This window comes from Strigops habroptila, chromosome 11 (genome assembly GCF_004027225.2).
Source record: "Strigops habroptila isolate Jane chromosome 11, bStrHab1.2.pri, whole genome shotgun sequence".
Taxonomy (NCBI): Eukaryota; Metazoa; Chordata; class Aves; order Psittaciformes; family Psittacidae; genus Strigops; species Strigops habroptila.
In genome coordinates, this window is record NC_046360.1 from 18,417,169 (window position 1) to 18,488,628 (window position 71,460).

General features: G+C 44.6%; 2 protein-coding genes across 10 annotated transcripts; both read right to left on the reverse strand.

The window, feature by feature from the left end:
- Window positions 1-222: 222 nt before the first annotated feature.
- Window positions 223-11,745, reverse strand: ISY1 (ISY1 splicing factor homolog). 2 transcript variants are annotated; one of them, XM_030501822.1, is made up of 11 exons: window positions 11,660-11,745; window positions 11,493-11,515; window positions 10,348-10,399; window positions 8,793-8,858; window positions 8,052-8,094; window positions 7,772-7,884; window positions 7,431-7,548; window positions 6,783-6,905; window positions 4,393-4,496; window positions 2,604-2,690; window positions 223-1,008 (listed from the first exon to the last, which is right to left on the reverse strand). In XM_030501822.1, exons 1-11 carry the CDS (start codon window positions 11,660-11,662, stop codon window positions 901-903), a joined length of 840 nt encoding a protein of 279 aa, XP_030357682.1. In that variant the 5' UTR covers window positions 11,663-11,745; the 3' UTR covers window positions 223-900. The 2 variants fall into 2 exon arrangements, with proteins under 2 accessions (XP_030357682.1, XP_030357683.1); XM_030501823.1 differs by lacking the exons at window positions 8,052-8,094; window positions 8,793-8,858; window positions 10,348-10,399; window positions 11,493-11,515; window positions 11,660-11,745 and adding an exon at window positions 10,756-11,092.
- A 1,211-nt stretch (window positions 11,746-12,956) lies between these two features.
- On the reverse strand, window positions 12,957-22,186 carry CNBP (CCHC-type zinc finger nucleic acid binding protein). Of its 8 annotated transcripts, none has more exons than XM_030500895.2 (5): window positions 21,994-22,186; window positions 15,419-15,534; window positions 15,046-15,141; window positions 14,659-14,857; window positions 12,957-14,019 (listed from the first exon to the last, which is right to left on the reverse strand). In XM_030500895.2, exons 2-5 carry the CDS (start codon window positions 15,519-15,521, stop codon window positions 13,902-13,904), a joined length of 516 nt encoding a protein of 171 aa, XP_030356755.1. In that variant the 5' UTR covers window positions 15,522-15,534; window positions 21,994-22,186; the 3' UTR covers window positions 12,957-13,901. The 8 variants fall into 8 exon arrangements, with proteins under 8 accessions (XP_030356755.1, XP_030356754.1, XP_030356757.1 ...); XM_030500894.1 differs by having other exon boundaries at window positions 15,419-15,531; window positions 21,991-22,126; XM_030500897.2 differs by having other exon boundaries at window positions 13,022-14,019; window positions 15,046-15,138.
- Between the last annotated feature and the right edge of the window lie 49,274 nt (window positions 22,187-71,460).

Sequence of the window (71,460 nt, forward strand, 5' to 3'; positions counted from 1 at the left end):
TCAGGATTTCATTCATTCTGTATAACCTGCACAACGATGTCAGTCACCCATGAGACTCTGCACAGCTCTGCTGTCATCTGCCTCTTGCCACAGGATACCCAAGCCAAGAGCAGCAGGGGATACAGAGCTCCAAATCCCCACACTGATGGCCAGTTATGATCCCATTCTTTGGCTACAATGAGGGAAACACCACAATCCTCTGAGCTGGAATGAAACAAGACATCAGGTTGTAAATAAGTTTTACTAAAAATATTTGAACCAGGCACTGCAAAGCTGGATGTATGTACAATAGCTGCTGAAATATCCAGCATTGAGCAATCCACCCAGGCACGGTTACAAACCACAAAGAGGGGAACAGCGTTTACACATTCTGCATGTGTTACACAAAGAACCAAATCCACCTCATAGTCACTCCTAAGATCTGCCATCAGAACAGGCCACCCCGGTAAATCAACTGAGCATAAGAGAGGAAGTTACTTCTGGTCTCAGCTCAGCAAAAACCAACATGAGAAAGACGTGCACACTTACGGTCAGGATACAGTGGACAGAGCGGCAGTAACGGCACTCAGCTTTCCGTCGGGATTTAAGGAGTCACTGGGGTTGTGGTCCTGTCTGTAAGAGGCACCACTGCACAGACTGCTTCAGAGTGAAAGGGTTGAAGGCAGCTGCTGATGATGCAGAGACAAGCGAACCTAGGCTTGATCTTTCTCAGCGCTGAAGTGCAAGTCATGCTAGTGGATAAACCAAAATGATGGTTCTCCTGCAGAGCACCCTGTAACTTCATCAGTTTACTCTTAACATCCGAAGGGACTTTGGGAGATAATAGTGATTGCGACCAGAATATGTGAACCTCCTGCTTTTAGCTGGACTATACAAAACCCAGGACATACTGGTGCAGTGTTACAATCCTAAAAGTGTCTTTGCCTCCTGACTCTGTGCCATGAGGGTTTCACTGGCATACTTCTGAAGAAGTTCCATCTTCTTTCTCCGTACAAGAGCTTCCTCAATCTGCAAATATAAGAACAGGACAACATTCTGCTTAACTGTGGTGCCGAAACCTAGCACGCTTAGCTATTAAGACAGGAGGAAGAAAACCAAAGGAAACAGACCATGAAAGTTAGAGTGTAATTCTAGTGTAAAAGCAGTTGAATTAAGATGAGTCAGGAGTATCTTTTCTAATACTCAACTAAAGCTCATGGAAGTTGAAAGACATACTAAAATCAAAACCTCCATCTCAGCTCTATGCTCCTACCCTTTTTAACTAGGAGGTTAGCTCCATTTCATTTTACTCAGTACAGTCACTTGAGCTTGGTTTCAAAGAACTGTCCCAGATACAGCTTTAACGAGTGCAGAACACATGGAGTCACACCACACTAATCTGTGCCCCTGAAATAACAGTTCAGTGAGTGCCTTTCACAGCAGCAACAGCTACAAACTTCTGACCTAAAGTTTGTCTGGAAGTGCCACAGGTCATTAACAAGCATGTACTTTAAAGATCCAATAACAGCAACCTGCAAGAGTTGGTTTTATCTCAGCAATGGTTTTATATTTCTAGAATCTTTGGCTGGTTTGGGCTGGAAGGGACATTAAAGCTCATCCAGTTCCAACCCCCTGCCACGGGCAGGGACACCTTCCACTAGAGCAGGTTGCTCCAAGCCCCTGTGTCCAACCTGGCCTTGAACACTGCCAGGGATGGGGCAGCCACAGCTTCTCTGGGAAAAGTCTGTGCCAGTGCTGCACACAGCATCTCTCAAGTGTTCTGAACCTTAGCTTTTTGTAATTGAGAATCGAGAAGGCATCCCATAGGCATAAGGTATGGAAGGATTTGCCACTAAAAGAAGATAAAAGGTTACATTAAGTACTGCCTGATTAGAAAAGATTGCTGTGTAAAGCAGGTTATGAATCAGCCAGTTCTGACGGTCAGTTATGCTCTCTTCATTAAGAGAAAACCATGAGCCAGAGAGCAATGGTTTTAATATCACTTCCCTCCTGCAGTTTTGACAAGCCATTGAACGTGTATTTTGCTGACTGCGCAGGATCATGACTTCAAAGGAGAATACAGGATGGTTATCTGACAGGACAGAAGCAGGGGACAAGCCCCACATGCCATCTGTGTGATGTACAGGCATACCTACCAACAGACACCTTCTTGCCTGAGTTGTATTTCAAACATCCTGCCCCTGTGAAGGTGATATACACCCTAGAGCAGTTTCAAAATATTCAAGGTCATGCCAGCAAAGTAACTTTAGAAAACTTCCGAGAGCAAACCCTGCAATTCAGACACCATCCCATGAAGTTAATGGGAAAAGTCAGACCATCAGCAGAAAAGGACAGTAAAGACAGAATGGGCAGTCAGGTTTTCTTGATCATAACACCACACCACTTCCCAATCTATGTCATACTTATGAAGGTTTTAGAAATGCTCAGGTGCAAAGGGTTATAGCAATGGTACCAAAATTCTGGCTAGTTCCACAGCATTTGCAAGAGGATTAAAGAGTAGTAACAAGTCAAGGACACTTTTACTGATGATCTGCTGTAAGTCAAGATCTCTGTCTTGCAGGAGCCAGAGTGCATCTCTGCAAGTTACTTGCGTAACATCTTACCTCCTGTTGAGATGGCACTGGAACATGCGCAATGAATTTCTGTTGGCCTTCTTCACCTTCTCCTCCCTTGCCACCTTCCTCATCAGACTGACAAAATCAAATGAAAAAATTAAGCCACACTAAGTTTACTTTCCAAAGAGGTCATCAAAAACGCCTTTTTTACTTGCTTTGCCAGGAGGAACCAGATAGACCATGATCAACACCATGAACACAACAAGCAGGTGAACAGGACCGAACAACAAAGGAAAACTGACAAGCATCATGGTCAGATCCTGCTCCTTCACATTTTCAGAGTTATTGCTTTCGTTCTTGTCGTGGTTTGAGCCCAGCCGGTAACTCAGAACCACACAGCCGCTCGCTCACTCCCCCCCTTCTTCCTCCCCCCGCTCCCAGAGGGATGGGGAGGAGAATGGGAAGAATGTAACTCCCACGGGTTGAGATAAGAGCAGTCCCGTAACTAAGGTATAACACAAAACCACTACTGCTACCACCAATGATAATAATGATTAGTGAAATAACAAGGGGAGAGGATACAATTGCTCACCACCCGCCGACCGATACCCAGCCCGACCCGAGCAGTGATCTGGGCTTTCCGGGTAACTCCCCCCGGTTTATATACTGGGCATGATGTGCTGTGGTATGGAATACCCCTTTGGCTAGTTTGGGTCAGGTGTCCTGTCTCTGCTTCCTCCCGGCTTCCCCTCCTCCCTGGCAAAGCATGAGACTGAGAAAGTCCTTGGTTGGAATAAACATTACTTAGCAACAACTGAAAACATCGGTGTTATCAGCGTTGTTCCCAGGCTGAAAGTTAAAAAACACAGCACTGCACCAGCTACTAAGAAGGAGAAAAATGACTGCTATAGCTGAACCCAGGACAGTTCTTCATATATGGTTTTTGCTCTGCTGTGGGATGGCCATGAATGTACAGCTATATCCCCTCCTCTTCCATCCCTCTCTGGCTGCCATAGCAAAGCTATCAACAAAAGAGCAGCCAGCTAACTAAGAAGAAAGCAAATGCTTTAAAGAAAGCTATGTACCACTTCCCTGTATAGCTCTGTACTGCTTTGTTCTCACACTCAAGTGCTGGACTTATCAATCATGAGATACTACAAATAAAGCAGGACACTGAAGGAACCACCAGTTTCACCTGGTGGACTATCTCCTTTTTATTCTTGTGATAAACCCACTTCGATATGGACTGTAAAATAAGAACTAGTTTCCAGCAGCCCTTTTGTGGATCTGGGAGGGCAGCATCACCATCCCTCACTTCTCTTACTGGTGTTGGGAGCAGGGAGAATAAAGAACCAAGAGCCGTGTCACAGCAGTGACTGCAGCACCAGCAAAGCCTTGCTGTATCATGATTCAACTAGAAACAAGACCCTGGCAACCCCTGGCTTTGCTACACATCAACAGTGTGAAATGCTAGTGGACACAAAACTACTCATGCTGCTACTGATGTACACTGTACTCAGAAGTAAGACTGATCACTGTTACCTACACACTACCTTACAAATACCACATTCCAGACAATGACAGTTAAATTTCACGAGCTCTCAACTGCCAGTTGAGACTCGAACAAAAAAGTCTTCCCTAGCTGCCAGCTCTCTAAACACGGACCAGTGTGCTCATCTACTACTGATTTCCACTAAACAGAGACAATTGTAGAGTAACTTAGGCAGAGAGAAGGGCAGAACACAGCAACAGACAGGTTCTCAGCAAAACAACTCTATGTCCAAGAAGGCAGCGTAGAAGAGAGTTGAAAAGTCACATCACCTTAGCCATCACATACCTCATCATTGGTGACAGCATAGATATTTTCTTCCTCCTCCTCCTCACCTCTTGCAAGTCGTGCTTCTCTCTCCATTTTCCATTTTTCCACTGCTTCTGCTATAACTGGTTAGCAAAGGAAAATGGCAAGTGTATCTGAGAGCAAGTTAAAGCAGCATGGTCCTAATTCCAAAGCTTTTACAACAGACTTAACTTCTTGCTTAAATCCTCTACACTGGCAACACACACTTACTACAGAACCTTGATGCAGTATCTAATAAAACACATCAATGCAGTCTGAGCAAACCCCAGTGCTGGCATTGTGGAAGTGTGGTACTTGCTAATGCCTTCATTTGGGTACATTTTAGACCTCTAAATGTCACAGATGAATATCAATCTACTTTCTGAACTGAGCAACAGGGGTCACACATGAGCCTAAGTGGCTCTTCACGTGTCAACAGCTATAGGAAAGCTGATCACTGTGTAATTAAACATAATTATGCTCCTTACAGTGACCACCCACAGAAGACTCTTCTTTCCACCTCATAGTGTATTTCTCTTATTCTGTAGCACAATCCCAGTTCTGTAACCTGCTGCTAGCTCAGAGCTATTAGGCTGTTGTATCTCTACTACACAGCACAGGAGCACTAAAACAAGTTTTAAGCAGCTTAATCAGTGACCACACCAGTGTATAAATATCCTGGGGAGGTGCAATATCAATGTAACTGGGCAGTATGAAATGCCTGCAACAGTAACACCCAGCAGTCATTCCCCTAGCTCTCAAAGATTAAACACTAAAATGCTCTTCCTGAGAAGCAAGATGTGACTAACTAGTGGCACACGCTGCGTTTTGTGTGGGTTTGTAACAGAAAAGGTACCTCAGCACTTTGTTTCACAAAACCGTAACTCTTCTGATAACAAGGTACAAACGACAAGAGCCCAGAAAACAAGTGACCCTAAGAGCATCTCTGCTATTGTGCATTAATAGTACATGACTTGTACATTACTAGTACACCCCTGGTTCTGTTAGCATCTCTAGCCTGGTTATTCCAAGTGGCACAATCACCAAAGACGTTAGTTTTCTTAAATAACCACATGAATCCAGAGGAGTTACTTCTCCTGTCTCCAGTCAGCAAGATGTGCAAGAGCCCCGAGCGAGGCTTGTTCTGGGGGTGCTGCACCACACAACTTCCCTTCTTACCCACCAACCGTCTGCCAGCCACCTACTGTTCACTTGCTCTAAGGCTCCAGGCTACGCTGCAGGACACAGACAAGTGTCCTGCAATATTTCCTTTATTCCCCCTATTCCTACCTGTCTCATAATCTAACTGACAAGGCATGATCTCTAACACACAATGCTATGAAGATATCGCACATGGAGAAGCCATAAATGTAAGAAGTGGATGACAGTACTAAGTATTGATAACAGTTACAACCTCAACAACTTGTAATCATTTAAACAAGTACTTCCTGCAGTGATGTTTCAGGTTTTTCTACTTCCCAACAGATAACTGTCCACAAAAAGAAGCACCATTCAAACAAAACCTGATTGTTTTATCTGCCACATTCTGTGAAGAGCCTGCCAGGGCTTCCTACACCAGCACATTTCCAGCAGGGCACTGAGGATCAGCTTCAGAAGAAGCAATCATAAAACAAATACACATGCAGACAGCAACCAATTGCCAGGATCAGATGATGCTCTTAAAGATGGTGCACAGCCTCTTGCTTAAAGCTACACAAATAGCAGGTAGATGTCACACAGTGCTGAATTTTAAAGAGGGTTTCAGGGATTAGACTCATAATCCTGTTGTCTTTACTGGGCAAGTCAGTAAAAACAAAGCTAGAGTGAGCAGACATGGATAAATACTATCTGCTGAGGAAGTATGGGTTTCAGAGGAAAAAATATTCACAAATGCATCCATGTGGCTAAATTAACACAGGCCACCCGGGCTTCAGGGTTTCCAGAAGGTCCCCTCTAATCTCCAATAGAACTAGACAGCTATGTTTATGGATAAATAATGACGTGAGACAGGAAGCAGATGGTATGGCCAGTTTTCACAAAGCAGGGAGGAGATAATCCTCAAGTTCCATCAATCTCCCTGCTGCAACCTACTCTTTTATGTTATTAAGCATGAAAAAGGTGGGGAAAAAAGATTTTGCTTCAGTAACAAGTCACTTGCTGACAGTATTAAATCATTAACAGTAGTAAAGATGACTCTAAAGCCAACTCTACAGCACACTGCCTCAGCCCTGAAACGCCTTACACAACAGTGACTTGGATACCTGTGTGAAGCTGAACCCTGACAGCTAAGCACAAGACAACACCCGCAGGGAAAGAAAAGGTATCCTAACTTCTGAGCCCACCATGACCCCTTCTTGGGCCGATTTACGCAGGTGTTGAATTTCACACACCTTTCTTTTCATGCTCTTGTTCCAGCGGCTCCAGAATACCATCATCTTCATCCCTGTAGCCATAGTATTCTGCATCAATGGACTTCATGAGCTCAGCTCGGGTTTTCCGGGGTGGAGGCACAGCTGAAAGAACAGTTGTCATTCGTGCAGGCCCATCCTGACAGCTTGTGCATTCCCAGCCCCTATCAGCCCCACAGCAACCCCAGCTACCCTGCCCAAGCTAACAACCAGTGTGTGATCCCAGCTGCTGCCAGTGCCGGGGGTACTGGCGTGTTACTGCACAGTTCCCAGCCTGTGGCAGTTCTGTGTTGCTGTTTCCCCTTGAACTGGGGTCCCAGCACTGAGCAAGACTATGTGAAAGGAACTAAAAGCCTGTCCCAAGCTCCCCCAGATCACAGAGTACTTCCCACAGTTTTTCTCTGCAGATGGCAAGCAAGGAAGAGCTGATTCAGCAGCCCTGCCTCTCTCCAGCTGCACAGAATTCCCACTCCTTCTATGACAAATCTACATACAAAGTTTTATCCACTTACATCTATTTATGGGCCAGAATACACTGCTACTAGCACTCCCCACATAACTACACAGACATTTTACTCAAGATATACTATTACGTAGATTCACGTCTGGGGAGAGTTGCTATTTACTTACGCTCCTTTTCAAAAAGTTCTCTAACTCCTGGTAAATCCTTTGCAGCTCCAAAGTATTTGTAACCTCTGTTTCCTGGAACTTCTTTCCCTTCATGATCCAACATTTTCGGCCCAATCCGCTGGAAAACAGAGAGAGTTCATGGTTTAAAATCTCATTGCTCTTGCATCTTGTATTTCCTGTTTTCCCAAGCATCTTGATAGATTAAAGGATTGAGAAAGGATATAATGTTGTATCAGTTCAAACTACCCCACATGTAAAACACCCTCATGGCTCATTTTTGTACAGGTTCTCTACTTTTACTACAAATCCCACATTTACAATAGAAACCAATGCACACTTACAGCATAGTCAGGGCCTCCCAACTCCTTTATTCGGAATTCCCAGTGCCCCTTCTCCCTCAGAAGTTTGTTTATTTCATCATTCAGGTCCCGGATTCTGAATTCCCCCAAGCCAGCTGTTACAGCGGGAAAAGACAATGAACTAGGCAGCTTACCAGAAGCACCAGAGTCATTCCAGAACTCATGCAATGGGAACTGCGTAGTTCACATGAAATGGGATTTTTACTGTAACTGGTTAGGATTGGGGATTCTAAAAAATAAAATGCTCTTAGGGAAGCCTTACCATTTTGAATCTGTGCCACTTTCTTGGAAATTTCCCCGATGATCTGGGCAGACAAGAACACAGAAGTGAACTTCTCAAACTAACAAGCTAGAAAAAGCTGAAAAACCCGCTAGAAAAATCCGACTTCTAAGTTGTCTCTGATCTAGGAAATGGACCTGAGCTTATCAATTCCAAACACCAACAAAGATTTCATTCAGACACAAATGTAGTACATCAGAAGCTTTTTACGTTTTTACAGCTGTACACGTGAGGGCAGGAGCATGTGATGTACAGAGAAAGGCTGAGAACCGGCTGTGATCTGCCTTGAGAGAAGGCAAAAAGGGAACAACTTGCTGCTGTCTTCAACAACCTACAGAGGGTACAGCAAAGACTGAACCAGGCTGTCTGAGAGGTGCACAACAACAGGACAAGTAGCAACAAATACAAGTTGGAACTGGGGAAACTGATTAAATTCAAGGGGAAAAAAGATCATTAAGAAGGTAACCAAACACTGGAACAGGGCCCCAGAAAGCTGTGGGATCCAAATCCTGAAGCTACTCAAAACTCAGCTGGACACAGCTGTGGGCAGGCTGGTGTGGCACAACCTGCTCTGAACACTGTGGTGAACTGTGTGATCTTCCAATCTAAGTGACTGTGATTTAACTGCCAGCACACTGAAGACGCCTGAACAAACCTGTCAACATGGGAAGTGCTAAAGTTCTACCTGTTAGAGAATTAGAAAAACCGACAGCTTGACATTACCTGTCGCCTCCATTTCTCAGCTTTAGGCAGTTCATTACACTCTGAAGCAAGGAAAGGTCTTCGTTCCTGTTTGACAGAAATCCACACACCAGGAAGTTTTAACCCAGCATCAACACGTTTACAGCATTTCATGCAAAATTTATTGCTTGATTAATCCCAAACTGTGCTCCCGAGCGCCAGTGCTGCTGCTCCCACCCCTTCTTAGTAAGTGGAAAACGATGATGATCCACAGCCCTGACAAAAGAAACTGCCACAGAATACACAGATTACTTAAATCCACTTATCCAAAATGAAATCTGTTAACTTGCTTTTTCAGACCACCACACAATCCTCTCCAAGCCAAATAATGTTCCATTTAGGACACAAAAACTAATATTTCATGCTACCCCTAGGATTGTGAGCAGTTCTTTTGTTGCTTTCCCACTGCACTTCCACAGCTCTACCCCTCACACATTACAAAGCCTTCCCTCACACAATGTACCAGAAACTCTGGCCCATCTTTCTCTCTGGCTGTTGTTGATGGAATCTTCTGCACTACAGTTTCCTGTCTCATATTGCTCTCACTCGTGTGTGAGGACACCTCAGTTAGATCCCAGAGTTCCACTGTTAGTTACCCAAAACTAAAAATTAGAAACCTGCCCAAAAAAGAGTTACTGAGAACACTATGATCCCCACAGCAATATTCTTGCATATGATTCAGTGAAAAACGCAAAGGAATACCCAGAGATGGTTGAGAATCCACCTCTGAGGGTCTGTGTGGGTTTAGGGGTGCTATTTTTTCACTGTATTGGTGGTGTTTTTAAATGCCAAAGTTGCAAAGTCCATTTTTTTGGCAGCCTTACACCAAGCAAGAAAGCCATGTGGACATGGCATGACGGGTGAAGCCAGCTCCAGCAGACACACAGCCATCACGTGCTGGGGTAACACATGCCAATGTTATGTCTCATGCACGCCCCCAGCTCGCAGCGACCCCGAAGGCCCTTCGCTTTGTGGCTGCTGTTGTCAGAATGTTACCAATGAACAAGATCATGAGAGGGATCCCTCTGCCTCTCCTGGATGGAATCCAAGCAAACCCCGGGGTTACTGCCAGTAAAACTAAGTGCGTGTGCATCAACTTGCACAAGTAGCTGCAAAAGGAGGTAACTTGAGGCTCAAAAGTCATTTTCACCTCCTGGCCAGCACTCTGCCCGTGTCAACAGCACTACTGGAGCTTGGGGTTTCCTTCAAACCATTGCAGAGTCTATCTACATTACATCAAGAAAATGAAACTCAAGTGCTGTTCAGTTTGCACTTTCCTTTCACATGTAGAAACTCTTAACCACGTTATTTAGTTCAGGAAATTCTGTTTACCATTTCTTGTTTGTGTCACTGTGAAATATGGTCCCTGCTCCAGGTGCCTCCCAGAGCCTCATGTCAGACTCCTGCAGGACACCCCTTCCTGCAGGACACCCCTTCCTGCCTGGGGTCTGACCCCACCACAGCCGCACAGCTCGGTATGTGGGTCACACTCCCCTCTTGACCAGAGCTCACAAAGCTTTAGGGTTTTACACCATACCTTAACTTTTCCTTCCTCAAGCTGAGCTTGGCGAAACCTTGCCAAGGCCGTCCTAAAGGAAGAAAGGAAAGAGATTTACTTCTACAGATCCACATCCCAAGAGGAACAAGTTTTGCTCTGGATGGTTACGATGGACTTAATTACAGTCCGTAGAAAACAAAGGCTTGAACACACTCATTGACTGGCTCTTCTGGCCAGTGACCTCTTCTACACTGGAACCCTCAGTGGTTCATTTCTTAGACAAACACAGATCTCGGTAAGCAGCTGATCTTTTTTTCTGGTTAGCATATGGCAGCGTGTTAGATTATTAGCAGCAAAAGGGCATCAACAAGTTACAAGCACAAGCACTAACTCTGCGTGTCTCAGCAGGGGATACATCAAAAAGCAAACATAACTCCCGACCCTAACCATTCTGATTCTGTGATTCCAACGTGTCAGACAGCTGTGCTGTGGCCTCTTCAGCCTCTCCCTGAGTTACTATTACAAGCTCAGGAAGCATTTTAGGGAAAAAGAACAAACATGAGACAAATTCATTAAAGAGTCTCTAATGCAGTAGTTCTAAACACGCGCTCTGCAAACCTTTTGGAGCAGCACTCAGCAAAGTCCATAGAAAAAGAAATAGGTTAAAACCCATAAGTTTAGTCCGAGCAGCTGCCAAGCAAGATTTATACTTATAATCCCAGACTGGTTTGGGTTGGAAGGGCCCTTAAAGCTCATACAGTTCCAACCCCCTGCCACGGGCAGGGACACCTTCCACTAGAGCAGGTTGCTCCAAGCCCCTGTGTCCGACCTGGCCTTGAACACTGCTGGGGCCATCGGAGCGTGTTTCCCCGCACCCACCACCCAGCCCCTGCTGCAGCTCCTCCCAGCACCGGTGTGTCACAGCGCCCGGCCCGGCCTGCGGGCTCCGCGGCGCCAGGTTCGCTGCGCGCAGATGCCTTGTACCACCCCCCCCCCGCCCCGGGCAGTGCAACAAGCGCCGAAGCGCGCCATCGGACTCCCGGCGCCTCAGAGCAGCCGCACGGCGAGTCCCGCAGGCGGCACAGAGCGCTGCGGTGCCCGGCACCGCGCCCAACCAGGCCCGGCAGCTGAGGGTCTCCACGCTGAGGCGGAGCTGCGCCCGCACGGAGCCCTGCAGCACTCACATCGCCTTTTCCGCGTTTCGAGCCTGCAAGAGAGAACACACGCGCTGTTACCGAGGGGGCCCGGCAGCGACGCGCCCCCCGCCCCGCGGCGGGACCGGGACCGGGACCGGGACCGGGGCCCCGCCGGCTCCTCCCTCCCGCCCGCCCGGGCCCGGCGCCGCGCTCACCATGGTGCTGCCGCCCGCCTCGGCCCCGCCAGAACACGGCACTCACTGACACCGGAAGTGACCCAGCCCGGCCCGCGCGCGTGCGCGGCCCGCTGCTGCGGGGCGCCACCCAGCGGACGGGCGGTCCTGCTGCCCGCGGGAACCGGAGCCTGGAATCCGGCGTCTGGGACCCGCTGCACAGAGAAGCTGTGGCTGCCCCATCCCTGGCAGTGTTCAAGGCCAGGTTGGACACAGGGGCTTGGAGCAACCTGCTCTAGTGGAAGGTGTCCCTGCCCGTGGCAGGGGGTTGGAACTGGATGAGCTTTAAGGGCCCTTCCAACCCAAACCAGGCTGGGATTCTGTGATTCTGTGAAAACTTGTGTCTCCAGTTACAAACTTTTCTCTCACTCTCTAAGCCCTGTTTGTGGGAAATAATCCATTACTTATCTCTCTGCATTCCTGATCCATGGAATGCACCAGATCATGAGGTCTCGCCGCTCTGCTGTAAGCCTGGCTGCTTCCAGAAGCCAGAGGCTGTTCTGGGGTGATCACAACCTCCATGGGCACGAGTGCCCCACATCGCACAGCCCGGCTTCCAGGACTGGGGGTGTTGATGCGGCACGCAGCTGGTTAGCTTGAACACCCACCTAGAGAACATGCAACAGCACCAGCCCGGCTGTACCCAGGCACAGGGGCGGCTCATCAGCCTGGTGCACATCACCGCTAAAGGGAGACCACAGGCCACTTTCACCCCTGCAGCACACACAGCCGGTGGAATTGTAACACTTCTGGGGTTTGAAAGTACAGAAAGCTGTGTGACAATGCAAAAGGAGATCAGAGCATGCAGCCCTTATGGTGACCAGAGCGAGCCCCAACAACAACCTGCTGCAGCTCCTGGAGCCACCTAGGCAGGGCTCCAGAGCTGCCAACTGCCTTCGACAGCCCCTCTGCCCCAGCCAGCCCAGAACATCTCCCCCTTGTCCTTGCGAGCCAAGGCTGTATTCGCACCACATCAGGGAGCGGACACAGCCTTTCTGTACCTGCTGACTAACCCTTAGTCAAGCAACACAGCAGGATGAGGCAGGGGAAGGGGCAGTGCCCAGAATGCTGGGTGTCTGATGCATCGGTTCTCAGTGTAATGACGGCTGTGGAGGCTGCAGCACTGCCAACAGCCCATTAACCTCCTCCACACTGGGGACTCACACAAGCCCTGGGCACAGACTGCGGCAGCAGCCTGCACACACAACACAGCCGCAGCGGGACGCCACCCGATGGGGACTGAACACAATACAAAAGAAAAGTCCAAACTAAGCTTTTTACACCTCCACATACCCCTTTTTAATATTTTTGCACTGTGTACATGAAACCAAAAATAAACAAAAGGAACTTTAGCCAAACTCCCCTTCCTCCTCCAGCTTTATTGATAGTTTAAAATTACATTTTCTATGTTCTAGGACTTCAATTGCTTTTACCATCTTACTTTAAAAACTGATTACAAGCAAATGAAACTCAGTTGTCTAAGTGATATAGTATACAAAAATAACATCTTGATTTCTGTGAAAATGCATTTATTTGCAACTCCTGAATAGCTCCAAATTGTATATGCTATGAGCACTGATGTCTGGGTTCCAGATTGACTTTGAAGTATTTATTCAAAAGCTCCCCATAACGTTCTGTAACTCCAACGTGAACATTCATTGACTGAATTACTGTTACTTTTAAGTTTATTCCTGATTTCTCTCTCTCTCTCTCTCATGGCCATTAACAGGCATGTGCATCTTGTTTGTTTACTCCCACTCAGCTATATGCTCTAGGTAGGGCCCGATACAGGTATTACTTGGTGTTAACAGCTACTGAGGTCAGACAATCCAAGGCCATTGTAATAAAATTAAAGTTATGAGGAAGTTTAGACACTTCCAGAATTTCTTTCCTCCTGCATAGGATCACTTCCATGTAACCCAGAGAGGGTTTTTGCTGGTCTGACTCAACTCTTCCCACTCATCAATCCCTATCACCAGTGGCACGGAAAGGGGGTTCTTTAACAAAGCATTATACATAACACCTCTACCAAACTAAACATAAACATTTTTGTAGTTAAATGCAGAAAGTTGATTTTTCCACCCCTTTCCTCCTTTTACACGGCAAGTAAAGCTCACTGGCCTGGGAGTAGCCTCTATCTGCCAACCTTTGGCCAGTGAAGAGGATTCAGAGAAAAATAATACAACCATCAATCAGAAAAAGGAGGGGCGACAAAGGAAAATAATTAGGCTGTAGCTTCAATTGTGCATTCCCGTGCAAGGTGCCCTGACTCGCCGCAGCGGTAGCAGTTGACTTCGCTGGTCTTGCTGCAGTTGATGGCTACATGGCCAGTTTCACCACACCTGGGAAAAGCAAAGGATCTTATCAGAACCATCCACAGCAGGTACTCACAAAAGCAATCCTATCCCCACAAGTACATTATCTGCTTAAATCTGGTGCAATGCTAGTTCCGCATTCAAGACTTCAGTTTCAGTGTTCCAGAAGTCTTTGACATGAGGAAAGTTTGTGTCTTCACCACAGCCAGGAACTGTTCCAACTGATCAGCTCTCATTTATCACTGTGTATTGCCAAAACCACTGTACATCAAATACAGAAGGTTGTGGGTTTGGGGGGGGTGTGTGTGCGTGTGCTGGGGTTTGCCCACTCCAATGCTTCTGTCTGCAATTTACCCCTGTTTTGAGAGCAATCAGTTTTAACTCAAATGCACCACGTTCTCCCTCCTTCCTCGCCAGGAGGGAACCTTGGTAAGAATACTGCACTCAGGAACGTGCTGTTGCTGGCACAAGCCTGCATGGTTCTGGCCATCTAGAGATGTGCATCAAGTCCACTACTTGACTTTGCTAACAGGCATTTAAGTCTTAAACAACTGCATTAAGACACAAGCCCTGGTCCAAGTTTAAGCTTCATTTCCTAATCAAAACTAGATAGAGAACACATCTGTCCCTCCAGGTAGATTCTGCAGTTGCCCCTTCCGTCCTTACCTATAGCATTTCACTTTGGTGCAGTCTTTTTGAATGTGTCCAAACTCTCCACAGGAATAGCACTTCTGCTCATCTGCGTGGTCACAGTCACGAGCCAGGTGGCCAGGTTTGCCACAGTTGTAGCAGCACTGCTCTCTCTCCCTCTTGGGCTCCTTGCAGTCCTTCGCAATGTGGCCACCTCTACCGCAGTTATAGCAGGCTTCCACAATAAGAAAAACACACCAAACAAGACTATAAAACCTTGGTAGAGTGAGCTGTAGCATGCTTCCAAGGAAGGACACATACAGCTTGTTCCCAGTAAATTACCATCAGTGTACTGAACCCTTCTCTTCAACCACAGGTCTCTGCCCATGTGATTGAGGAGATAGAATATTTAGTGATACTTACCATCCTCCTGAAGATCACAGTCCTTGGCAAGGTGGCCAGACTCACCACAGCGGTAGCAGATGTCCGGCAGAGATGAGGACATGAACTGGAAGCCTGCTTGAAATGGGCAACAGGAGAAAAAAAGGCTTAACCCCTAAGTTCAGAACATTCTTTGGAGTTAATCAAGGACACTGCCAGCTGAACTGACAAGTTAGCTCCGCTCTCTGACGCCTCTAGCAAAATTCTTACGCAGAGGTAAGAACGAGCAAAATTTATTACCCATTTGCGTCCTAACTGCTTCACTGCAGACAGAGAGCCGGATTTACACACTATACACAACAGTCAGCTGCAGATCTTACTACAAACACACTGAAAGCCACAGCAATCTAATCACCTCTGCCACGGCTCCTCATCCCACGACCACGGCCAATTCCAGTGGGGCACTCCCGAGCCCAGTGGCCGGTGCGTCCGCACTTGAAGCACTCATTGCTGCTCATGGCTGCAGGTCAGCTGCGGAGGAAGACACACGTTGTTAGAACAAACTCTCCTCCCCCAGCCCAGGGCTACATTACAGCAAGAGATCTAGAGGTTTCCCACCCTACTGGCAAAGGGAAGGAAAACCACGGTGGAGGATGAAAGTTTGTCTCTGCTTTGCTTGGATTAAGGCAGGTTTGAACAGCCAAACAAACAGCACACTAGAGAATTGTTGCTGCTTTTTTGTAACTACTTTAAAACCTTATAAAATGCTTAGGGGTGGGGGAAAAGGAGACCCCTTTAGCTCTTGTCTTACCAGCCTTCCTGTTGCTCTCTTTCAGTAACACACCTTCTGCCTTATTCCTCAGAGTTAAACTCAAAACCCAGCTTCTTATCTCAAATTATTTCTTCCTGGGACTTGTTAAGCTTTCTCTTGAAGTGTGTGGCTGTCAGCTACAACACGTACTGACTAATCAAGCTTTACTCTAGAACGGGCAGTGTTAAGCCTAAAGCCTTAAAGAGTACACTAGATTAGTACTTGGGAGACCGAAGCTCTTTTACAGCCTAAATAGCAGTTAAACTCTGACAAACAAGAACCACAACTTCAGTGTTAACCTATAGCTCAGGATGTGTGCTTTACTCCCAGGTTTATATGCAAGAAAATGTCTTAAGAGATTTGGCTTCCCTAAAAGACACCAGACACTTGCCAGATATCTAGAAGGCTAACTTGGAAAACATCCTCAGAATGCTAGGGAAGCACCAGAGGCGTGCCTGCGTAAAGCACCACTTCTGCCCTTATTGGGGAATGGAGGTATGCACCGCAGTGAGCAGGACCCCCACCTGCCACAGGCACGGCTGTGGTGGTCAGGATGGGGCAGGTTGCAGACTGCAGTCACAGCACCCTAACTCCCCTAAGCTGTAAAGCAGTTACACAAGACTTCTAGGACTAGAAAGCAAAGAACAAGGAAGTTAAACATTTAAATTGGAGGCTTTTTTTAAAGCGTTCTTGAAGACAAGTTTAAAGTACACTGGTCTAAAAATATGCACGTCAAGCTTTGTTTTGAACAAGTCTCCTTAAGTTTAAATACTTCAGATGCTCTCTCCTACTTCATTATTCTTAACCCAAGAGAAGTAGAGTCATTATCTGGTATGTTTGGTGGTTTACCTGATCCTCCATCAAGATAATCCTCCTGCAGCCCTCCAACTTCCATCATGTAACAGAATGCTTCCCTCCCCCCAAGCCATCCAGCATTCCAGATTACCAGGAACACTCATGAATGTGCCTTAAAGGAAGCCACTCCAGAAGCAGTAAGAACAGCACATGACCTCAAGAAGGAACCAGAATTAGTATCCTAACATTTAGCTCTTAAATGGAGAGTGTGTATCTGAACAGGAATTTTTATTTAGTTATTTTTAAAGTACTCCAATGCTGAACAAATTTAGTGTGGCTTTTTCAGCCACTCCTCCCTCAAAACAGTTCCTCTCTCTCCAATCATCTTCAGCACAGCAGCCACCATCCATGCTTCCAACCTGAGCAGAAGCCTGAGAACTGAAAGTACAAGAGACACAAACTTCAGTATGCGACTTCCATAATCCCACATCTACCTTCCAGCTGCACCACATTTTTTTTGCTCTTAAAGTTCTGCAATGAAAGGGTGCAAGGAGATCTTAAACAGATCCCAGCAAGAATAAAAACACCCAACAACCGACTATCTGAGCACTTAAAAGAAATATAACCTGGATTTTACACAACCCATTCTTCTCTGCTTCATCTCGGTGTTCAGGATTTCCAAGCACCTCACTAGGCACCCAAGGGTGAAGAGCTGTGCTGTGGTGGCAGCAGCTGGCGCTCAGTGTGCTATTGTTTATGCCTGTTTTCATAGCAACCCTGTTGACACTGCAGAACAGGAAAAACACAGGCAAAGCCAAGCGCAGGAGCTGGGCTCCGGCACAAGAGCTGATGCTGCTTTTCATTTCGAGAAGGACAAGATGGGGGTCTCTGAATTTATACAAGAAATACTCTTCATTCATCTCGCAGCTCTTCTCAAAAGTCTTCACACATTAAAACGTTACAGAACAGCAATATAAGATCTGTTAAAGAGAACAGAATGCCCACAGCTGTAACAGAATGGCAGTATATCATTGCCATTATGGTAACAGATAATAACAACTACCAGACTCTCATTCCAAACCACCAACTTGAGACTACAGCATGTTGTGACAGGACTGAATATTGCCAGCAGTTACCCTATGAAGAACCCAACAGAAGCAGTTAGCTTAAGATATGGTAGAAGACAAAGGTTTCACAGGTGAGTTAGACCTGCTGCAGATACAGAGTGCAAAGTTTTTATGCTCAGATGACTCTGCCAGCCTGTACCTAAGCCTGTCAATCTGCCAGTCAGGATCTGCGTGATGGATGAAAGCTGACTACTCACTGCCTCAAAGGAATGCGAAGAAGAGAAGTTTTATGTCTGATTCAAAGTTCCTTCCTTTTTAACTGCTCCTTCAAGAGGAAAACGTGAAGTTCCTTTTCCTCTGGTACATGGCAAGTTGGCAAAGTAAGATTAAACTGAGCAAGAAGTCTGAAGTCAAACATCAGTCTCTGCACAGTCAAGACTATTTATTAATGTAAACCCCTTGACCTTCAGAGGCCCCTTTTTCCCCTGAATTCAGGGATATTTGGACACTACAGCTGCCACAGCAGCTACGACAAAGCATGATTACAAATCATGCTGCTCCATCTTCTAATACCTTAAGTACATGAAAGTATCAAACAGTTTGCCTGGAATTTCTCCTCACCAGTGTCTCAGTGTTTAACTTCTGCATTCTTCCTGTGAAATATCTGAAACTGAATAGCAGCTCACCGGCTGGAGGAGGATGCAGCTGACACCAGTTTTACTCTAAGAAGCCCTACACAGAACAAGATTCCCCACCCGTGTAAGCTGTTTTAAAAACCAATATAAAGATTCAGCTTTCAGATAAAGGCAACAGCCACCTTTAAGGAGCAAAATCCAGCCCAGGCTGGTTCAGAAGACAAGTCCTTAAATGGACAGCCTCTAAGCAGCTTGGACACCATCGCAGTGCTCAGTTACTTGCAGGAAAAACACAATTAGGACAGTAAAATCCACCCAAGTTCAAGTTCTTCTCTATTAGTCGATACTCCTCCATTTTGCCATCACAGGCAAGTTTCCAGCAGTTCCTTTTATCTATCAAGGCCACCTGAAATACTTGTTTAAGTCTTCTTGGAGAGTTCTCACTCAGTCACATCTATCAGTGTTTTCTGCAGCTCAAATGTGTTATCCAAAGCAGCTCCCTCCCCCTCCTCACATCCAGTTCGCAGCTCCCTCCCCCTCCTCACATCCCAGAACTGGAATTTTACCTCTCCAGAACAGGAAAAATAATAATGGAAAACAAATTCCAACTACAGCCTCAGCTGGCATTTCTGAGCCCAGTAAAATCCTGCAGGATACACCCAGCCACTGCCCCACAGAACAGATTCTAAAGCTTGTGAAGAAACTCAAGGCTAGTTGCCTCTAGTTACCTTTCTACTACAGAAAGTAGTCATTTACCTCTACTCCTTCTACAGAGCTCCGTAACTGTAATCTGAAACTGAAATAAACAACCTTGCAGCCATTCAGCAAATATTAAGATTGAATTTTAGACTTTGTTCTGTACAATTTGCTACTGCTAAAGATCAGGTGCTGAGAACAGCTCAAAGATCCGTGTGAGAGGTGCCACCACAGTGGTTCCTAGGTCAGATTTGAAGCTTTGGAGTGCAACTTTAGCACCAAACTTCTATGTGACAAAGTTTCTTTGTGATTCTTACAGTGATACCGAAACTTCAAGTTTCTTCTATCAAACTTCAAGTGGAAGATGATGCTTTTCTGTGGCTTTACAGTTTATACACATTCAACACTCTTAAAATAGGAGGTGTGCTATTAATCTCCAGTCTTCACACACAAGATTTAATATCCATATCCCTTAGCAGCCCATCTAGATGGCATGAACTGCCACTGAGCTCCACTGAAATGCTTATTTTATGGCTTTTAGCCTAGATACCTCTGAGGAAGAGGTAGTACAAGTAAAGTAAACAAAAGTAAAAGTAACTCGAAAGGAAGCTGAACTTCACCTCCAATATTACTCCCAGTTCTTCTGGGTACTACCAATTCCTCAGAATTCAAGAGCCCACTGTAACAGGAGCAGCTCTCTTCACTGTACTTACCAGCTGCTTCTTCTGATCTACAAGTATCACTTCCATTCAACATTAACAGGACTTCACACCTTCAGTCAAAGGACAGGCTAGATAAAACCCCACTGCTACAGCCGCCATACTTAAGAGCTCTTTGGCAAGTCAGCTGATTCAAAGAGGCAAATGTTGAGAAATCAGCAGTTTCTTTCCATTGGTGGCCAACTTACACCACACCTTAAAGTGAGGAGCCAGCCTGAACATGGCAAAACCCCTATGGAATAGGAAGCACAGCTTTGCTTTCCTACAAGATAAAGAAACGGAAACGCAGGAAGGACTTCTAACAGAAGTTCCAGCATTTTAAAAGAGAAGTCAAAGTATTATTCATTTAAAGAGAAATGCTACTCCACTGTTTTTACTTCCCCAAGAAGCATGTTTTGAGAATTCTTCAGCACAGGACACAAGACTCACACCAAAGCTACTGAGTATTCAGCAGGTTGAACTGCCTCATCTGTAACCCGAAAACATGCTACAGCAAGTTAGTCATGCTCCTGTCGTGAGCTTTTGTCCTTACTGGAAAAGACACAAAATTAGGTATTCTGACCACCAGGTCATAATACCTCAATTCTGAAAGGAAGTAGTTTGAAACATCAAGGAAAACCTGAAGAAGTGGAAAGCCAAGCTCTATGCTCCATCTGGGTCCCTTCAATACATTCCACAGCCAAGCTGTGAATATTATAATGTGAATATTAACTATAACTCCAAGAACTTGGATCCCTATTGAGGTGCCAGAAACCATGTCAAAAAGACATCATGACTTTGATTAGCCTAGTAAAGCTTGGACAGCTTTGCAGGCATAAATCAGGCCAGTAAAAGTTCCAAGTGATTCTGCAGCACTTTCTGCCTATCGATACTAGTTAATATAGAGTGGGACAAGTTATAGATTATCTACCCAATATCTACATTCTGCCACCTTCCCCTTTTATTTTTCTTGCTATCTGTATACAGAGTTTTAAACTTTTAAAGAGAAGTAAACATCAGCAACATGTGAACTTCTTAACATAAAATTCAGTCCCGATATTAACAAAGCCAGTTTTAAAACACGGCAGGTTAAGCCTGTAAAACTCATAAGGTTGTTCTGCAGCCCTGGTGAACTTATTTAACCTCTTCACTTTGAAGACACATGCAGGAGTGCTTCTGTAGGCAACTTTGAGGGAAAAAACCATGGACTAGGCAACCCTACCGCTGCCCTGCAAGGGGACCTTATTAAGTGCTGAAATGAAAAATAAAACCCACTATGAAGTTTAATAATTGCTTATGACAATTCTGGACACTAAATGAGTAAGAGCAGTTACTTGAGAACTGCGTCTGACAGGAACTCAAATAAGAGGCTGCTGCACTAGTCTGCACTGTGTAGATGTCACAGGCTGTTTTTCCTATCCATTTATAGGTCACACTTGGATGCGGAGCAGGCCACCGGCCATGCCTGTGGCCGGAGACAAACGCTTGCAACACCTCGACCCCCTTGTCTCCGGCGGAGCCTCACACGTGGGGAGCGGGCCACGTGGTGCGGCGCGGCCGCCACCGCTCCGCCGGGCTCCCCGCTCGGCACCGCGGGGCCGAGTCCAGCGGCGGGTCAAGAGTACCAGAACCCATCGCAACACAGAAAAACGAGGAAAGAGAAGAACAAACAGTTTAATTCCCGGCCCCTGCCCTCCGCCCCGGGCTCTCGCCGCCTCCTCCTCCCGGGCTCGCCGCAGCGCTCACCCGCAGCGAAGTTGCTCGCACGCCCCAGGCCGCGGCCGGCCCGGGCGCTTTCCCCTCCCCACGCCGCCGGCCCGGCCGCGCTGCCCCCGCCCGCCACCCCCGCGCCGCCGGCCTACCCAGCGCCGCGGCCGGACCCCGGCCACCAGGCCGAGCGCCGCCGCGGGCCCGCGGGAGGCTGCTCGCGGGGAGCGCCCGGCCTGGCCGAGCGGGCCGGGGCTGCCCGCCCCCACCTCGGCCTTCCCTCCCCCGCCGCCGAGCAGCGCAGGCTCCCCGCCGCCTCCCGGAACCCGCTGGAGCCTGACTCACCCGCCGCCACCGCCCGCCCTCGCCCGGCCTGCAGCGCCCCGCTCCCTCCGCGGCGCTCCCCGTCCACCCCACACCAGCCCCCGCCGCCTCCCCACGCGCTCCGGAGCAGGGAATCGCGCCCGGGCCCGGTCGGCGCCACTTTCCCGCGCACTAGGCCTGAGTGCGCCAGCGCCATCATCCCCCCGCGCTCTGCCCCCGCGGCCCGCCCGCGGCCGCAGCAGCCCCACGGCAGTTACCTGCGGCCCCTCGCCCCGCTGCGGCAGTCGCCCGCCCGGACGACAGTCGGCCCCGCTCTCCGGCGCTGCTCGCCCGCCCCGCGTCCCTTCTGGCTGCGCCACACGCGGTTTGCACACGGCCCCGCGCACTCTCCCCCCAGGATCACCCCGCCCCTCCCTACTACTCTGCGCACGGCTCACTGGAGTCCACCTCTCAGCCAATGGGAGCAAACCGCTTTTCCGGGTGGCCAATCAGAGCTAGGGACGGGGGCGCCCAACCATCGCAGTCCGGAGGTGGGAGGGGCCCGCCTACCGCCGGCCTCTGCGCGCTATGCCGCGCTGTCTGCGCTGCGTTGCGCTGCGTTACGCTGCGCCGCGCCGCGCCGGGCCGGGGGTGGCGCAGGGGAGCGCGGCCACTGCCGGGCGCGGCGGCACCTCCCTGCCCTTCGCCCCGTGACTCACTGCACAGGCAGCTCCGGCCTCCTCCCCGCGCCCGCCCGCTGCCTCACGCGGGAGGGGAGCTCGGGCTGCCCCGCGGCGACACGCCACCACACGGGGTTGCGGGAGCCGCGCTCTCCCTGCCCGGGCCCCCGCTCCGCAGCCCGGCGGGAGTCCCGCGGGGGGCAGGACGCGCGGCTCGGCCCCACGCAGAACCGAGCGTGCCCGCTGCCACCACCGCGGGCTCTGCTCCCCGGCCGAGGCGGGCAGCCCCGCTTTGCCTGTCGGTAACCCGCACGCCCCGGCGGGACTGGCGCGGTCCCGAGCCGCCGCCACCCCCCCTGCCGCGGGCACGGCCCGAGGCACGGCCCCGCGGTCCCGCCGGCTGCGCACCGCCCGCGGCGGCCATCTTGACGGGCGGGCCGGGCGCCAGCGGCCGCAGCGCAGGAAATGGTGGACACCGGGGACTGTCGCGACACAGCCAGCGGCTGTGACCAGAGCCCTGCCACCGCGGGGGTGCTCGTGCGGGCGCCTCTGAACCAGGGCTCCTGCCGCGTTACATTTGCAACCAAAACACGCCTGAAATAAAATGTTTTCGATGGGTTTTTTAATTGAATTTCTGCACAGAATTTACTCTTAGAATGTCTTACACAAAACCCATAAGTAATGCTACCGCTTCGAGTGAGGTAAACGCCTCAGCTATGAGGATTCCTACATAAACCCTGTCCCTTTTGCCTAGGAACTGTGTAAATGAATTAGCACCAAGAGTTGCACAAACCCGCTCCTGTGTGAAAGGCCCCGGCAGCACAACACAGGGGCAATAGCCACGGTTACGCCCTTCATTTAGTCGTCACAGTTTTGTTTAAAGACCCCCCTTTAAACACTGTGTTGAAATGTCTTTCCCAAGAGAAGAGCAGCCTCACCAGGCCCTGGGACTGGGAGTAAAATGTCAGTGTGGAGACGCTGCATTGACCTTTCCTCAAGCTGTAAATCTAATATTGTAGCACTATCGTTAGCTTTCTTTTATTAGAGTATGAGTAACAAGGGATGTCTTTTCCTGCGTGTTAAGTGCAGTTCATTTAAGACTGGTTTTATCTGTATTTCTGTGCTGTGTTTGCATGGCTGTGCTTTGTGTTTCACAACATGCTCTTGTTTTCTACAGAACTAAACCAGCTGGATTGTATCAGCGCCAGGGTCTGAAACAGGGACAAGCCCTTCAGGCCTGTGTCTGAGTGTTAGACTATAGCGTCTTACTACATCTGTTGCCAGCTCTCATTCTCATCTTTGTTTAACAGTGGTGTAAAAACATCAACACTGCCAACAAGCTTTGAATTCATAATAACATTTCTTCCCATTAATTACTCTTTTCATCTCTGCTGTCATAGTTCAGCACAATTTTCATGGCCTTTGGTTGCCTTGGATACGTTACAATCCTGTTCACAAGTAGTCATAGCTTTAGTTTTAATTACTACTCTTTTATTCAGGTGATAAAGGAAGAGAAATCATGTGTGTGGCTAAGGAAGTGCTCAGAGCTTCTAAATCACGAGTGTGCCTACACTGCGTTAAAAAAACCCAACCAAACAATAGATCCATGTCACTAAGACAGACTGCAGAGAGAAAATAATTTCTCCTCCATTTTTTCATCAAATCTTTACTTTTTTGCAAGTACCAGAACCTGCTTCTGCATGAGTCCTTGTGACAGGGCTTGGGGATTTCAGACTGACAGAACAACTGTAATACAACTTTTCTAACTCCTCGTGTTTTGCTGGTTGTACTGTCCTTGAGGCTGGGAAACTGCAGGCTTAATCTTGGTGGCAATCTGTTGACTTACTGTCATCAAAAGCTTTGTGACTGATACAGCCAGTGAATCACCCTGAGCAAACCAAAACTGTTGCGCTTATTTGCAGGAATCCATTCGATTCTCCTGCCTGTCCCTCCGGGAGCGGGGGGGAGCGAGCGAGCGGCTGCATGGTTCTGAGTTACCGGCTGGGCTTCAACCACGACAGTCGGAACTTCAAACCTTATCCTGGGCTCTCCTTGGTTGAAATGGAAACAGAGTACAGCAGCGAGTGACAGTGCATTGCTCAAGAAGTGTTACTGCTGGTGACAAATCAATTAATCATCCTCTCTTGGTGTACCGCCTCAAATGCAGTTCCACTGTTCTTACAGGATATTTTTAGCCATGTTTCATTATAATGGATGAAATTTTCCCCCCAGCAGATGATAATAAGAGCGTCTTCTAACAGCATTTGGTTTTTGTACTTACCTCAAGAATTATTTTGGCTCATTGTGTCTTAATAAAGCTTGCAAGTCTTGTTTTGCAGGTTTGTCTTTGATATTTAGGCAAAGGATAGTCTTGCAGTTAAAGAACAAAAGCAAGAGGCATGACATCTGTTCCTGGCTCAGTCAGTACTTCCTATAGAAAACAAAGTAGACAGAGAACAAGGTAGAAGTACAAAGTCTTTACGTTTCTTATGTGCAAGGAAAAGACAATTTTATGTCAGCCTCAGACTACTCTGTGTGTTAGCTCTGCCCCCAAAATCCCAAGCCTCAAGAACAATTTCTGAGGAAGAGTGCTCATAGGAGTTCATAGCTTAAAGGAGCTCAAGTACAGCAATAGCTGAAGGTAATCCATTTCAGCAATTTATCTTTCCTAATGCAGGCAGTTCCTAGAAGTGTTGGATGAAGAGCCAAATCACTTTAAGACAAAATAAAACTACAAATCACATTTTGCAACCAATGTTCTTGCCTTGTTTTCCTCTGAGTGGTTGGACACGTGGGTAGAAAACTGTTTCAGTTGCTGGGCAATTGTCATTGCTTCTCAGCCACATACGTTTATTGTTAAAGTAAATCTTACTTCATTTTGCCTGAAGGATTTTTCAAAACCAAGGAGACTTACAACAATCACTATGGGGGTTAAGTATTCCAAAGAGAATCTGCTTTTGGAGTATGGTTTAGTTGGTAACAACTTGCCAGCAGCAGTCTCAGAACCAGTGCTAGCTGTCGCCCGTTCCTTCCTCCATGCCCAGCCATTCGACAGGAGGCCGTGGCAGAGCAGGAACATGCAACCAGCTTTGCACTGTTCTGCCCCTGAATGCTTTGCCCCCGCCTCTGCAGTACATTTAATTCCAATGGTACAACAAAGGAGGAAAATATTTGTAAAGATTGGCAAGTGACGTTATGCATCTAAGATCAATGGATTGCTTGTGACATTCTGTATTACAATGCCACCTAAGAGACTGCATTTTACCTGGTGTAAGCCCAGTGGGTCAGCAACGTCCAACACGATTACTTTTGCAAAAGGGGAATCATCTGTTGCTGAAAGAAACAAAGTGAGTCTCTAGTCAGCTCTGTATATTTATCTCTAAAAAAGTCATAGTCAACTGGCTGTTGAAGAGGCCTGATAAAACACCCAGGGAAATCAGGCGGTGCGTTGCGGAAGGAAAGACTGCCTGCTGGTTACTGCTTGTCCATATAAATGACAAGTTCAGGAAGCTTCAGTGGTGATCTTAAGAGACTTCTGAAATGCAAAAGACATAATCCCCTGGAGGATGCAACAGATAACAGGAAAGATCTGCCTCTTCTTTTGTAAAGTATTCCTATTTATAATCACGCTTGTGGCTGAATTATTTCATAGGCTTATATATCCATTTTATTTGAGAGGATGTCTATGCTAAGTTAGCTACATACAGCCTTACAGAGTTCTGGTTGAAGAGAAGCAAAAATACTCACTGATTCCAGATGCTTAGTTCATTTTGATTTAGTATAATTATCTGATGAGATTGGAAATAATTACTTATTTAATGTATAGTATAAGAATGAGTAGTTAGCTCATGACTGTTGCACAGATATCCACGTTTAGGGTCTGGCAAAAAGAACTTCCTTTGCTAACTAAGAAGTCCAGCTACCCAATCACACTTCTGTTTCTCTAAAGAGGATAAAACTCTTAAATATGTCTGAAAAACTACTATATGTATATATATGAATATGTGCAGCAATGCAGATCTTGTATGGCAGGAGCCAGCGAGGGCGAGGAGCCAGGGGCCAGCAGAGACACCAAGGAGGCAGGGCCCAGCACGCAGGCAGGGCCAGCCCAGGGTGGCAGCCCGGAGCCTGGGTCATCAGGCAAGCTCGTGATGAGCAGGCAGGTCTGAGGTGAGGCCAACCTGCAGGTCAGGGTCAGGCCCAGCGGCAGTAAACAGATGCGGTCTGGTGGGTGCCAGGCAAGGCCATGGTGGCAAGGCTGGGCTCAGATCAAAGAGGTCCATGGCCAGGCATAGACATGGCTGTACCACAGCTGAGCATGGGCTGGAGACCAGCACCCCCATGGCATAGCTCAGGCAGGGGCTGGGGTCCCAGCGCTGAGATGGGCCCATGGGCAGGGGTGTGCGTGGAGCGGCTCGTCAAAGCAATTAAAGTCTATTAGTACTCACGGACCTGGCAGCATTACATGTGCTCAGAGACTCTGCCGTGTCTTTAAGATTTAATGCATTTTTAAGTGAGTTACTCCATTGATTGTCACTGATCAGACGGATGGCTTCATTAGCCAGACGGGTTTTCTAAGTGTGCAACAAAGGTTCTGAGTTACGTGAAATCAGTTATTCAGAATGTCCTGTGGAATAAAAAGCTGGAGCTTACATGGTATGAAGGAGAGTAGAAGTCTTCGGGACTCAATTAGGGCGAATACCTGAAGCAGCAGGTTGGTGTCACGTGAAATGGGAAGATACAACCTGTGTGTGTACAAAGGCACCATGAGGTCCAGCATGAGCAGTGGCCAGTGTACTGGGCTGGCATACAGTGAGAACATCTCTCAATAAAGTATTCTCTAAAGCACGTTCTTTGACATGAAAAAAGACCCCACACAAACCTCTTTTTGTTGTTCTTATTTTTAAAACAGCTTACGGAACACCCTGTTGGGTCCCAGCTGCTCAGTATACTTCAGTATTTTGTGCTATGTCCATCTTCAAGCTATCATTGCCTTTTATTACACCAACAGTTGCACCATTGAACCAACTGCTATGTCTGTTAAGCTGACAGTGTTAAAGTTACACTAATATTTCATGGTCTGTATGCCAGTTCAAAGGAGGATGTAGTGTGTGATGGAGCAGTCCTTGCTGAAGGATGTCTGTAAGACCACACACATAAAAAATAGTGAAGAATAACCTATATAACCTGAAGTGTAAAGTAGCTTAGGCACTATGCCATGATAATAGCAATAGATGTTTACGTGTCCACAATCTTGGTGGAGTTCTGGTATCCCTCTAAAATGGGATATTCAACTAAAGGGTGAGATTTTGTAGTGCTGCTGCTTCTATTTTTGTGCAGTACCCTTGGTTGCAGCAGTGAAGGCATTGAAGCACTCCAGGGTGTATTATCAGCTGTCTGACCCTCCTCATCTGCTGCAGTCAATCTGCAGCCCTGGGTGGTGCTTGCTTGCTTTCACATGCTTTGCTCACTTCTCCCAGGGATTTACACAAGTGATTCCAGAATTCCAGTTTGGCTGACCAGGAACCTGTGACAGAAGATCTCTCTGGAGTGTTTGATTCCAAACCCAACTAACAATATTCATTATTAATTTCACAAGATTGCACTACGTGAGCCCGAGTCTTCCCCGATGTCTCTATCAGTTGAATGCTTGTGCAATTCTGTTTACTTCAACAGGGTGCCTCCTGATCTGTGACTCCAGAGGAGGATCGGATCCAGCAGCTACAACTGTTCTTTGCTGGGCGGTTGTACTGGGCTGTGTAGAATGGATTAGGGAGTCTACATCTGAGATCCATAATCAACCCATCTTGTATCAGCATATGTTTGCTGTCAAGCAACTGCAGCACCAGAGATTTTACCTTGTTGAGAGTGCATCCCCGCATGGCTATTCCAGGCAACTCTGGGAAAGAAAGAGATTCTTAGGGAAAACCCAGCATGTCAGGAGTACAGCGGCAGCCCAGAGGTACCCAGATGCTAGAACGGTTTGTCTGAGTTCTCAAGAGGCAAGTGTAAGCAGAGAAAACAGACTGTTGGAGCTTGACTTGGCTGCAAGACAGCTAGAGCCTGGAGAAGTACAAAAGCAAGGCTTCGTGGTGCTTTCACACTCCCACCTCACCCCAGTATCAGGTTCCTAACCTAGTTTGGATGCAGCAATACTCAGCTTGGATCCAGAAATGAAACGAGCTCTTTATCTGCACTTGACTGGACTCCAAGTGATTTCAGTAAGAGGAGGCTGAGTAAGGACTTGGCTGTAGGTAGATCAGAGACTTTGTAGTGTTTATTGATTAAATATATCCATCTGGTGTCTAGTTTGCAACCTGCCAAAGCAAAAGGGATTAAAACTTCTCCCCCTCCCCCCCCATATCTCAGTACTAAAATAATGAGTAGATTTTTTTTTCCCTGCTCCATTATTACTGGAATAATCTGTCAAGCAAGCAATTGAGTTGTTTCACCTTATCACAATCTCTGCCAAGAAAGATTTAGCAGCATGATAATTTAGTGGAAAATATTATAGTCACATTCCTTTCAGACATAAATTCTGTGTGGAAAGGTAGACCTGGGGAGAAGAATTGTGTTAATATTACAGAGATTTATCTGCTTTATTGGGTTTTTTCCAGTGTGGTGTTTTACCTGAAATAGTGCAGAGCATGTATGAGAGAGAGCTAAGTGAAGTTATCCCACCTTTTATTGAAATGTGGATATAAAATGACAGCATCCTTTCAGCTTCATTAAATATTTAATAGAAGCACAAACATATTTATCACAAACACTCTTTTGAGAAGCAAAAGCTGATTAAAAAGGATGTTCTCTTCAAGCTGTGCAAAGCAAGGTTAAGGAGGGTGCTTCTCAGGAAGGAGCAGTGGGAATAACTCACAGCCAAGGCAGAGATTATCTAAGAAATGTAAACATTATCAGCAACCGACAGATAGTAGAATTCCGTGGTAATTTCAACCAAGTAACAAATGCAAACAGTCAGACCAACAGAGATGACAAACACTTCTGTAGTTCCTAGAATGTTTTTATGTGCTAAAAATAGGCATGTCTCACTTTAATTGCATGAGAAACTACAAGCTGAGGATGAGTAAAAGGTCATAAAAAGGTGCTGGGCTTGAACGTAGAAAAAAGCATCCGAGCAGAAGTATCAGAGTGAAAAGTTGTGATGAAGATGTGTATATTAGATGTTCTGCAGGGCTGCAGAGTTAATAGACTTGCTTTAATTATGTCAGAAGCTAGAAGTTAGAGTAGTAACACAGATGAGGCAATGTTAAAGGTCAAAAAAAGCCCAGGTCCTGTGGGGTTCAAACATAGTGTGTTTGCAGTTGTAAAGGAGAAGATTTATAGGTAAAAATTCCTGTAAGTTGTCCTGACTTCCACTCTTTTCATGTGAATTCCATATGAAGTAGATAGAAATGAAACCATATTCCCCTCGGAATGGTATAATAATAGCATCTTCCAGCTGTTTGTAACAACAAAGCTAAATTTACAGATCTAATTGTTTGCTTCAGCCAAATAGAAACAATCACCAGCTTCAATGCAAGCTTTTAGTAAGTGACATCATCCTAAAACCATGAACCATCTTTCTCTCCTTCTCAGCGCTTACGGTCAGGTCCTGCTCTTCTCCTGCTGGGATATTCCCAAGTTGGTTTAAGGCTTTCAGTCCTGGAAATGCAAACAGACATTGCAAAACCAGACAGAGGTCCTGGGGTTTGCTGACTGTTAGAGCACAGGCAAATGCCCCTGCACCCTCCGCTCTGATGTAATGCTGACTTAAACCCACCTTTGCTAAGCTGGGCCCTGTGGAGCCTGCTCAGAGAGGCTCAGCTCAGCATGTGCTCTGCACTACTTCTGCACTGTGATCAGTGCTGTTTTCATTTCCTGCGAGCGCAGTTCACTGTTTTAAGCCAGGTTTTTACTTAGGAAGGAACTATCCTCGCCGCCTTCTCACTGACGTGTCAGATTTGTATCTTGTAGATAGCTCCCAAAGTTTCAGAAAGGGATTTACTCACGAGCACGTATGGTTATATAGAAATTCATAGCAGAATTCACCATAGGTGTGATCTGCTCTGTATAAATAAATAAGTTTCTTCTGGTTTTCAGCCTTTGTAATTGATTATTCATAAAATCTTGTCTCAGGGAATCTGGGAATAGCTCTTTCTAGAACATATGGTTTACCCTAATACATATGTATTTAGATCAGGGGCTCTGTCAGCGTACCACATTGAGAAGGACAGTCCTGGATTCTCACAGGCTTATCTCATCAGCCTCCATTATATGCGCACCTAACACTGGAATTCCTTAAACCTGTATTCAGTGGAAACTGGGGTTGATTTCCAAGCATCAGGCCTTTAGAGAAGCTGGTTATTTCTACTTTGTAATGTTGTATGCAGTGAGATTTTGTTTCCCCTGATGGTTTTTGTTCCCATGTGGTCTCTCTGGTGTGGCTGGAAAACCACTTACACATTTTGTATGACTTCAGAATTACACAGAGTGCAAAAGATTCTTGTCCCAAGTATCACTGAGAAGTCGTGATCTGTAACTAAACTCCTGCCTTGCTTTTGTCAGTGCCATCACAGGACAGTATCACTTGTCCTTTACTTCAGAAAAGTGGCTTACATGACTTGTAATGGTAAAATACTGTTGTTAAGATAACAGGATTAAGCACTGTTATATTCCAAACTGACAGAAACAAACAACTAAAAAGAAGGATGTTCCTTCTTGCATGTTCTGTAGCTTGGTGAAGCTGCATTATAAGGAACAGAAGTGAGGAGTCACCATCCTGTCTACTGCTCAAGGAGAGATCACTGATAGCAAGGGAAAGAAAATAGTGCCCAATAACAAGGGACACCCATTTGGAAGACAGCCAGGAACAAGTCTGCCTGAAGTAGGGCTTAAGTACTAGATGCCTCCTTAATACAAAATAGTAAGTGATATTTTGAAGATCTTAGTCTTAAATTAAGACTCATGGAGGAGACAGAATAAATCCAAGTCTTTCAGAACATGTGGAAATGCTGTTTGAATTTCTTACCCCACAACATGAGCAATAGGGCTTCACACTTCTAAGGCATTTTTTTTCCCAGTGGTTCACAGTTATTAGCCCAACTTCACATCACCTTGGGAATGGAATCATAGAATCACAGAATCATTCAGATAGGAAAAGACCTAAGGTTGGAAAAGATCGAGTCCAACTGCTAACCCAGTACTGCCAAGTCCACCACTAAACCATGTCCCAAGTGCCACATCTACAGAGGAAGATAAACAGGATCACTGCTGAGGTATAGTCTCTTGGGTAGAAAACAGGATCTGTGTGAAAGCTCTGGGAATTCGATTTGTCTGGTATTTTGCTCCTAGTTCTTTTAGGAAGAGTTTACGAGACTAGCAAAAAGCAGGAATACATCACCTACAATGTAATTTTTAAGAGAGCTGTCAGCAAAGTTTCAGCGTCAGATACAGAGGGGTGGAATAAAGTGTTTATTTATACTCCAAAAGGGGATTCACAGTCAGCTATATGAGTGATTTAAGCATCACTGGTATATTTGGTAAATTAGATCAAATTGTGCATATGGACTCCAGAACTGCAGTCATCTCTAATTCCTGGTTGGTGGCACAACATATACAATGTATGACTGTCACATAATTTATATAAACCCTATAAAAGTAGATAGAGTCATCTAAGAGAATGATGCAGAAATGGTATTTGTTTACAGCATTCATTATTCAAGAAAATGGAGTAAAAAGCCTGAGTTTGCTCAAAAGTATGGTTTGGTTTTCCTCACTGGCGTCCTACGTGATAATATCATCTTATAGTAATTAAATACGCAAGAACTCAGCCTCAGATTATTAGTAGCATCACCAGTTTTAATAGGCACACTTCATATTAAAGTCTTCTTTAAAGAATTCTTCCTTTAAGATTCAGGCAACTGAACGTCTAGTCATAATTATATCATAAACATCCATCTCCAAGGTTGGTCATACTAATGAAACAAGTCATCTAAAAGGATGTTTTATCCACGTGAGCCTGAAAATGGCACAATACTGGTACTTAGCAAAAGATAGGAAAAAGGAAGTTGTATGTGAAATTAAGAGGGAAGTCAGATACCCCTCAAAACCAAGGAACAACTAGAACTAACTGATTTCTGCCTTTGAAGAAAGAAGACATTGTTTTTCAGAAATGACCATGTTTTTGTCTTCAGTGTGCACCAGGATGAAACGCATCATCTGTTGGGGTCATGAGCGTTTCCTGGAAGCAGCTCTCAGCTTCAAAGTGGGGAAAGTGATAAAAGCGATGGCAATTGGTAAGTGCATGAGGAATGTGTTTCGTATTTTGAGTTGGGAATGACCTTGGGTGTTGCCTGATCCTTCCATTATTACAGATGTTCACGCAGTGACTAACGTTGACACTGGAACATTCAGAAACAAATGTGTTAATTAGTCAACTTGACAAACAGGTTTGTGGTCATGAAACTCCTGCCAGCCTACAGGAGTAATTAAAAACTCCATGCACTTGGGCTGAAACAGTGACCTGAAATGCAGGACCTCCGGTGCATTGCTGACTGTAACTTACTCTTTGTATATCTGCAAGTTGTGCTGGAGATGGTCCTGAAGGCTGCGGTCTCTTAGCAATAGCACACTGATAGCCAGACTGTTTCTGTATGGTGTTGAGAATGTGTGCTCCCTAAAGGTGATGATTCCAGCAAGCCTGGACAGGTTTCCAATTTGAAGGAAGAACAAGGAGGCACGTTAATCAAACAGCTCATCATTCCTCAGCTGGTGGACACAGAAATCTCTTCCCCCTGTACATGTATAAAGGGAAGGTCTGAGTGGGCTTTTCCATTAAATTTTCATTTAATGAAATGAAACTTTCCTCTACTAAGACAGGAAAGTGCCTTTGGGGCCAGTCCATTAGTTATTAGTGAATATAATTGTTAATTCCTTAGGCCCATATATCTGAGCTAGAAACAGTAACTGCAGAATGCTGATGTTGCCTGTGAATTTCTAGGCAAAAGTAATCCAGAAAACAAATGCAGCTACTAGAATACATGCAAAAGGTTGCAGACCAGGCACTGCAAAACTGGGACATGCTGGAGTTAGACTTATACAACCTTAGTTTAGGAATCTTGTCGGCAGTATTATGATAGCCTTTAGTGCAATAATTCAATGCTGTTTTTTCTCAGCCTCCCTGGAGTGAATCTGGGTTGTGTGCTAATGGAACATTTACCTTGTCGGAAAAGCTGGGAGATGCACAAGGAGACGGGAGACTACAGGAGAGGGAAAGGACAATTTCACGGCTCAGAGAACTGAGCATTGTAACTGAATCCTGTCCATGCTTGTGTCATGTGTAACCTGTGTGATACCAGGCAGGGCATGTAACCTAAACTTTTCACAGAGGGAGACTAAGTGTATATGCTTCATTTTTAAGGATTCCATATTTGAGACACTCAGAAGTGAGGAATGACAATAACTGTAGGCAAGTCCTAGCCCTGAAGCCCACTGGAGTTATCAGAAAAGAGGTCATAGGAACTTCTTCTAAGCCACTTCTTCTCATCCTTGGAAATTGGTTTTATTCAGTTGTCCCAATGTAAACTGAGTGTGTCTAACCAGGCAGGGGAAGACATTAATCTTAAAAATGTATGAAAATGGTTAGAATTTGGTAGAGTCACAAGCAGTCCCCCACAGAGTCTTCCAGAGGAAAACACTGGTAAATAATACATGGTGCTCAATCCCTCTTTGGACTACCTCTAGATAGATAGAGGAGCCAGTGGGAGAGATGGCAGAGTGGGGAAGACAGGGAATTTTCTGTCTTTACAAAGTGCATCACTGATACAGCATAGGCTGAAAAACAAGGTTTTAAAGAGTGTAACAAACAGCTCCCACAAGTGTGACCTGCTAATACAAGTCCTAAAACACCCGTTTTGATCCATTGCCTGTATCTAAAGGCAATGTTAAGCTTTATATTTGCTTCACATGCTTCCCTGTCCTACCATTATATCTAAAGTCTACTGACTCTTGAAGAAGCCCTCTCTGCAGTTTACCCCATCACATAACTTGGAGGGGAGTTGTGTAAACCAGGCGGCACAAACTCAGCTCTGCAGGTATGGCTCAATCCATCGCAGTCAGCCTTTCCGAGTGTTGGGTGTGATGCTTGAGCTCAGCAGGATCACAGCACCTCCTTGCTGCCTGACACACTTGTTGGTAGTGTTGTTACTCCTCCCCACATCCACCTGTCTGACAAATTCCAGGTCCGAGTCCAGACTCAGCTGGCATCAGCAGCTACTCTCAGTTGCATTGGTAAGCAATACAGCTGAGGAAACTCACCTGAGACCATGTAACAGAGACCAGTGCTCACAGAGTCCTGTAGTTGACCACTGGTGTGTGTAGATCTTCCATGGAGCTCTCGATGGAAGCTTGCAAAACTCCTATGTTTTGCTTTGTCCCATTTTCTTTTTAAAGAATACCTTGATAGAAAAATGACTCCCAAGTACTTGTTCTGGAGAACGTGGGGACTGATCAAATGTAATGCGAGTCAAAGATTTTCTGTCTGTTGCAGTCCACCTGCAAACACAGACTCCTTGGTAATACCACACTTGTCAAAATGACATCTGAAATTCCTGGTTTGGTGGTTTTTTTTCCTGTTTAATGCCTCTCTTTACATTGCAACTCAGGAAAACAATACCTGTGGAGAATGTGGGAGCGAAACTGCTGGAAGTGTTGAGCAGAGCCAGGGGAATCCCTCTGTACAAACCAGCCTCTCTCCCTGTCTGTCTCTGAGAACAAGGTCACTGTTCGTGTGTCGTGCCCTTACTTGTGCTGCCCCCGAAAATAAGCAAAGAGGATACTGAGAGCAAGCCTGTCCCGAGCGAGTCACGGGCTCCCCCACCTACAGCAGCTTCAAACAAACTAAAACCGCATCCAGTTAAACAAGTAACTTTAAAGGTTTCTCCTAAAACACAATCCAGCTTATTTTTAGTCCTGGCTCCTAGAAAGCTGCTGGTTTAACCAGGCCAACGTTTTGCACTTGCGAGTGTGGCTGGCTCAGGGAAGTCGTTCTATATTTGACTGACGGCAGGGCAGGAGCCCCGCAGTACGTGCCGTGACAGTGGTCCATGGGGGATGACACTCAGAAAGTGCAAGGGCTGCTTCGCCCTGCCCAAGCCATGCAGAACAGGATGTGTGAATTCCAGCAGATCTCATTTCAGCTCCATATTTATACTCCTGGTGCTCATCTGTTGCACCGAGAAAAGATCATCTGAAAAATGTGATCCCTGTTAATAGGAGCTAAAAGGCTCATTCAGCTCATCAAGCAAAGCAAGCAAAATGCCTCCTGGCAGGAACAACAGCTGTATGCTTGACCTTTACCCATTCTCTCCTTTCTCACTTCGCATTCAGGACCAGGCTCAACGCATTCTTAGGAGGCATGTACTGGGAAAGAGAGGGCTATTTTTATTCACCGTGTGGTTTCTCAGCATAGTGGGTCTTTAGGAATATTTCCTTCCATGTCAATCCCTTTAAGCACTTCACAGAGCATAGTCTGTCCTGGGAAGTCAGGAAAGTTGAATTCAGGTTTTGAAGTTTTGTCATGACTTGGAATATAGTGTGCAGAAGGCAGACAGCACAGTCGATGAACAAAGCAAATGCAGACTGTGTAGTCCTGCTAAAGCTATTACCAGAATATTTTACATTTTCCATGCACCCAAATTAAACCCCTTTACACAAGCAAAGTAACCCAAAACCATCTGGCACTAGAATTTAGGATTTCATAATGCTTTAATGCAAACCATGTGAGCGGGATGTCCAAAATGTGTGTGTCAGTGGGTTGAATTAATACATGTAAAAAAGATGAACTTTGCAATAGTTTTGACCAGTCTGCATTATGCCCAGTCAGTGAATATTTTATCCCACTGCTGTTCAGCGGGGCTAACGTCCATGCAGTTGCCTTTCTTTGCCCGACACTTGCCACTTCACTGTTCCTGAATACAGAGGAATAACCAAGACGAGAGAGGAGGATCCCCCACTATGAAGCCAGATGTACAACTCCAGCATAAAGCTAAATAGCAACATGATTTTTTTCCATCTTGTTCCTGAATGACAGCAAGAATTTGTTACTACAGGTCATCAAAGACCTACGTGGCCTGCAGTATGAAGAGATGCTTCATCCTTTGCCTTGCTGTTCTCTTGATGTGCTTTCCTACCCTACATTTCAATTTAATAAGCAATGGGAATAACTGTGTCAAAGGGAGCTCAGGATCAGCTTGAATTCGGTGTCCCTCCCTCCTCCTCTTAGGGCTGAATCACCACTGGGTGACCAGGCAAATGCTGACTCTGTAATGAAGCCCAGTGTTTTCACATTGCAGCCCAATTGACTCCTGACATGTGTAACAAGCACAAACTCTCTCTCTCCTGACCATGCCTCTCCAAAGTGTGCTATGGAAAGTTTGCCACTTCATCTTTCCGGACCCCCTGGGGTCCCAGGCAGTTATCTGCGCCATGTTCTTTGTTCTCTATGCATTTTCTTTGAGGGCATTACCAGAAGTCACCTGCACTCATCACACTGTGTCTCGGGGCCCTGAGGACACCAACAGGCCTTGCTGGCCTTGACCAGCCTTGCCTGGTCCCTGCATGTGGGGCCTGGAGCTCCACTTTAGCCCAGCCCTGGGCCTGCAGTCCTGGCCCCAGCTGAGCCGCAGGGGTACTGCTGAGCTGCAGCTGGACCTGGCCGTGCACCCATTGATCCTGGCCTCCAGACTGGCCTCCCAGCTTCACTTGGGATCTGTCTCTTAGCTATGGACCTGCCAGCAATCAGTGGACAATACCCTCAGGAGACCTGATCCTGACTTGTGGGGTGAGCTGTTGGCCCCGTCCCATCCCTGTGAGTGCGTGGGGTGATCTGGGCTCTGGCACTGGCTCCCTGCCCCTTAGGGAGCAGCTGGCACCCCGTGACAGTGGGCACAGCCCTGTTGGACTGAAGTGGTTTGCAGATCCCCCAAAGTTCAGAACATCCCAAATCTTGTGACAACGTAACTGAAAATAGACTTGGAAGAAATCTTGAGTAATAATGATTTCAGCACTGGCTATTCCAGCAACCCTGCTGCAAACCAGAAACACTTTATGCTGTGTTGATTGTTTTGCATTAACCCATGCAATGCCCACCTTGCTTGGTACCGTGCTCTGTCTGACTGCTTGGGCTGCTGGAGGATGACTCTGCTCTATCCTGGCCTGTGCAGCACACTGTTCATCCTCATCTGGTGATGCTTTGAAAGAGCATCCATGACTTTGAAAGTCCTTAATACTGGCCAGCTTTCGTTGGTCAGCACTTTGAGAACCAAGCAACTGAAGAAGCTACTCTCACTGAGTGTTCACTTCTAATTTATATTAGATTTTGGCAGCACAAGAAATAAACTAAGGCTAGCTGCTGACCTATTGGCATAGCTCATACTGTAGCCCCTCTCATTCATGCCCGTGTTGTCCCATGTTTTCCCAAGGGATATCTCCTGTGTGGCAGAGGAGCTCCCAGCTGCCCCAGGTGCCAGTGTGGCCTCTGCCACCAGCTGCCTCACTGCTGAATGTAAGGCAGGGTACGTGGGTTGCTAGTGTGTGCCACTGGCATATCAAAGGGGGGAATTCTATAGGTTAGTCCCATCCCTTCCTTGAGAACTGCTTCCTGTGCAATCACCTTTTTCTTTTACCCAAATTCTGTTCTGTGGAAGACCTGAGATGCTCAGCCCAGACTTGGAGGCAGAGGAGGACTTCCTCCCTGCTACGCAAGTGTTATCTGGTGCTTTTCCTCTTCCCTTCTTGTGTCTTGAGCCTCTGCGCCTCTAGACAAACTTTATTACGTTCCTCAGTCCTGCTGCTCTCATAGAAAAGATGGATCCTAACAAGACAGGATTGTTGCATCTCTAGTGAGAAGAAATGGAGAGATGCCAGCCTTCAGCTTGTGCTTCAAAATGCATACAGTATGCAATAGGCAAATGCTGTGCCCGAGTGTAAGAGACCTGCCAGCTTTACCGGGGCAGGGTGGAGCAAGAGGCCAGAGGACTCATCTGGCACCAAGCCTTTTTACACAAATTTCAAATGAGAAAACCTTGGAATAATGTCAGAAAGTAATCACAGTCACATTAATCTGGGAGTACAGGACTGAGATCCTTATGGCAGCTCCATAGCCTCCCCTCAGCATGTTGAATATCACTTAATGGTTGCTCAGTTGTGTCAGATAGTCAAGCAGGCAAGGACCAAATAAAGGCAGGAATCAATATTATACAATTTAGCTATGCTTCTATTGAAGCCTTGGACAGTCATTTCTTCTTTGTGGGAAGCACATCTTACCTCCCACACCACTCGAACTGGTTTGTATTTCCATTTTCAGTGTCTGAATGGGCAGAGCGGGTTAGGGCAGCCAGCTCGGCCCGTCACTGCACACGAACAGCACACACTGCGGTGGGGCAAAGGTGCCAGTGCTCAGCATCAACTTTGCACCCAGCTTTTCAGCCACTTCTCTACCGCCAGAGGATGCAAAGGGGCACTTAGAAGAAGTGCAGTTTCCAGACCATCTCTCAAACCTGCAAGCCCTGTTCCTCTGGGCTGTCCTCTGGAGCTTCTCTCCTTGTCCCTGCCTTGAACAGCCATCCCCAATTCCTGGTTATCCATCATAGAATCCTAGAATCCTCATCCAGTTCCATGCCCCTACCATGGGCAGGGACACCTTCCACTAGAGCAGGTTGCTCCAAGCCCCTGTGTCCAACCTGGCCTTGAACACTGCCAGGGATGGGGCAGCCACAGCTTCTCTGGGCACCCTCAGCACCCTCACAGGGAAGAGCTTCTGCCTCAGAGCTCATCTCAATCTCCCCTCTGGCAGGTTAAAGCCATTCCCCTTGTCCTGTCCCTACAGGCCCTTGTCCAAAGCCCCTCTCCAGGTTTCCTGGAGCCCCTTTAGGCCCTGGAGCTGCTCTAAGGTCTCCCCTTCAGGAGCCTTCTCTTCTCCATCCTTGCCAACTTTCTTTTTTTAGTTCTCTCCCAGAGCACAAGCTGTACTAGCAATAGTAATATACTAATATTAATATACTATATTAGGACACTTTACTAGTAGTACATTACTACTGGTACATTAATTCTAACAGGAATGTTTACTGATAATGTAGTAGTTACTTTATTCCAAAATAATTATAAATTGTGTTTTTCAAATAAAAACCTTCAAGTATTTTGTTATTTTCTGGTATAAAGTCGTGTTTATGCATCTTTGAATACCAAAATAACAGCCAGTTTACTGACCCTGTTGCCAGATCATGACTAAGGACAGCCTAATAATCCTTTTCAGGGCATACATGTGCGTTCCCAACGCTGCGAATCTCCACGTCAGCCACAAGAGGGAGGACGTGACATGCAGTACACTGGAGGTGCCAGTTCACCAGAGAAGTTTCCAGCTTACAGGAAGGTTACACGAGTTTACATTTAGATTCTATTTTAAATCAGTTTAGCCAAAATCGGTGCAAGAAGCTGGCTGACATTTGTAGTCAAGTATAAGAATAGCTTATTTTGGGTTGCCATAAACAGATTCCAAATTGACATAAACTAAGCTGAGAGTCTTTACAGAAGTGTTTATACCAGTTTAACTGAGTTGGTTGAAGCCTCCATGGAAGATTAACCAGTGGGACTTCTGTGTTTGGACAAACACTGAGCCTGAAATACACTAATTTAGCTTAGAATAGGAATGAAAAGGTCTGGTTTATCTTCAAAAGTAAACTGTGTACTGTACTTATCATTAGCTACACAGAAAGTCCCTCTTGAAGAAGAGGCCGCTCATCTGTGATTGTTTCTGTTTGAATAGTTTGGATTAATTTCTGTTGTTCATTCTGCTTCATCTGAACAATCTCAGCACTGGGGCATTCCGTGAAAGCAGCAACGGAACTGAAGACAAGGGAGAAGAGATGTTCTAGCACTTGGCTCTTTGAGAACTTTGTATTTAAAGCACAGTTTCTAGCAGATTTTCTGGTAGCTCTCCAGAAAACAAAATTACTCAGCATTTGTTTTCCTGATGGTGCTGAGGTGTTGCCGGTTGGTTTGGGTGCTAGGATAGAGGGGATAACAGTGTTTAGAGTGATTCAGTTTTGAAAGGTCTGGGTCTGCACCATATCTCCTGAATATTTTTTCCATCACTTGCTTCTCTCAGTGAATATTGCCTTGTTCCTGCCTTCCACACACTTCCTTCTAGGCTTTGTAATCTACATTGCCCCAAGGAAATGCAGCTGTCATGATGGTTCACAGATCAAAATTCAGCCTTTAATGTAGCTAAGGCTTGATCCATTAACTACTTTGAAGATTATGACCAAAGCCTTAAACTGGCATCTGAAATATGAAACTTCAGCATGAGTTAATGAGGCCCAGGGAAGCTGCACAGGAGGCAGCTATTGCATCCAATACGATGTGATTATAAAGAGACAAAAGCAATTAGCACTGCAGCAGAAGTAAGCAGCAGGGCAAAGTAAAGCCTGAGACAGTCTGAAGCAAGATTAAGGATGAGTAATTTTGCAGGTAAGAAGGGAAGTTTTGTCTACAATATTAAGCAGACATAGAAGCGAGCAAAGCCTGAAGACAAGAGTGACGTGACCTTGCTCAGAGTCACAAGAAGTCAGCAGCATTCACCATGTTTAGGAGTTGCTCTTAGCAACGCAAAATACAAACAGAGGTTGCCCTGGAAGTCGAAGGATGGATAGTGGCATTCCCAGAACGCAGAGGAGCCTCTCAATAGTGGGAGGGGAGATTCTAGTGATGTAAGTGGTGAAAATCCAATTTATACACCACGGGTCATGTTGGCTGACAGTAAATGGAGAAAACTGAGAAGGGATGTAGCAGCAACAACCATGTGTTCTTATCTGTGAGTTTCTTTTGAGTAAAAGCAGAACTTCAGTACTTGGAACTACTGTTAAAAAAGAAAGTTGTACCTACATGTTACCAGCATAGCACTGGAGTGCCAGAGAAGGACCTAAGTTTACTGGGTCTGAGCTGAAGGAGAAAATGAGCAAGAAGAAGTCACCCACAGTATCAATTAAGTGGGATACATTTCAACATCAGCATGAAGAGAGATGCTGAGATTAAGGATCAACCAGAAATAGCCCAATAAGTTTCCACTGAATCAACATTTTCTGATGGAAAAGTGTCCTGGATGGAAAAGTTTCAGCAAGCTGAAATTGTTACATTGAAAGTACTAGTTATCACTTCTCCATTCTATAAATACCAAGTGCTCATGATTGCTGGCTTTTCAAATTCATTATAATTCTAAGTCTGATTATGCTGTATGACTCATGGGAACAGACCAAATGACAGAAATTATGAAACTTAGAGATTTAGGTATTAGAAGTATTCCATCAGCATATACTTCATGGGCTTCCATTACAAAAATATGTTCAAATTTTGGTTTCAAACCACTACTTGTGCAACTTAAAGTCACTACAACTTGGTTGTACTCTGCATATTTGCTGTCTTCTGTTTTACACATCACCAGCTGAATGAGCATCTGAATATTAAAGGGGACAGCCTAAAAAGCAAAAGAATAAGTCAAATTTTGTATTATCAACTGGGTGATATTCATGAGCAATCACAGTGAAAGTGGTGATAGCCTTGTTCATGCAACTAGTCCTAGGTTATCCTTCAGGCTGCCCCACAGGGTCAGGCAGGATTCAAACCAGAATGAATCTGAGGTGGTAGGTCATCACCTAAGTGATAATGAGCAATCTTTTTTATGACAGGAGGACTGGACCCGAGGTCTAAAGAATTTCTTTCTAGTTCTGTGCCCTCATTTGGACAACACTACAGATGAACTCAGTAATTGTAAATGAAATAATCTCAGCAGAGCTAGCTCACAGCAGGTTGTTAGTGCCAGAACCATTACATCATACACAGGCACACAGTAACCTTCTGTTGAGGGGACAGCTCACAGATGACTTCCAAGAAGTGAAACTAATTTAGAATTAGAGGGTAACTGCTTACTGGTAGTACTTCTGTTCTGACCAGGTATTTGTTTTGTCTAGGTGTTTGACAGGTGCCTGCTCTGTCGGCTCGAGTCCCTGCAGCTGAGAAGCAAGATCTGAAATGCAGCTCCCTTTCCCACATTTTTCATAGTGACTTTTTTTCTTTCAGTTCTTTACAGTGGCTGAGGTGCAGGTATAAAGGTCTAAATCTTTGTGCTTGTTTCCCAGGCCTCGTCTCACACGTCGTTACAGATATACAATACGCACTCTACAGCTCAATACCACGACTATGACAATGTCTTTGAACAGCATCTATGTCCCTCACAACAGCTCAGCCAGTTGTACCCTGGCAATGGCTCATGTGTGGTGCAGTTACAGAGGCTCCAAACCCATCTCAGAATAGAGAGTGCTCTATCTACATGTGCTGCTGCACTCACTAATGAATCGCAGTGCTTCTCAGCTGCACAAGCCCAGATACAGTTTGTGGTTTATGGATTGCAAGCACTTGGCTGCAGAAGCTTTCACATGTTCTTCATATCCTTGTAGCTGGAATTTTTTAGTCTAGAGCCATGACATGCCAGCTCCAGCACTCTCATACTACAAGCTCCAGCACTCCCATACTACCAGAGAACACAGCACTGGGACTCTAGTATTAGTTTGGTTTTTTTGTTGTTTTTAAATGTTCTGAGAAAGACTTAACCTTTGCGATCCAGGATTTGAATACAGTAATCCAAAAGAGTGGCTTCAGGTATTCAAACCTTTAACTAACCCCTTTCCTTCACCTGACACTGCCACAACTGTTAGTAACTTTACATACAGCCATCAGCAGAGGTATTTGTTCCTGCTTGTCTGCTAGCTGCAGAAGAGGTTTTCAGGTGCCCCCATGCTCCTGTACCTTGGTAGGTATTTGTTTCTAGCTACCTGCAGATATTTCACAGGAGAATTTGCTGCAGGGCAGCAGGGAAATTATTGTTAATTCTTTCCAGGCCAGTCTGTAGTCAAAAAGTGAGCTAGAAGTCTTGGATCAACACAAGAAGGTCAGTGTTTTGTTTTAGAGCTCCTGACAACCAAAATCACATTACTGGCCTATGGCATCAAACAAGGCTCTTGGCATTCCGACTGTTCAGTGTAAGAATACGTGGGAAGTCACCACTTGCTTTGAGTCATGAGGACAGAGAGCAGGATTTACCCTAGCTGGTCCTCTTGTTGAGCTCAAGTCTGAAACTGTGCCACTGGAAAAAAGGCAAGGCCATGCAGAATGCATGTTTTAAGTCAGACAATGAGTACAGTCTCCAGAAGGATCCAGCATGTGCTCAGGACAGCATGCAGCGCCCATTCATTTGCTCATCAGCCTCTGCTGCATCCCAGATCTGAAGTGCTGGTTCATCAGATCACACTGTTGCTGTAGCAGACTGCCTTAAGGGATCAATGTCCAGCCCAACTCCTACGAGTCTGGATGTGCAATGCAGCTTTCCCCATGCGAGCTGGGGACACTTGAACTAGTATCTGCAAATTGCTGCTGATGTGCATAGGAAAGAAAATACGGCAACAATGAGAATGTGATGCAAGACCCCAGGCTGGCTTGTTCTGTCTTCGACACAAATTAAAGCCTTGTTCAGACTTCCCAAGGGAGAAAAACTTTAAGAGACTGTACACGAGAGGAACATCTATAAAAATAATCTTGGAAGGAATTTAACTGTGCTGGGTGGTGCTGCTGTATCAGTACAGCATCTTTAGTTGGACAAGAACATAGGAACATTTGTATTTTAACTGTACTACAGCTTTGCAACTAGTATAATCTATTATTAGCTGTACAGCCTCATTAAAGTCATCTGCACTTACACAGATGTATGTTTCTTCCTCTGTCTCAGCAATGACTCTCTAAAAAGATCCTAAGTTTATCCCTATTGGATCCTAAAAGACTGGAAGGTCTTTTTCAGTTACTATTTCTGATATCTAATGCTTATTCTGAGTATTGAAAGCACCCAGTCACTGTTAAGCACTTTACCATAGATAGGCTTCAAACCTGTACTAAACAACAAAGAATAATACAAAGCTGTTATCCCCAATTCTATGCAAATGCAAGTAGGCCAGTGTCCCCAAATGCATAATGCATCTGTTAAAGACATTTGATTGCTTTATTACAGCTAACAGGCAGGGTTATGAATGAAGCTGAAGAGAGTATTGCTGTCACTGTGTATGCCCCACAACCTGTTCCAGAGAGGCTCCTGTTTCCTTGGGGTAGCCCATGAGTCACACCTGGCTGTGCAGTGTTCTCACGCCCCATGTGCTGTGTTTGTGGGCTCACGTCACTCATCCTGCTTCCTTAGGGAAGTTCGTTCAGCAGAGCTGCCATCATGTGCCCAGAGTCACTTGGTGGTGGTTTGGAAGCGCACAGTTGTGCTAAGCAGGATGGGCTTCTTTCCTTGGTGTTCTGGCCTCACCACAAGCAATCGTCTCCTCCTTTTTCATTGTACTGCTTTGTACATGTTTTTCATTGTGCTGCTTTGTCACAGTGATGCACACAGAGAATGAGTCCTCAACTTAAAAACTTCAGAAGCTGGATATCTGGGGCTCTGAGTTTGGCCACAGGTCAGGCTGCACAGCCAGGGAACTGGAAGCTCTCTCAAGACCAGATAGAAAGTCCTCAGCCAAAAAATATTCCCACTGAAATTCTAAGGCTAAACCAGTACAGCTTTACAAGTCAGACAGCTTGATTTTGTCTCATTCTGTGCAGCACTGTCCTATGCTTGGTCACCGTTTATGATGTTCTACATGACTATTAGGAATAAGGGGAACAGCAGACATGATTTGGAGAATGGAGACTGCAGCTTCAGGGAGCCTGTTGTTTCAGTGAGTCTGTTTCTGATTTTCCTGGCCCTCTGTACATTCAGCATGGGTGAAGGACATAAACCCCATTAGACCAGCCAGTCAAAAAACCCCAGACTAATACCAAGACACCAGTTTCACATGGGACTGTAAAACTGAGCAGCACAAAACCTCTCTGAACCTCATTCCTGCTGAGTACTGTACTGTGTACTCTGCTGCTCCACATTCCCAGCAGGAAGACGGGAATGGCTGTGACACATTGTGCCAGACTGCTTCCAGCTGGTGGAGATCCTGCCTTTATGTACCATACCAGGAAAAGAATCCGAGTTCCTTGGCCAGCTGGTGCAGACTGGCTCAAGTCTGCACTGCATAGCTCTGGGCCCTGTATGGCTGTCTCGAGATTACTGTGATTGCGGTTTCATTTCTTTTCTCAGCTGGAAATGCATGAAATAATAGTGGGCTGTGTTGCAGCCTGTACAGTTGTGTCTTTATAGGCTGACACTAAAAGTACAGATCCTCTGCCTTTAGGCATCTGAAGATGTAAGAACTACTAGAGCAGTAGTAGAAGAAACTTGGTACAGTTCATGTCCGTCTCTCAAGGTTGAACATGTCAATTCTAGAAGGAAACCCAGAAGTCAATTAGCTTGACTGGGGGTCTAGGATGAAACAGCAGTTGAGCCGCAATGAATTTGTACATTCACATCACTGAATCTTCAGTGGAGTTCAATGAGGTGGGAATGATGATCTGCACGTTTGTATGTCAAACTGTTCCCTCGAAGCTTTTCAGCATCTCCCTCCATATAGGAACCCCTGTCTTCTGGGAAAGAGTTCAAATGTGACCAAGACAATGCAGGGGCTGGAAGCTTCCTCAGTTTCATTCCTTGGCTGCCTGTGTCCTAGGACACTTCTTAGCCAGCTACAGAATTCCTATTGGCAAAGGGAGCAAAGGGGCTCAAAAGCTCTTAATAAATGAAAATTATTAGAATGTCTAACTCTTGATTTTGGGAAGAGCTGCACAAAAGAAACAGCTCCAATAAAAAAAAGATTTGCTATTTATCCACAAGTTGAAGCTTTATACACAACCTTAGCAAACTCAGGCAGTAGCCTTTACAAACACAGTGTTGGTAGTCAGTTTAACACCCTTGCTTCTATTGTTTCTAGCTTTAATAAATACATTCCTCTTGGGTCAGGGCTCTCTATGCTTAGTTCTAGATCAAAGGCCAACTTTCATGTTTGAAAGACCAAGTGAAATGAGTTTTCATCTGTGAATTATTCAAAAGTGGGAGTAGGAAGGAAACAGACTTTAATGTTATGATAAAAATGTTGCCCTCTGGTTACTGAAAGTTTCTAATGGACTTCAGCCATCTTTCCAGAAGTGCGTTTGCACTGAGGAGGACCAGCTCCCAGTGACTGGATGTGGCCTGACTGGTTCAAGGTGCTTTGGAGGCATTTTCTCAGAGATTCCCATAGGGTTATTGGGGCTGGTGCAAATGTGCCACAAAGCACCAGTGATGAGATTTCACACAGTCAGCACCCCTGCACTGAGCTTACCTGCACAGAGGAGACTTTGGAGACACAAACCAAATAGCTCCTTCCTCAAGATGGTGCAAAAGCTCTCCCATCTGAGTGTCTCTACAGCTCTGCGAAGAAGAAGATCTGGGCGGAAGATGAATGACCCCTAAACCAAACTGACTGAGCATGCAAAAACTGCATTTCTAAAGGTCAGGTTGCTCTCATGCTAGCTTGGCTCTGGCTATGCATTTCCCCTTGCAAGGTAAACCTCAGCTGTTACTGTTATTTGCTCTTTGCATATGCCATAAAATATACAGGACATGAAACACGGAAGCTTCAGAGATGCAGGAACACCTCTAAGTTAAAGAGTTTTCTGATTTAATACTGAACTGAAGTTAAAATTTCACTTCTGGCTTGGTAGTTGCCCTCAGTACTTTGCAGAGCCTCTTTTGCCACTGAATCACCTTGAGTCTCTTCTGGATAGCTGGCTGAAGACACAGAACTCCTACAAAGTGTAAGAGATGCTGAGCCTGAGTCAGGAGCATGCCTTTGGCCTTGTGAGGCAGACTGGCTGAAGAGCAGACAAATATGCAAAGCAGGCCAGCATGTTTTATCATATATGCAAGAGCCCAGTTACCTTTATATAAAAAGCCTCAGGGGTAGGTGTTATGTGGAATTTAGACCCAGTGTGAAATAGCCAAAACCATTTAGACAATATAATGAGTCATGGGTAATGACTTTGAAAAAGACCTCATGTAACCACATATGAAGGGCAGACTCAATCTTCAATGCTCCAGGTAGCTGTGCCTTTAAAGGAGCTGACATTCACTTCACCTCCCTGGTATGCAGTGTCAGATAACCACTGCTCTGCTGAACAATAGATAGAAAGCTGACAGGCTTTCAGAGGAGGGAGCTTGGTTTACATTAGGCATTTTCCATAAGGTCTTTTGAAAACGTACGCCCAGGTCTGAGAAAGAGAGCAAGCAATAATAACTGCACTTTGTAATGTGTACAGTAAACAGACTGGAGGGCAGGTGACAGGCTCTGCTAAAGTGCATTTCTAATCTTAAAAGTGACTCTAGAAGTGACATTGCGGAGGACTGCTTCAATCTGCCTGTCTTTTGTTCATATTATAAACAAGCTTTTCCTTCAGCTGCCAAGTCTGCCTGTTCCCCAGAGAGACTGAAGTCAAGCAGGGCTCCTCCTGACTCATGCTTCATAGACAGCAGTTGAAGATGTGTAAGTGAAACTCATTTAACCCTACCCGTGATGGATGGCTGAACACACAGCAGCTATGTCCTCTGTACCCTTCATCTACGTGGAGAACCTCAGGAATGGTCTGAGGTGACTTAACTGAAATCCTGTAGAGAGGTTCAAAGAGTCCCATTAGACCAGAAGACGTGTTTTACAATTACTGTCACTATTAGAAATATCAAGCTGTCACTAGCATGAAGTAATCTGAACATTAGAAATGAGCAGAGAAAGCTCACTTTTAACTAGTATTGCTTTCGTTATTTTCCAGGATTTTCAACTTTTTGTATGGTAAATAGCAACAAATGACCAAAAATAGTTCTGGCTGTTGCTCATCTGACCTCGAAAGCTGCAAAAGGTTCCTTTTCTCATCTGAATACTACTCTTGCAGTAATTGTACAACTTAACCTGTCCCACGGTTTTTCATCGTTAAAAGGCTTCACTTCCCACCTTCTGGTGCCTGTAAGGAAAGTACTGGGCAACACACAGAACTTCAGCAAAGTCACACTAGAAAAATAAAGGCTCTGTGGCTTTCTATCAAATTCTCTGTGATGAATCAAATGAATCTGTGCAAGGAGCCCCATGCTAGGATATTGGTGGTGGCCCTGACTGTCTTGTTATGCAAATGAGGATCTGTCTATGGTTGTATAGTTAAAATATATGATTCCAAAAAATAAAGTTCTTATCATTATTAAGTAGCTAAATGATTAGATCTGAGAGGTAACTGCTGTTTGAATTTGGACTAGAGTTCCCATAATCTCAAGTTCTTTCCAGAGAGGGAAACTAGAATGATTAATAGAACTCATAGTCTACTGAGTTTCACTTACTAATACCTTTGCAAACCTGTTTGGTTTGAAAATAACACAGGACATATATATATAAACACACACACATATATCTACATAAATAGGTATCTAAAGAAATAGAAAGCTTGTTTTATTGACTTGATTTGTATTGGTTTTCATTCTTCCTAAAATTGGGACACTGACTCCAAACTCCCTCACAAAGCAAACTTACCCAAGAAGATTTTTAAGCCCTCTGTACAAACCAGAGGGAGCCCCATCAGGAGTCAGTCTCCACTAGGAGAGAAACTCAAGCACTTGCTCCCAGCTGATAAGAGGAGAACGTGGAGCCCAGGGACTCCTCCCGCCCTACCACATAAAACAAGGCACCGCACATCAAGGATCCAGTTTCAACCACAAAGCAGCCCTTATCAGCACCAAGGAGTGTCTTTGTTCTCATCCTGGCTCCTGACCTGGATCATGAAGGTAAATATGCTTTATGGTTGCTTTTCCCGTGTATATCTATTGCATGGGATAAGCAAGAATGAATAGCAATGAAAGTCTAAAGACTGTTTTCCAACAAATCAGTTGAAATCCTGGCCTGATCTAAGGATGTATGCCACTCCTTCACTGTCTTTAATGAAACTTCTGCTTACTTAAAAGGACTTCTGGTAATGCTTTACATCTGCCACACATACACAGCAAGTACACAATTCTAAAATCATCTATCATCTTTACTGCTGCTCCATGCAGTTGGGATAGTGTGTTGACCAATTCGATAGTATAACATCCGATAGTATATTATTTGATTATGTTACTAATGGCATCACAGAGAATTCATCCATGGTTACGTGATGGTGGAGGTCTGAGACTATAACCCAGAACTCTCTTCCACAAGTCCTTATTGTAACTCAGTTGTAAACTGTTGACTTGGAGGACTCTGGCATCCTCTCCCTGGCTGTGCCTCTACTGAGATGCTGAATTGGGGCAGTTTATGAAGCCCAACAATACAGTGCTTCCTGCTGCACTCACGAGTGAACTCATGACACCCTGGCTCACCCAGAAGTATCAGAATCATCAGAATTATTCTGTCATCAGTTTTATGAGGTAACCAAAATGGAAGAGTTCTTTTTCTCCAAAATGATACTACTTCATTATTGTCTTAGGCTGTAATTTTTGCACTCAGCCCTGTCCCAGATGTATAAAAACTCCAGTTTGCTATTTAGTAATAAGGTGTGACTGCTCTCTTCTAAGAAAGAGAGAGGCTGGTAATACTTCTGCATGAGGTAATAGTCATATGGGAGTTCATTCCCCTGCTCAGACTTGGTTCCTGGTTTTTAGTGTCTCCATCTATAAAGCAATATATATTACATGGAGATTTCAAGGCCGTTGAGATCCCGCGTCAGAAAGGCAAACAAAATGTTGACTTCTTCCATCATCTGAGAATATCAAAGTGGCTGGAACAGTCATTTCTCTAACAAATCCAGGATTCTGTTAATGTTATTTTGCTTTTAATTTTGTTGAATATTAACCCACCAGAATGAGGGCATAAGGCATATTTTAGTCAATAGGTAGAACTCAAGTCTATCAGAAGACAAAAGTGATGTAAAAAGAGAGCAGATAGGGCAGCCTACTTTGTTTCTGGAAAAAAATAATCTTTAAGCACTGTAATAAATTGTATCATCTAAAAATTAGTTAATTTAGAACAAGATACTTGATTATTCTAGTAGTGATGTATTTAGAATGTATTACATGTATTAATAATAAGGATTCGTATTTGCTACAGACATCCAGGCATCTGCTTGTCTGCCCTGCCCAAGCCTGTATACCTGCACTTGCCTCCTTCAGGCTTGGGTTTCTGATCTGAATAAGCAACCATAAATCATCCCTGGAAACAGTGAGAAATAAACCAAGTAGAAATACTGTAACACACTCAAGCAGCAAGTCCAAGTCAGTAATAGAATGGTATTTGTAAGAAACTGAGCTCCTTGAAAATATTCTTTACATATATAATGTTTTTTCATCAACACCAAACCTGTTACAGCTAATTCAGGTAATTTCGCTGCACACGAACAATGAGGAAAAAGGAAGTGTAAAGTGTATGTTATAAATGAATGTTCAGTCTATTGATAGGTTCAGATCATGATACATAAGAAATAGGGGTATACTTATTTCCCTAGATGAAGGAAATACTTATGGAAGAAGGCATTTAGGCTTTTTGGCTCATGGCATAAGCGACGGACACATTGTCAGTTATGATTTGGAACTGCATCTAAAAGATGTGTCAATGAAAACCACGAGCACCCCAGCTCAGAGATCTGAGTCTGGTTAACAGTTGACAGACGTGTAATTTTTCACTCCCAGTGAAACAAGAGGGAGAGCAGATCACATCCTTCTCAGTCTAAAGCAAAATCCTCACATTGAAGGGATTAATGTAAAATGGTTTGGCTCTGCTAATCCTGGCACACTCTGTACTCAAAGAGACAGACAAGATCTTCCAGAAAGTAATTCAAACAAGAAATGAGAGTCCACTTCTTTCCATAGAGACCCCAACTTTATATACCGCAAGTTAGACTGCATGGATATGCTCATCCCCTCTCAAAAATGTAATTAAGGTTGCTGGACTGAATAAAAACCTTTGGATTTGAACTTAAATTATCTATGCCTTCCACAATTCTCTCCACATCATTGGTTTTAAAACCTGCCTTCTCCACAATACAGATTCCCAGATTAACAGTTTTTACCATGTCCAAAGAAAGAAAGAATAAATCAGTGAAGTAAAGAGCAACGTGCCTGAGAGCAACATGTCAGGGTAGGTAGGAAGCAATCTTTCTCTAGAGATTACTTGAAAAGAAACTGTTTATTAGTGGCAGCTACACAGCACACAGCTTAGGGTTTGAATAAAATACACTTGCATGTGAGAATAAACCAGAAGAATTTATGTTTACTCTAATGCATAGGACTCACTGTCTGCTTTACAAATATTTACATGCTAGGAGCTTAAGGCTTCTTGTGTGTCCTGCTCTCATGGACTTGCTCCTCTATATTTCTTGGTGATAGAAATGCAAAAGTCGATGAATCATGACCAGCAGTGGTAACTCAGTCCTTACTGGTAAGTCATCTGAGCAGCACTCTATTTTTGTTTTAGATCTTATAACTAAGGCTACCATGTAGGCTTCCTGAATATCTGGCTGCATTTCTTGCCCAGCATAGAAAATGCACTGCCATGTACATTCAAAGCTGTATATTATCACATGCCACACTTAAAATCACTTTTAGCAAGGTAACTGATTAAACAGGATGTAACATATACCCCAAAATTATACTTTGGGTCTCGATATTATAAGGGCCTTTACTGTGGCCATCCATGCTTTCCCACAGAGGCTCCTTCCCAGGCAGGAAGAGCCCCGCTGGCAGAGCCCACAGTGGTGTCACACATGTTCTGTCCTGGTGGTCACACCTGCCTTACAATCTTATTACACCTTGGGTTGTGCTAACCTGAGGCTCCTCAGTGGTAGACAGTCCATAGCTGCTTCCAGCTCCCCAGAGACCAGCCCACTCTCAGCATTCCCTGGACTTTCTGCCTTGAGCGCCTTCTCCAAGCCTTGTGGAACAAGCAAAGAGCTTTCTGAGAGAGGCTTAATACTTCTGTGCTCTCTGACAACTGCTGCGTCAGCTCGCACTCTCTGACGTAATCTGTGTATGTCCTGAATGCCAGGAAACAGAAAAAACTGAGGAGCAGGTCAGAAACTCCCTTCACAAATCAACATTACTGCTTTTAAAAGGAGTAAGTCAGTGGGTAAATTGCCAATGGGAAGTTGCAAGAATCCTTGATTCCCCATCAAACCATGATCTGAAGCACTTTCAAGTAGGTGTATGAGTCTGCTCGCCAGCAGCAGGAAGAGAAAGCTAAGGAGTTGGGTCATTTCAGGAAAAATCTTGATGAGGAGAACAACTCTATGGAAAATTTGCATCAATATGGGAGTCTAGTGAGCTTTCCACTTCAGCTACGCTTGACATGACAAGACATTGAGGCATCAGAGTGGTAACAACAGTTCCTAAACCGTGATATTCAGTGTTAGAGGTCAATAATATCAGTTTTCTTGTGTTTCCTTTTAAGAGTTTGCTAACTGGGACAATGAGAATGAAGAATGAACCACCATGAATGAGGAGGACCAAGGAGAACCAAGAAGAACTGTGGTACAGGTGTGATACAAAGAGCAACTGAAAAATCAGAGGACAGGAATACAGCAGGAGCTTACACAGACACATTTCTACAATGTCTTCCCAGTTCATGCCACAGCAAAGCAGTGAAGGCAGAACACTTCCTGCCTGTGTGTGAGGTGGCATCACTTAGAGCTACAGAACTCCTTCAGACTGGTTGTCCAAGTTTCAAGTTAGTTGAGCAAATATGACTACTGAATAGCACCTATGCCAAGGAGACATGCTCACATTGCATAGTTTGCCCAAACCAGTTTTAAATATGCCAGGAATAAAAAAAGAGAGATAGAACCTTCTTTATGCAGTGGAGAAAAGTGACAGATAACATTGCTCTGTTCAAGATCTCTGCTCTGCAGTTCTTTTACTCTGTTTGGTACTTATGAAGAGACAGAGAAGCTGCCTTGTAAAAAATTCATTTTCAAGCAATTTCAGTGTTTCACACAATCTATTTATTCACTGTATTGGCAGACCAGTGTTCTTGTTCTTTCCACGAAGAGTTTTGCTGCAGCAGTGTCCTTTGTTCCATGGTAAGACCAGTGTTTTCCCTGATTTTCTTGGGGTTTTTTTCCTTGAAATGTTTTTCTTGATTTTTCTTGATTTCAGCCTTCCAGTGCCTAAAGGGGCCAACAAGAAACCTGGAGAGGGACTTTTTAGAAGACAAGGGCCTGTAGGGACAGGCCAAGGGGAATGGCTTTAACCTGCCAGAGGGGAGACTGAGATGAGCTCTTAGGCAGAAGCTCTTCCCTGTGAGGGTGCTGAGGTGCTGGCACAGACTTTTCCCAGAGAAGCTGTGGCTGCCCCATCCCTGGCAGTGTTCAAGGCCAGGTTGGACACAGGGGCTTGGAGCAACCTGCTCTCGTGGAAGGTGTCCCTGCCCGTGGCAGGGGCATGGAACTGGAGGAGCTTTAAGGGCCCTTCAAGCCCAAACCAGTCTGGGATTCTATGATTCCATGAGTTGCACTCTTTCTTGGCAACAATTAAGCCTGTCAAAACTTAGATCAATAACCAGGTGAAGTGCGAGGGCAGGAATCGAGCATTTACCGCTGAGGTAGATGAACTTTACCCACTGGAGACTGCAGGAGAAGCCGTGGTTTAGTGAGCTGCATGTGGGATGGGCAGTCTGAACACTCTATTCTAATCTGGGCTCTGCTGCTGACTCATCATGTCACCTTTGGGAAATAACTGCCTCCATACACTTGTTTTTTCTCCTGTGAAGCAGTCCCACTGCATTGTAGACACTGGATACCATAGTTACAGATCCTAGAATAGTTAGGATGAATAATTTCTCAATCAGAGACACTGGCAGTCCTTCATTTTGTTCTCTGCTACAGGAAGAACGGGCCAGAAATGATAGAAAATGAAAAGAAGTTCAAACTTCTTTTGGTAATTCAGCTCCTTAGTATCAGAGAACAGATGTATTGCAGTTGCATGCTGTGAAAGAGTAAGGTAACAACCTGACACCTTCCCACCAAAGGCTGGGTGGAAGATGGGATAACCCACATGAATCCTGAGCAAAACTGGTTGTTGCAGTTCTGTGTGTATCAAGCGAGCCATCATAACTTGGAAAATCTGACCTGTGAGATCACTGTCAGCAGTGACCTGCTGCCAAGCAGCTTATTCTTATTTACTCCACTAAAGTCAACCTTGCTGACAGAAGCCTTTTTTAAAAGCAATCTGCTTTGTGCATGCCCGGCCTGTTACTAGGTTACTGCAGAATGAAACATCCCTGTTCTTTCTCTATAAATCCCTGTTCCTGCTTTTGGCAGTCTGGTCACACAAATCTGTTGTAGGACAGACTTATTTGCATCGCTGATTTCTATTTACTTACCCCTAACCTTTCCCAGCTATTCTTTACATTCTGATGAACTCCTCTTGCCTCCTTTCCCAAGCCCTGCCATGAGATAAATCGAGGATTCAGACTATGTGGTTGTGACCAGTGCCAAGGTTTGTGCTCTCGCTCTCGGCAGCATGCTGATCATGGCTGCAATTCCTGGCTCGCGGGGACTTGGGATCCAGTTACATTTGCTGGCGTCAAGCAGACTCTACAGACCACTGTGAAATACTGCATCTAAAAATAAAAGAGTGAAAAAGTACGAAACCAAAGAGAGCTGGATATTAAAATTCCAGGGAAACTGTAGAAAAGTTTGGAAGAGGCACATAAGCAGCCCCAGGGGAAAACACTGACATATTGGGGGAGTTTAAATTGAGCCGAGGGGTTTGCCTTTTTTAGCTGTGTCCCCCATGTGACACTCCAGAGTCCAGCCTGTGGGTCCAGGTATTTCTGCTAACACAAAGAATGCATTTGGAGCCTTTGGAAAGGGGAATCGCTGTGACTGTCTCAGCTCCTGCCTGTGCTCTCCCCAGGAACTGTTAACCCCAGTGCACTTGGTTTCTGCTCCCAGCTGGGTCTGGCTCAAGCCTTTGGATTTCTCCTTCGGATCAAGACCGCTCCTGATGGTGCCAGTGGGCGAGCCGGGTGTGGGAAGGGGTGTCAGGCTCTGGTGAGTTTCAGGGGAATGGGTGGATGGATGGATGGATGGATGGAATATGATTTTCACAGCTTTTGCAGTGGTTTTAATTGTACAGTGACATGTGGAGAATTAGTGAATCTGTGAACCCAGGCTAAAGGGTCAGGATTAAATACATGCGGGCCCTGCTTCACAAGGTTAAATTAATGAGTCTGAGAGCAGATAGAAGAGCCCAACTGCTATTTGTAAGAGGCATTTTATGAATCTCATGTAAAGAATTTGGTGGGAATCTCTTTATTTTTGGAGGAAAAATCTAATAACCTTTGAAACTGTCTTTTTCTATTTAAATATTAATCCAGCGCAAGAATTAAATTGTACCAAGCTGCATTTTTAAGTGCACCATTTGTTGTGACTGTCCTTTCCTGACCAGCACGGTTCCATTTCAGGGTTTCAGGCTGCCTGTGTTTGAACTGTTTGCAAAAATTCTTTCTAGATTTGACTGAGGCCTATTTGCAGGAGACTTTATTTCTGCCTCCTTTTTGATGCTTTGAAATGAAACCCACGATGACCATGAAACTGAGGTTTAAAAGTAGATGCGTGTTTGCATAACAATGTATTATATATACACAATACTGGAGCTCCATGGCTACCCATAATTGCAGTGATAGTGTATCTGCAGTGGTAGCTCCTTGGAAGTTTGCATATAGGTCAGAAGTTTCCAAGTGATGACTGAGATTATATGTATTATGGATTGCATTTTCCACGTATGCCACAGTTCAGTCATGGGACTCATTAGCACTCGTGAGAGCAGTGAAGTTCTGCTCCTTCGAACTAACCTGACAGTTGAACTTTGAGAACCTGAACCAGCCCTGTTCTGTGTTGCTCAGATATTGCAATGTCTCAGCTTACCTCTTACTTCAGTTTCTTAATGCATTGCTGCAATGGAGTCTGTTGCAGAGGATGAAGCAATAGGGCTCAGCACCTTACTTCCTTGGCCTTGTGTATTATGCAATTTTTAGATTTGCTTTGGGCCTTGATCTTCAGTGCAGTAGCTCACACTGTGCTTTCTAAAGAAGCCTAGAAGCCATCTCCTGCGAGTATTAGGTGGATGTTTAAAACTGCATGGGTATCTTTGTTTGGATTCTTTCTAATACTTGAAGACTAAACCTCTGTTGCACCAGCTGTGTGACCTTGAAAGTACTTCACGTGCAGCATTTTATGCAAGTGAATTGTTTTGTACTAGTATAGCTGAAACGTTATAATCACATGGAACAATTTGAAAGACACAATCCAAATATTTTAAAAACTGTGCAGCTAATTTACAGTTCTTCATTTCCCTCATTAACTTTGGAGAAGAAATTTGGACCTATGTATTTTAATTTACAGCAGAGAAAAAGCTAATAGAACCATCAAATGAGTGTTTGAAGCTGTTTCACTGTCTCAAGCTGCATGTCTTCTGAACAAAAACCACCTAAAAATAAATATGCAAAATGCCTGTTACTTATGTATATGAATATATGAACATGGCAGATTATAGTTTTGCAGCACATCAGGTTTGCCACTTACCAGCTGGTTAAGTGCACCGTAGAGACTCTGAAGTACAAAGGGCCTGAAGGCACCGCTCTGTGATCCTGCACCGCTCACAGTGGGTGAGCTGATTGAGCATAACTCAAGGCACAGTTGTGCGAGGACTCAGAGCCGTTATGAAATAGCCAGAAGGCTGGGGCAGGATCTGAACCCGCTGAGCCAGGCGCTGTATCCATGGCAGAGGTTCACCTTCTTGCTGCCAGGCCTGCTGGGCTCCTGTGAGACCTCATCTAACTGTTGTTTAGCTATAGAACAAATCCTCTGAAAACTCACCCCCCACCCCCCCAAGAGTTAGGTTTTACATTTTTTTTCCCAGACAGTCTGAGGTTTAATACATTTCACCTATTTATTTGGAATTCTTTTGAAGGAAATATCAGTCATTCATATCCTATGATAGAAAAAAAACAACCAAGCTTTTTGAGGACTGTCCACAGTTGGACAATATCTGGCAGCAGGTCAGAAGTTGCAAGAAAAGCGATAATATCCTCCTTTATCAAAGCCTGTGGCAGCCAGGACATTCAGCACACAGGAAGGTCTGGAGTTGCTGCCCGACTCTTAAACTCTTCAGCTGCCTCAGGACCATAACTTCTCTTAACTGCCCCAGTTTTGTGTGTATCCAGGTTCTGCCCTTCTGTGTGTCCATGTTCTTGTGAAATCCTTCCTCTCACCACTCAGTAAAAGTAAGTTACTGCATGTGTTGTATGAAACCCTACCCTACCTTTTCTTATAACTGAAACAGAGGTCAAGACCAAAGGTGGGGGACATGAAATACCAATTCCTCTTTGGCAGAATGGGGAACTGAGGCAGAGGCTCAGTAAGTTGCTCAAGGACACACAGTTTCCACTAGTGGTGGGGAACCCAGACAGACTCACTGAACCTCACGGGAAGCTGTGAGTTCCACAGGGGAAGAGACAAGCAGGCTTTGTACCAGAAAGATCCAGTGTAACTGTAGGACTGAATGACGTCAAAATAAAGTGGTGTTTAAGGGTGGCAGAAAGATAAAATTCTGAAGGGAGGTTGAGATTAGCAAAAAGGAATTGTAGAAACCTGAAAGATGCTTAGCACAGTCCCAGCTCTGTTTCTATGCAGTGAGGAAACCAAGTGACAGGAATATCAGCTATCTTCTTTCTTCATCTTATCTTCTTTCTGATGTACCTTCTGAGTAAAGAGTAAATGTGATAAAAGTCTCATGCAAAGTCTGGGTGCTGTGTTCTGCCTTCATCACAGGGCTCTGACAGCGCAGAGGGATCATGGGGCATGCTCTGTGGAACATGCACGAGTTTCTTGGGAGTTTTGATGCAGATGTTTTAAGTTTCAGGGCCTCAGCGTTTAAACTCTCTCTCCACCATGAGAAAGGATGACGGGCGCAGTCTTTGCCCCTGGCAGCCTGTGTAGAAGCCCATGCTGTTAATGCTTTCAGCTTGCTAGGGACTGTGAACCAACAACCACTTCAGCCTGTAAATAAAACCAGTGGATGTCCACCAAGGGGAACTATATAAGGCCATAAGATGTCAACAGACACATCCTTAGCCAAAGTAACTAACTCATTGTACTTGAAGCACTTGCTTGAAAGGCTGGGCACGCTACAGCTTCAAAGAAATAGTTGGGAATGCTTGGTAAAGTTTACTATTTTTCCTTCTTCAGCAGTAGAATGTTGCTGTTGTATCCATCTGGGGACACACACACATACTATCACCTTCGGGCAGAGACCCAGCATGCAGATTTACAGTCCAAATAATGTGCTGGCAAACTAATAAGCAACAGAAATCAGGACTTTATGTTTGGAAATATCAAATGGGCATGGTTATCTATAGCACCTGGATGTACAGCATATATTATGTGTCATGCTCTCAGCTTCAAATCTAGCTTATTGTCTTTACAGGCTTCATGTAACTCCATCTATTATTCTGCACTTTTCCTGCTGGTTGTATGCAGCCATAAATGTTTCACAGAAGACAGCGATGTTTTTGTTGACAGAGTTGTCTAACAGAACCCAGGTCTCTCCACGTACATCTTCACTGTTGTCAGCAGCAGGTGGTAGCTAGACCAGCACTGAGAACAACTGACGTGCGCACAGACTGCAGTGTGTCTTTGGTTATTGGATGGTCATAGGCACATTAGGAATTCAGGATCTGCAGCACTGAGCAGTGTTCACTGACCTCGTACTAACCCTTTACTTGTTGCTGTATTTTAGGCTCACATAATGAGTAGAGCAGAGTTAGAACTCACCCTCTGACGGTCTGGGTTGCAACTCCCATTGCCTGGTTTCTGAAGCCATTACTTAGGGAAGCAGCAGAGTTAATTTTGTACATCATCCTTCAGATTTGGCCTTATTTTAAAGAGTGATTGCTGGAGCAAGTTGAATGTGCTACGTCTTTAGTGTTCCTGAGGCTGGAAAGCAGCCAGAACAACCAAGGAGCAAAACTTCTAGGCAATTTTCCATATCTACAATAAAACTCAAGTCTCTAGCAAAGTTATCTAAGGAATTCAGGCTGAGAACAACAAATAAAAAAGGAATGACACAGATAGGGCTGTGCTATAAGGAAAAAAAAAAGTGAAGCATTTTATGATTTTGGACAAAGTTTCCTGCACAGCTTTATCACTGTGTTACTTTTAGTCCTCAGAAAAACCTGAGCCAACATACTGCCACTTCAGCAGCTACATTCTGGTTCTCATTCTCTGGCAACCTGGGTATATCAAAATGACCTTAGAGAGAGAGATTAAAAGTTATTACCCACCTTGCCCATTCATACATGAGGTAAACCATGGTCCTCTAGCCAAGAACCAAAATGCGGCATACAGTTCCACCCCAGATTTTAGTTGGTGCCTCAGCTATGGTACAATTTGTTGAGTATATGCTTCTTTGAGGACGAGAAGACTGTGCTCACTGTTTTCTCAGTGTTAGTTATGTTGAGTACATTTCAAGAAAGAAAAACCATCGCTCTATGAGCAGCAAAACCAAAGCAGCTTCACTATAGCTTGATATGGTCTCATCCGTAAAGCACCTTTGCTCCCCACTATAATAAATAGGGATATCTTAACTGTGTGTCTCATTTCAGGGTCACCCCCACAGGGCAAAATCCTCACAGAGTGTGGCTAATCCAGTTTTAGGTAACTGGCGACTGGCCAGCCTGCTATAGTCAACAGGACAGTGGACAATGGTTTCCTTGAAGGAAAGAACTCAAAATCCATTCTTTTTTTCCTGCCTTTGGTTCTTGTCTAACAAGAAACATTAGAAATTTAATTATTTCTGAGACCTTGGCTCATGTGTCTGGAGCAAGAGATCAGCCAAGCCATTACCACAGCTTCCCCTCCTTAGGAAAGCATGTGAACCAAGACTGCTCCATGAAAAGCCCCACACCCAAATGACTGGAAGTGCATTTTTTTTCACTAACATAGACCCATGGCAAGCAATGGCCAACAGAACCCCTTTTCCCAGGGTCCTTTTTCTTGGCAGTGATACATGCTTGTGTTTGACACCGAAGCACAGATCTTTTGTCATCTGCTTTGAAGAAGGAGATTCCAAGTTGAGAGTAATGTCAAGTTATATTCCCAACTTCACTTGAATCCAAATCATTAGTAGATTACCATTGATCAGGCTGTAGGAGAATCACAGAGTCCTAGAATGGTTTGGGTTGGAAGGGACCTTAAAGCTCATCCAGTTCCAACCCCCTGCCACGGGCAGGGACACCTTCCACTAGAGCAGGTTGCTCCAAGCCCTGTCCAGCCTGGCCTTGAAGACAGAATAACAAAATGGAAATGTAGTAAGCTTTTCCTCCAGAATGCTAGCTTACCATGCTTTTCCCTCTAAGCTCCAAAGCTATCCCGTGTTTCAGCTCATTGGCAGATATCCCATACCTCTTCAAAATCTGAAGCAAAAAGACTGGGATGAGTATTGTGGGCATTCATAGTATGCTAGATTAATATTGTTGGCTACCTACTCTGCATACCTCATTAAGTCAGCACTCTCTCTCCTCTGCTAGCTAGTCTGGATTCTGTTGTAGTTGATGTGGTTGCTACTTACTTCATTTCTGGAGCCTGAATGCTATCTTTTGTCTGGTTTTTGCATGCTCCTATAGTGTGGATTGTGCTATGTACTGGAATGCTCTGTGCTCCTTCCAGTACCTCTCTCTAGGTACTAGAGGGAACATGAGAATATGGACTGTACTTTTCCTCCTAAGCACACAGCACTGTATCACTCCTTCTGGGAAAGCCAAAGAGGGTAGTGGTGCCATACCTGTAAACAAGAGCAGTAGCTGCATGCAGAGCCAAAGGATGCACCAGCATTTGCAAGCAAATGGACCATGTTCTCTTTCCACTGAACCAATCCTTACACAAAACCCTGTTATATCTATGCAGTTGTCCCCCAAAAGAGTTGTTGGTTTTATTTCACTTCTAATCATACTGCACTGGAAGTTTAATTGAAAACCTGATCATTTGGATACTCAGAATTATATTAAGTTTTACAATCAATTGAATATAAGAAGTTCTTTACAGTGAGGGTGGTGAGGCACTGGAATGGGTTGCCCAAGGAAGTTGTGGATGCTCCATCCCTGGCAGTGTTCAAGGCCAGGTTGGACAGAGCCTTGGGCGACATGGTTTAGTGAGAGGTGTTCCTGCCCATGGCAGGGGGTTGGAACTGGATGATCTTAAGGTCCTTTCCAACCCAAACCATTCTATGATTCTATGATTCAGTTTGGCACTCAAATTTAATACTTGCTCATTTTGATTCCAGAAGGCGTACAGAAGTCCCTGCTCAAAGAACCTCATGGCTGACGTTCCTTAGCTTGTTCCCTCCTTGGAGTATTTCCAACCAGGGATCACTCTTTTACCCTGCTTCAAATGTGGGGGGAATCAGCTTTTGTTACCCTGGAATGTATCAGTTAGCAGTAAATATCAGGGGGCTAAGACAGAAACATTAGTATGGAGGCAGCAGAGAAAGAGTCCAGAATTCTGTCACAAGGTTTTATTGCACTCTGCCTTGTACCCTTATTCATTTGCGGTACAGGAAGAAAGCTTAAGTACTTCCATAAAGAATGTGGACTTCTATTGAAACGGAAGAACACATCCCTCTGGTGCCCAAACCAAGTTTTGGCAAGCCCTGGTTTTGCATGCCCCAAACAGCAGGTAGACACCTGCACAAATACTGTTTGCATATAAATAAAAGGTATGCGTAGAAGTCTGGAGCAAAAATCTAAAAGCTGAACCACGCTATAGAAGCCAAGCCCCAAACCACCATCTTATACAGTATGTCATTGTTGAAATAATGATTAAAGTAACTGTGTTAAAGGAAAAAACAGAATCAATGTGTTTGCTAAATGGTGACATTCACACTCTCTGACACTGAGACTTCACCAGCATTTTTAATAGTTGACTGAATTTTATGCAGAGGTATTTTTACTGCACCTGTAGGTTGGTTTTGCTTTTAGAAAATGTCTACACACATACCTACAGTCTTTTACACCACTGTACCCACATGCTGATCCAAGCAGCACCAGCTACATAAAGAATCATCTCCTAGAGATCCTTGTCAACAAGCTATCTGAAACAGATGATTCTGCTTTACAATAGCCGCAAGATAGGTCAAAGGAGGTGATCCTGCCCCTCTACATTGCTCTCGTGAGACCCCACTTGCAGCACTGTGTGCAGTGCTGGTGTCCTCGACACAAAAAGGACATGGAGCTGTCGGAGCAAGTCCAGAGGAGGCCACAAGGGTGATCAGGGGCTGGAGCACCTCCCATATGAAGACAGGCTGAGAAAGTTGGGACTGTTCAGCCTGGAGAAGAGAAGCTGCGTGGAGACCTCAGAGCAGCTTCCAGTGTCTGAAGGGGGCTACAAGGATGCTGGGGAGGGACTCTTCATCAGGAACTGCAGCAATAGGACAAGGGGTGATGGGTTCAAACTGAAACAGGGGAAGCTCAGGCTGGATATAAGGAAGAAGCTCTTTACTGTGAGGGTGGTGAGGCGCTGGAACAGGTTGTCCAAAGAAGTGGTAAATGCTCCATCCCTGGCAGTGTTCAAGGCCAGGTTGCACAGTCTTGGGCGACATGGTTTAGTGTGTGGTGTCCCTGCCCATGGCAGGGGGGTTGGAAATGGATGATCTTAAGGTCCTTTCCAACCCAAACCGTTCTATGATTCTATGGTTCTAAGATTTACAGTGTCCTTTTCTCCTTCTGAAAACAGGGGACCTGCAGGTAGACAATGCAGGACTTAAGCTGTTCCTAAGCAGAAGTTCCAAACACATCAACTAGTGTTGAAAGCTCTTCCAAGCCTGGCATGTTATGTCAGAGACTGTTACTGAACCAGTTCTGTGTCTTTCAAAAGCCAAACTTCAAGTCCTTGGGATTGATTATTTGTCTGGTAATGTCTAGCTGAGACTTTCAATAAAAATTTGTACTTAAAACAGAGGTTGAAGTCATTGATCTCTTGATGAGAATCATAGTCAGGAAGGTGAATGTTTTACCAGAAATATCAAATCAAGCTTTCATTAAGTCCTGCACCTGCGTGCTGCAATGGCTTTGTGCTTCCCAAGAGGCAGTGACACTGGCAGCCATGGCCTTAGCATGTGTTGCAGTATTCATTCTGCACTCTCTAGATCATGTGTGTGATTTCTGAATCTAGTTTCTTCACTGCCGCGTTTGCCATTTGGCTGACATGTACTTTGTTAGTTTTAATTTGAATCTGCATGGAAACACACCTGAGCGGAGACTTGCTAGTAGTACAAAAAGAAGGGTTGTGCAGAAGCAGAGCAGTGCTATTCCATGGAACACACAGGGCCTATCCAGTGACTGACTGCACATGAAAGGAAGTGCTTTACTGGCGGAAGGCTGTGTGTTTCTAGTGCAATACTATCTTGCCCAGATGGGTAACATTTCAGGGAAACATTTCATCTCCCCACAAGAGAACTGATTTTCTTTCTACCCAAAGCCCATATATATTGAGTGAAAAAGCTGGTTTGTCTTTGTTTTACACTATTCTCAGGATTCTCGCCTACTTTCCCAAATGTGGAACAAGGCACAGGACACAATGATAATACATGGGGGTGATAATGAGGAAAAGAAAGACAGCAACCTCTTTGCCTCCCCTCTATGCTCTTGCAGAAAGAATGAAGCTGCTGCACTGCAGAACATAGGTCTTTATCAGAGGAAAGGGATGAAGAAAAAGTACTGTATTGGTCACAGTGGTTCCACTCTTTGAGAAGCTGCATGTTTACCCTCTATGTGAGAGGGCAGACTTTTGTCCCCTGACAGACAAGCAGGCCAGCCAGCAACCACGGTCTTAATGTAAAGAGAGGAGACAGCTGGTGAGGACAGTAAATCCCTGATCTGCTGCTCAAGACGCCAGCAGGAAGAAGAGGCTATAGGAACAGCTGGAGGAACATAAGGCAGGACAAATCCAGCATTGCTCAAAATGAGGAAAAGGGAAGAAGCATTAGCACTTTAGTTCAAGCTCCCCCCTTTTTCTTTTTAGGCCCATTATCACTGCATGCTACTTTGCATTTAATACTGCAGCCTCCTCCTCACTTCTACATATTCATAGACTTTTAACAGCTAGACATGCTAAAAGCAGAATCTTTTCAAATTGTGACAGTGGAAGATGCTTTATCATCACGCATTTGCCTAAATGCAAAGTGCCAAATGCAAAATAACAATAACCCTGATTTTGCAAAATGGGGAAGAAAAAGTGGGTCAGGCATAAGTGTGCTCACTGCTGAGCTGCTCAATTGCCAAGCACCTGAAGCTAGTGGTAGCAGCAGCAGTTGCAATTGCTCGTTGAGGTTCTTGCCTTACTAGATCAAGTCAATACTTGCTCAATGATCAGAATCTCTCTCTGCTTCAATCTTGTGCTGGAGCTCAGGGGAGGAAACTTGCATGCAGGCTTCACCATTCTTCTTATAAGAACTAATAAACAGTATAAAAATGGAAGCAGGAGCGATCTATCTTGCCTGAGGATATTATTGAAACCTGGTTACATGTAGATTCATTCTTATTTGATGATGGCAACTCCCAATCTGAAGTCACCTGTAGCAGATGAGGAATTCCTTGGGTGTATCAGATGCTTCATTTACCTTAGGGCAGATACCAAGAAAAATTACAGGTTAGTTAGCTAGTTCAAAAGGGAAAAAAATGCATTGCAATTAGAGAGCCCATTATAAGCAGGAGACTAATACCTGCCAAGCTGCATTCTGGGATGTTGGGATCGGTTCCAATGCCATCAGATGACATGCAGAAGAAGATGCAGTAAGTGCAAGGCTTTGATTTTGAAATTATATACATAAATATATATACACATACATTATTTTTTTATCTGAGGGAAGATTGTAATCACTATTTAATCAAAGATAATGTTTTCAAGGTGCAGAAGCAGCTCTGGTCTTCAGATTATATATTAAAGTTGGCTATACATTTATAAATCTTGTTTTGTCATGAGCAAGGGTTTCAAATTGTGGATATGGTTTTACTTTGAACAGTGTATCATATACTGCTCACTAAATACAAAAGTATATGGTTACTCTCCTGAGAGAGCGAAGCATTTAATGTATGATACAGTGGAACTATGTTAGTTGTGAAAAGCATTTAAACACCATAACTAATTTTACACATGGACTGGAGACAGCTTTCATGCTTTGTTTCCACAAGGTATGTAAGAGACCCTTATGAAAGTTTTGTTCCTGTTTGAATGTATCAAACTCCTACATTAAATAAATACTGTTTAGAAATCCTGTATAAGTATGCAGATCTTGAAGCCTATGTGGTAACACTCAGTCCAGCACCCAGAACTCAGGAATTGACACGTTCCCTTGAGTTAGTTTACAAACTAGTGGATGTGCAGTCTAACTGGCTGTTCTATCTTCCTCTGCTCAGCTTTACTCTTTCCCATCAACATTTCCACCCCTGTACTGTGAATGGTAGTTGGGAGTGCACGGCTGTGTAGAAAAGGGGATTCTTGCAGCAATTTTATTCCTGAGAAAATACTACTGGATTTCATTACAGAAGACAATAATCCTATCTACTGGGATTTAAAAACAAAGGAGGTTTGATAATCATTCCTTTCTCCTCAAGTAATTGAAGGAACCTGTATCTGAAAGACTAGTAAGAATGTTCAAATTAATGATACACTACTTTACTATTTTTAGATTTACACAAGAGTCTATTCTTTAAAAGGAGTTCAAACCTGTTTAAGAACCCTGATCAATGTAGTTTGTGTATGTGAGTGAATGCAGGGGGAATCACTTCCCTCTCACTTCGCTATCCCTTCTCTATTCTATCTGAGCACACTTTAATACACAGATCTCGGAGATCACATTAAGGTAATTGTTTTTCACGTTGGTGTTACTTTCCACTGTACAGAAGGAAATAGTAGCCAAGGGATGCAAGAGTGCAACTGAATCAGATACGACTTGAGCATCTATTGTAGAAAGTGGCTGCAATGTAAAGGAACTGTTTCCTCTGGCTACAAAAGTGAGGGATGATAATTGCTCCCTTTTTGCGGGTAGGCAGCCCTCAATTTCAAAATCCAATTTATAGTATCGTCCCTTGCTGATTAGTGACATACCCATTGCCAGAATTAAGCTGTATGAACTAGTGTAGCGCTGTGAGAAACAGCCCCAAACCTGCTGCAACCCCCCCTAACCCACCCAGCTCAGCCTGCCTGCCAGCTTCCTGGATGTAATCGCTCTGACTCCAGCCTTGTGAGAGTGCCTCCCACAACGTGTTTTCCAGCACCTTTCTGGATCTGGTTTCTTTCACAGGCTTTGCATTTGATTCCTTCACACATTGTTAGATGCTCACAGTGCTTTCCTCAAAGTCTTGAAGCCCAGAATAAATGCTTTGCCCATCTTTTTCTGGTTCTTCCTTTGACCCAACCCTCCTTACAGGCAGACACAAAGCTGAAAGGATGCCGTGACAGCCTGGTTTCCTTCAAGAGCATGCAAGCAATTAATATTGCTTAAAGAGCTGATGAATCTGTGAGTTTCTAACTCACAGAAGCATATGCTACCTCAGTCAAAGTTTATGTGCTAACAAGGGCTTGTGGAAAATGCATTATTTCACTGAAGAATTAGCCAAATTCTTGAGTGCAGGCTAATGAAGAGGAACTGTTACATAAACCAGAGCCAAGTTTTACACATTTAGGTCTTAATCAGAAACTTGTGCAATATTGTTTATATAACTGTCCAGATTCAAATTTGGTTGTTGTACCACTTAAGATTAAATAGATGCCATAGTCTCTAATAAGCACTCATATTCTGGTCAGAATCACTGCAAATAAACATGTTAGTCAGAAATCTCTTTCATTTATGGACAAAGATACTAGAGGTGAACCATGGAGTCAGTAGGTGCATCGTTCTTTGATATTTGAGTTTGGTGAAATGAGTGCTTTCTGCCTGAAGTACCCGTGTAGCCTTCACACTAACACTTCTCATCCAGTGTTTGTTCTCTTCCTGTTTTCCACACCCACCACACTTTTACATTATTGACTATCAATTTGTACGAAAAATGTCCCTTTGATGCTATTGCACCCTGCGCTCTGATTGTGACAAACTGCACCAAGCCCCACCTTTCTGTATCCTGCCTCTCCAAATGTGGGTCAATGCATACGCAATAGAGACATTTTGTCTTCCAACAGGCATTGTTTTATTCTCCTGGTTTCAATTACACACTGAATTCTGAGATCATAAAATGATATGATCTCATAGTTTAAGTGTCTCCAAGTACCAGCGGATTAAAATGATTTTTCTTCTCCAACAAGCAAAATGCAGTATTTCACAGCTCTTTTCACCACAGCTGTGGAAATGTGAGTGCAATATTGGTAGCTTTTACATCCATGTTGTGCTGCTTTTTAAAGAGGCCAGATAGAAAACAAAACCATACTGGCCATGTTAACGGAGCTTTGGTGGTTCCTCTTCTATACTCCAGTAATAAGACATAGGATATTCAAGTCCTCTGTGAGTGGAGGGAAAATGTATTGAGAAAGTGGGTATTTACAGTGATACTTGTCTTGTTTACAGTAACTCTTGTGCAAAGAGTGACCAGAGGCTATGCAAGAAAGAGGTATTTCAGAAATCTTAGTGCCAGTAACTGTGCCCAGAGGCTGAAATGTCCAATAAATTCTGTTAGCAGGAACTTTTTGAACAGATCCTCTACCTCATAAACATGAAACCTCCTCAACCATTGCAGAGGGTGTATCAACACCCCCAGTGGAGGTTGTGTTAGAGGACTGGTACACACATCTTTAATATTGTTACGTGTCTAAAGGTCAATAAAACTGACTGGAGTCCTCTTAAGGAGAAATACTTAGAGAAGCCCCCAGGGAATATGTGTATATTAAAGCTGCTTTCCAGGTTGAAACCTACAATAACTGTTATTTTTACTTGTTCTACCTATACTAAAACTGGCATGGATATTTTGTGATCACATCTTCTCTTGCAATGTATTGTAAACACTCAAATGAAAAAAGAATTGTGAATCTGGTTTGAAGTAAGCACAAAGATAATTCAAAACATTCAGATTCTCTTGTGTTCATATAATTTAACTGCTTAGAGCCCCATAAATTATCACTTCATGGGCCTTAAGCTTCTGCTTCAGTGGAATTCAGTGGGTAATAGCAAAAACAACCGAGCAAGTTAAGAATGAAATACAACTTCCAACCTCACTGTAGTGTTCAATACTGAACTGTCCACATAAACTGTAATTGCTTTCTAACAGGAAGCAGAAGATGTTTAATCTCTTTCAGAAGAAGAAGAAATCAGTTTTTCACAAATCAAAAGTATTCATATGCAAAGATGATGATCTATAAATTGCAGCTGCTTTCAGATGTAGTGTTAGATTACTCACTGTACCCTGAAAATAACTGCAGAGCAGAAAAGAATGCTTATGCGTATTTCTTTCAAGTTAATTCCTTATGCAAAATGCATCTGTTGGGTGACACTGCTGAAGCTCATGATTTTCAAAGAGTTCCTTGTCCTACACAGTGATTATTTCAAACTCATCTGTTCAGCAAGAGAACTCATCCAGAATCTTCCAAAAAAAAGTTTTCTCATTGGAAAATGAGATTCAAAGTCCAAGGTTTTGCATGGAAATGAATTGATTTTGATGAAGCTTTTGTCAGGGAAGGTTTCAGTGCTCCAAGAGAAAGCTTCTGGTTTAGATGAGACATTCCTTCATTCCGAATTATCAAATAATGTAGACCAATTCCTCGGGATAAAATAAATTCCAGGATTTTGCTCCTAGTCATGTGTATTTACCCCAAATAAACCAGTTCCCTCAGGAGAGAGCAAAAGACCTATTGAAAACCAGCCACCAGAGCTGGGTTTGTGCAGCCAACTTGGCTGTGGCAGAACATGAGGACCTAGCGTGTGGGTAGGAGACTTTACCCCTAATGGTTTGGTTTTGTTTCATTGACAAGCTTCAAAAATGGTCTTAGCTTTATCCTCTAAAGCTTCTTAGGGGGCTCTTCCACCCTGTGATTAAGTAACTTCTAATCCAGAAAGAACTGATTTGCAGATTCCAAATACAGTTGCACTGTTATGGCACTCAAGTTAGGAAATAGATGTGCAATCATCACAGCTTAAACAGGCCTGGATTCCTCCCTTCGGATAAAAGTAGCAAAGTAGTAAAACTTCCTTTAAAGCATCCTTTCGTATACAGCACCACAGCAATCCTAATTTTCATGGGGTTTCAGCTAGCTTTTTCTCCCCTAGCACCATCCCCTTTCATTCTAAGTATGATCTAAAAGACCAGATTCCTCTCTCTCTAGTGTGCTTTGTGATGGGAAAACAAATGGACCATAATTCATTTTCTCTTTTCCCCTTGTGGTCTAGTCTTGGAGACATCACTAAAAGGGAGAGATTGAACCTTTATATTTTTTGCAGGGGGAGAGAATGAAATAAAACCATCCCAACAGGTATATTGTTTCCTCAATTCTTTTCCTGTATCTTAATGACTTGAGTTCCATGTCTGTGACTTCATGCCACTTTCTGTACTTCAATTGCTTCATCTTCAGCTACCACTCTTGATACTAGCTGTGCACAGGCTCTCAGTGTTGAATGAAGCTGGAGGATATCTTCCATTCTGAATTTGGTGCTGGTATTGCAGAATTAACCTCAAAAAGCCCAATCTGGATCCCAAAATATCCCAAGGAAGAAAACTTGCACAACAGGAGCAAGAAAGCATGTGGGAGTGTGTATATATCTATTTATTTGATTATCCCAAGCACTCTGAACTGGAGTCGGTGAGGTTGCCAGTTCTCTCAAGTGTATAGAATACAACTTGCCTTTGGGGTACAGAACTTCTGAAAGTGCCTGACAACAGCTTCCAGTAACGCCTCACATTCTGTTCCACCATCCTATCTGCTTACATCAGTTAGTGATCCACCTGATGACAACATCCCTCATCAATACTCAGGGTAGCCAGCTTTCATTTCATCATGGTCCTTATTTACATGTTGCTCTTATTTACATTTCTGTTCCCTGTGCACCTGCTTTTACCACAGGCTTGAGATGGCTTCTAGCCTGGAGTCCTCCGGTCAAATAGAGGAAACCTCCATGCTGAGAGGGAGAGCAAAGCCCAACTGACCCCTCGTCTGCAGAACAGCAAGGAGAAGGGATGAGGGCTGGTCTGGACTCCTGGACACTTTCTGCTTCTTTTCTTCCTATGAGGGCTGCATTAATGATTCTGTTTCCTATTTAACCTCTGCTGACAAAAGTCATATTGGGTAATGAAGGAGAGAAAGAAAGGTCCATCTGCCTGTGAAGTAACGACCTGCTCCAGGAGATGGGAATAGCAGGTAGTCAAAGGAGGTTTCCACAGACAGGGCTAAAATGATGTGAGAGCTGGAACTGCTGGAGTTCCAGAAGACTGGCTGGATCACAGGACAGAATCATTCCACTCTTGGTAGAATCATGAGCATTAACAACACTGTACTGCCAAAGTTCAAAGGAATTGGTCAGGGACTATAGTCTGTTCCTCAAGCCAGACCAAGATTGTATCATGGATGAGCCATACCACTAACAATACATGGAAGAACTTCCTTTTGCAGGATTAAACACTGAGTTGTTACACAACTGGCTTTAGGTGATCAGAGCTTTATGCAAATAAGAATTTATAAGTTCAAGATAAGTTGTTGCCACACAACTTTTTATTTTAAACTTCCCACTGGAAGTCTTCATACATTTTCCAAAAAGACTTGTAAGCAATACAAATGCTGTTCTCCAGAACTCCTGGAATGTTATGTCTCAACAGGGTTTAACTCTCCTTCCCAGCTTGGAAACAAAGTGGTCATCACCTTTGTTCTTTAGGGAACTAGCTGATTTGTGGTGGCGTTTGACACCCCTCAGACACAATTTTGGATCAAATAGCCTCTATAAAATCATGTCAGAAGGGCAATCGAGGATCCCTGTAACTACTGCAACAGGAGCTTCTTTTACAGGCCACAAGGAAAAGAGGGCTTCTAGGCAGA

Coding starts and splice junctions, on each gene's coding strand:
- ISY1 (XM_030501822.1), bottom strand. Junction 6,906..7,430: donor AGAACTTTTTGAAAAGGAGC/GTAAGTAAATAG, acceptor CTGTTCTTTCAG/CTGTGCCTCCACCCCGGAAA. Junction 4,497..6,782: donor ACAAGAGCATGAAAAGAAAG/GTGTGTGAAATT, acceptor TTTGCTAACCAG/TTATAGCAGAAGCAGTGGAA.
- CNBP (XM_030500891.2), bottom strand. CDS start 15,521: ATGAGCAGCAATGAGTGCTTCAAGTGCGGACGCACCGGCCACTGGGCT. Junction 15,142..15,418: donor GATGAGGAGCCGTGGCAGAG/GTGATTAGATTG, acceptor GCCCATTTCAAG/CAGGCTTCCAGTTCATGTCC. Junction 14,861..15,045: donor CTGTGATCTTCAGGAGGATG/GTAAGTATCACT, acceptor TTCTTATTGTGG/AAGCCTGCTATAACTGCGGT.